Source organism: Arachis hypogaea, chromosome 16, assembly GCF_003086295.3.
Source record: "Arachis hypogaea cultivar Tifrunner chromosome 16, arahy.Tifrunner.gnm2.J5K5, whole genome shotgun sequence".
Lineage (NCBI taxonomy): Eukaryota > Viridiplantae > Streptophyta > Magnoliopsida > Fabales > Fabaceae > Arachis > Arachis hypogaea.
This window is the reverse complement of record NC_092051.1, coordinates 121330630-121402718: the sequence shown is the minus strand read 5'-3', so window position 1 is coordinate 121402718 and position 72089 is coordinate 121330630. Positions and strand designations below refer to the sequence as shown.

The 72089-nt window shown below is 37.8% G+C and overlaps 1 non-coding gene across 1 annotated transcript; it reads right to left on the bottom strand.

Moving 5' to 3' along the window:
* Positions 1-42025: 42025 nt before the first annotated feature.
* LOC112761858 (small nucleolar RNA R71) lies at positions 42026-42129 on the bottom strand. Its single transcript, XR_003182230.1, has one exon. It is a non-coding gene; the product is annotated as a small nucleolar RNA R71 (small nucleolar RNA).
* Between the last annotated feature and the right edge of the window lie 29960 nt (positions 42130-72089).

Genomic DNA, 72089 nt, shown 5'->3' with positions numbered 1-72089 from the left:
GCGTGGCACGCCAAGCCAGAATTAGAGGAAGGCGTGGCATGCCACTGAAGCACCAGCCTCACGCCAGCTGGGAGATCACGTTTATTGAGTTTTTTTCCCTCTAAATTGTATTTTTATTTTTACTTTTGTATTTTTCTTTATTTTTAGAGCTAGGAGTAGTATAAATAACCCCAAAAAGTACTAAAAAAGGGGGGTTAAGCAGTTAGGAAGCTAAGTTGTGGAATAGAACTTTTAGATTTACTTTTCACTTCATCATCATCTTCTTCATCTGGAGTACTTTTCTCTGAGCTATGAGTAGCTAAATTCCCTCTTATTGAGAGAGGGAGCTCTATTATACTTGATGGATTAATGATAGTGAATTTCTTCTTCTCTTCATCTTCTCTTTGATTTGCTAGAAGGAATTTTGTTCTTCATGCTTAGTGTTCAATTATCTTGGAAAAGAGATTGAATGCAAAATGGGTTTCATGGGAACCTTGGAAAAGGAAACATGAAACCATGCTAGAAATCCTTTTTCACACTTGAGTAGGATCTGGGTTTTGGTGTTTGGATATGGTGACATATAATCCTCCCTCTACTTGGACCTATGATGATGTGTGGTATAATCAGGGACCAAGCATATCTTTCTTCATGAGTAATTAGACCAAGAAATTGGCTATTGATCAAGATCTGAGAGATTGAGTCACCAAGGGATTGGGGCTCAATCAATCATGATTGCCAAGAGGTTAATGAGTTGCATGATTGAAGAGGATATGGGCTGGATTTAATCCAAAGAGACATCTCCTGATCTCAATGAATTCTCCTATTCTTATCTTCCACTTTCTTTATAGCCTTCTTTTACATTCAGCAAATCCTCATTCCCATTTACATTTATGTCATTTAAAGCTTCTGCCCTTTACATTCTTGCCATTTTTATTTCTGCACTTTATTAATTTTTTTTACTTTTGAGTCATTTATGATTCTGCCCATTTATAATTCTGCAATCACAATCTATCCTGTTTAGCTTGACTAATTCACCAATTGATTAAAATTGTTTAAATCTACCAATCTCTGTGGATACGATCCCACTCCACTGTGGGTTATTACTTGACGATAATTTTGGTGCGCTTGCCAGAAGAACGGATTAATAATCCAAAAATTTGTAGGGTGTGAATTCCGATTCATCAACCTACCATACCTCAATTTAGGCAATTTCGTCCCAACCAAATCTCAATTTACACAAACACAATTCATCAATTCATCAACATTCACAACTTACATTCATTATTCTCATCAATCATCATCAAAATCATCAGACATCAATCCATTTTAAGATAACTCAACATTTTCATTAAGATTACTAACCCTTAACCTACATACATGCTTCAACCTATCTTATGGTCATGTAGCCTACATTTTCACGTGACATTATATATTATCTACGAGAAATCAAAACCATACCTTAGCCGATTTCTTGCTAATCCTGGAACACCACAAATACCACCATTCCACCAATGTTCTAAGTACCAAATGCTCTCCAAATAGGAACCCGGTCACCAAGATCCAATAATCAAGCTCCCAACATCATCAATGAACTCCAAATCAACATAATTTGATTTATTTCCACAACATATCACTATAATCAATATCAAAACTTACTAACTTACAATCCATAGGGGGTTTGAGGTTTCTTACCTTACCCATGCATCAATTGAACAAAACCTAACGTTTTTCTCAAATTAGTTTGATCTTAACACATCAAAACATCACAAATCTCAATATCCAATTACCCAAATTTTGAAATTGGAGGAAGGAGAGATTGAGGGTGAAGTTGCGATATCCTTACCAAATTGGTTAGTGAGCTTTGTAGAGCTCAATGCGGTGGTCGCGTAGCTGCAAACGGTATGGCGATCGGAGCACCGTTTTTAGAGATATGTGAGTTTGAGTTTGGAACTAAGGTTTAGATCTTTGTCTTCTCCTCCCCTTATTGATTTCAATGTGTTTCATGTTATGAGGATGAAGAAGACACAAGTCTTGACTTATATACAATAGGCCTTGGGCCTGGTTTGGATTCTGTCCAACCGGTTTGACCCATTAGCTCGATTTTGGGCCAAATTCTTTATAATTAGTGTTAAAATTTGTATTTTTAGTATTTCTACCCCTTTGGATTAATAAAATTTAATTTTCTAACTTTTTTCATTAATAATTAATTTATTGGCTAATTATTTACTAATTATGCGGGGTTTACAAAACACAAACCATTCGATCTTCAACAGGTTTGACCACCGTTAACTAGTTCACTACAAGTCCAGTCCATAGCACAACCATGCTAATATCATTTTGGAGTTAATTGACTTAATTTTTAGCATATATAATAGTAAGAAGATCTATGGCACAGTTGCACTGAGGGGGTGCTTTATCTTTCATGCCCTCCGCTTAAACCCTGCTGATATCATTTTTGAGTTAATTGATTTAATTCTAGTTGGAGCAGTGGTAGACCTATAGTGTGCTCCTTCAGTGCTTCAGCAACGCACTAGTGCATAGTTGACTTGTGTGAGTCAACAGCGGTTCGAAATGCAAATCGTCTAATTTTCAATAGGTTTAACCATCGTTGACCAGTTCAATTGCTGGTCTAGTTCGTAGCCCAATTCAAACCGGTCAAATTATCGGTTCACTAATTTTTCAATTAAATCGGCCGATCCGGTCTATTTTTTACAATAGTACCAGAATGAGACATATAGGTGAAATATGGGAATATGAGCTTAGAGCTTCTCACGAACTATAAGAAGCTTTTTTTTTCCAGCCTTTCGCAACAACTAATTCTTTTTTTTTGTTCTTTGCAATTTGCATAAAACCTTTTTGTTTTTTTTTTTTGCATTATTGTATAGTAATTTTATGTTATATGATTATCCTTGTTATTGGTTTTCTATCCATGCCTAAGCTCACCTCTAGACATAGTGGGTTGTCCCACCTCGCCTAACTAAATGGGTTATAAACCCACCTTACCTTGGGCTAGCAAGCTGACTCTAAGAATGATTTTTTTTTTTTATAGATATAGAGGAAAAAAATTATAAACTTTATTAAAATTAAAAAAACTCATAAAATAGATGATAATTTAACAAATTAATCAAATACATGATTCAAATATTATAGTTAAATAAAATAAAATGGCATTCCAAATAAAAAAACAAAATGTCATTCTTGCAAAGCCTAGTGGATCAAAATTCATAAATTCTCTAAATAAAAGATCCAATTATCACCTTCGTCATATTGTGGATCAATAACATCGTTTGAATCAATTCATGAAAAATATTTTTTTTCTCTTACAATATCTTCCTCATTTTATCTTCCTCTACAAAGTAAGGTGAACAATATTTTTTGTCTATTTTAACCTCAATAACTTTTTTAAATTTCATAAATACCATTTTGTACCTCCTTCTTTTCTTTGCGTTGCCTTTGTCCTTTCTACTATTTTTTAGACAAAACTCATCATATTCATCTATATAGTTTATTAGGAATTAGATTTTTTTTTCTTTTTTTTCTCTTAAAATCAACAAACTTCTCTAAACTCAAGCCATATAGGAATTTAAAGATGAGACCAAATTTTTAAATAGAAAATAAAACTAAACAAAAAATATAATCATTGCTTTCACTTCTTCTCTTTTAATGTTTCAATTTTAATTTTATTCTAAAAAATAAAGAAGGAGAATATGTTATAAATTAGGGAGAAGAATATGTGTGATAAGAAAATAAGAGAAGGGAGAGAAGAACAAACTCTTGAGAATTATTTTTTTATTTATTTTTAAATTAAAATTGAAGGATAAAATTGTCATTTTTAATTATGTGCTGCTAATATTCTTTATAACTAAACATAATATTAGACATTAAACTAATATTATGTCTACTATTTTCAAACACCATTCACAAATACATATATTTTTGAAGCAGGTGCCTTTACTAGCTCCGATTTTTGGATTAATGGTTTCTATTAGCTTAGCGGTATTGTTATTTGTGTAATTTGATGCGTATGTATTTTTATTTTCTTTTTCTGATTTGATAAATAACTTTATTACTTGTTGAATATGAGTTAACTGGATATCTCTGTCAAATAATTACAGAAATTGGATACCAATACGGTTTAGGAAGATACTAGACACAATGGAAGATGCTGTCAAGGTATGACACTGAAAAAATTGTTAATACGAATTCGTATATTATTCTTTATGAGCCTAATATTTTTCAATTCTAATTAATTATTATTAAATCTTTATTTTCAAAATTAGCAACTTTTCTACTTTTAAATTGTCCTGAAACGTATTTTTCCATGTTGGTGTAGTTTGTTTGGGACTTATACAATAATGACATGCTTCCTACCACCTGATTTTAGCCAACATTCATAATGATGGACCGATATGGAGTGCCATGGTTTCTCTTATCTCATTTAAGTGTGTGGAGTGGCACCCCGCTAACAGGGTGACGAGACAGTTTGGTATGCAACAAGGCAAAGTCCCAAAGGATCTTGGTAGTAAGCATAACAATATCTTAATAAGTCTTAAAAATTTGAATTTGATCTTAATGCACGATTAGGATTGGCAGGAGTACCCGAACCTGCGGGTATCCGACCCGCCCTACCCAGTGCAGGGCGGGTTTTGATTAGGGCGAGGTGCCCTAGCAGGGCGGGGTCGAGGTTAGGATGAACTCTCTCCTACCTGTCCCGGGGTATATATTATATATTATAATATAATATAAAATATTAATAAACATAAAAAATATATAAATAACTTTCTTGCCTAAGGTTTCACTCTTCAGTTCTACTATCAAACCCTAATCCTCATCCCCAGTGAGTGAGAGTAGTGAGAGCAGCAAGTGTATGTCTTCTACAACGCGTACCAGTCAGCCGCCGTCCTCCATCTGAGAGCAGAGCTTCTTCTTATTTGAATTCTCCAACGTCCGAACTTACCCGTCGGTCGTCGTCCTCTGTATGAGAGCAAAGATGCTTCTTCTTCGAATTCTCCAACAACTAAACTTACTCGCTAGCCGCCATCCTCCGTTTGCATGTAAGTTCCTCTCTCTCTCTCTCTCTCTCTCTCTCTCAGTCTTTCTGTCTCTATCTCTCTCCCCTCTCCTTCTCCCCCTTTCTATCATTTTGTGATTTATAAATCTGCAACATCTTCTTTTACAGAGTTGTTACCGGTTGCCATTGCTGTGAGCTCATTGTCAGTCGCTGTTGCTACGTCTTACGAATCACTGAATCTACAGGTAAGTTCCTCTCTCTCTCTCTCTCTCTCTCTCTCTCTCATTCACTCACTCATTGCAAATCTACAACTATAACTCTGGAACTCTGTAACTATAACTGCAACTTATATTAGGAAGAGTAATATGCAGCTAATTAGGGGCACTTATAATCTATGATTCAGGAACTCTGTCATTCATATATTTGTTTATCTTTCATTTATTTTAGAACTTTGTAACTCTGTAACTATAATTGCAACTTATGTTAGGAAGAGTAATATGAAGTTAATTAGGGGCATTCATAATCTGTATAGTCCATATTTACTAATCCAATGGTTTATGCCTTGATGCCTGTCTATATGCATACGTACTTTTTCAATTACTCCATATTTACTAATCCCTTTTTTATAAGATTAAATCTAGTTTTATATGCTATGTTTACTCTTTTCCTGTGATATGATGTATTATTATTTGTTGCAACTTATGTTAAGAAGAGTAATATGTTGTTTATTGTTATCATATATTATTTGCATTGTTTTTGTCTGTTTGTATTTTTTTGCTATAAGTATTTTTATTTTGTTTAATTCTACTTAGTTTTTTCAATTTTTTCGATGTAATTGTTTTAAGATTATTTCATAGCGAGTAATGCTAGATTAGACAGACAAAGTAATAATGCTGCTCCTAATAATAATAAAATTGAAGTTCAGAGTAACACTAATCCAACTTTAGAAACTCCACAAGAAACGGATAACAATGTCTCAACTCCAGAAGGATGACTCCTGTTAAAGGTGACACTAAGGATAATGTTAAGAGTGCTTATTGGGAGTATTTTAATAATTTAAAAGTTGAAGGTAAATGGAAGGTGAAATGAAAATTTTGCAAGAGTGTGTTTAATGCAAATAGGAGGAATAATGGTACCAAATCATTGAAGAACTACGTGGATCGATATTGTAAGAGAATAAAAGTGACCAACTCAAGGCAATCATCAATTGTTGAATCACTAGCAAAACAAGCACAAATACAAAAAGTGAATGAAGATGGCTTTGTGTTTGATCCTTCATACACAAGAAAGTGTGTCGCCAAAATGATCGCCTTGCATGAATATTCTGAGTTGTGTGGACCACTGTAGAATGAGGCGAATGTTTGCTTCAATCCAACTAACATTTAAAGTGCCTAGTTGAATCATAGTTAGGAAGACATCTTGAAGATGTATGGGGATGAAAAGCTGAAATTAACTCTTCAACTAGATGAAATTGATAGTAGAGTTACAATAACTAGTGACATGTGGACTTCTAATTAAGAAAAGAGATACATGGTTGTCACGGCTCACTATATTGATAGTTCATGAAATTTGCATATGCGCCTATTGAGGTACTTTAAAAATTTTATAAACTTTTATATATTGTGTTGTCTTCACATGTTGAGTTTTGTTAATCTAAAATACATGCATATTTGTTAATCTTTTCAACTTTTGTTATGTTCCTTGTCCCCATACAAGTGAAGTTCTCACTCAAACGTTGATGAAAATATTATTAGAATGAAACATTGATAGAAAATTGTCCACTATTACATAATTACATTGTATAACTGTTCTACTAATAATGATATGATAGATAAACTATTGTGGTATTTAAATTCTTCATTCTTGATGTTAGGGGTAAATTGTTACATATGCATTGTTGTGCTCATATATTGAATTTGATTGTGAATGATGATTTAAGTATAGTCAAGGAAAGTATAGAAAAAATTCATAGTAGTATATTATAGTGGACTATAATACAGGAAAGGAACAAAACTTTTGTGAGTTAGTGTGCTAAAACATCGATACCATTTACTAGAAAATTAGTTCTTGATTGTCCGAATAGATGGAACTCAACTTATTTGATGTTAGAAACTACTTTGTTGTACAAAGTTGTCTTTCCTAGGTTAAGGCAGAAGGAATTCCAATATAAAACTGTGCCAAGTAATGAGGAATGAGAACTTGCAAAGAAAATATGTGATAGATTAAAGTTGTTTTATGATGTTATTCAACTGTTTTTTTAGTCTGAATTTTAACTGCCAATCTTTATTTTACTCTAGTTTGTAAAATAAAAGTGTCATTGGATGAATAAAAAATTGTTACTAATCCATTAATTGCTAATATGACATCTAGCACAAAGAAAAAATTTGAAAAATATTGGGATAAAATTCAGGATATTATGGGTGTTGCTGTTTAGGTACAAGATAGTTGGGATTGAGTTTCAATTTGAAAAAATGTATGCAGATCCAATAGAATATTTCAAGTAAGTTGACAGAATTCATCAGTTGTGTAATGAGTTGTTTAATTAATCAAAAAATGAGTTTTGATGTACCATATGTTGGTACAAAAAAAGTTGATGAAAATGAAAATGTAAGCTTATTTTGGGCGATAATTATATGGTGTATCTTAAAAGAAGAAAAATGACAAGGAGTTCATATGTGAATGTTGAGTTTGATCATTATCTTGAGGAAAAATTCATCCTCCAAATGATCATAACTTTAATATTTTGAAATGGTGGAAGAACAATAGGATGAATTTAAAGTTCTTGCGAAAATAGCCTAGGATACGTATGTTATTCTGGTGTTCACTGTTGCTTCTGAATCTGCTTTTAGTATAAGTGATCATGTAATTTCTCCTCATCATAGAAAGCTCAAAGAAAACATAATTGAAGTTTTGATATGTGACCAAAGTTGGTTGTGAGAATCTTTGGAGAGTAAATATAATATCTTGTTTAATCTTTGTTTATGTTAATTTTGTAAATAATACTAATTAATTTGTTAATTGCTATCTTTTTTTTATTTTCAGGTTTAAATCTTGACTTGCAAACTTTTAATGATGATGAAGATGCAGAAAGTAATCAAGACTAAACACTGAAGACTCTTTTATATCTAATGTTGCAATTTTTTTATTATGGTATTAAATTTGTAGTGATTGGACATTAGTTTTTTTAATTTTAAGTTATTTGATATTGTATGAATTTTTTGTTTGTACTTTAATTTATTTATGAATTTTAAATTTTTATCTTAATTTTGTATATAAATATATAAAAATTAAAATATTATTTAATTTTTATAAGTTGGGTAAGGGCGAAGCGGGATGGGTACCTGCAAGGACGGATTAGGGTGCAACAGTTTACTAACCACGGGTAGGGATGGGAGCGGGTAGTAGATAAGTAAAATGAGGGCGGGGTGGGGTCATGTAGGGCAAAAACCCGCCCCACTACGAATCCTGTGCACGATGAATGAAGCAATGTGACAAGACCGATATTCTTATCAACTTAGGGATCTTAATTTAGTCATTGTCTTTGATCTGTCCGAGATGTATATAAGTTGGTATAAATATAATTTTTTTTGTCACTTGTTGGCCCAGGGTGAATCATAACCACTACAACAAGGAAATATTCCTAGAGACCAGCTACCGCCGCCACAGCCACATGCACAACCACAACTAAATCCACAACAAGAAGTGCATCAGGACCTAGGGATCTCATTTTCTCCTCATGTGGACCAACAGTAGTTCTTTATTCTTAAAATGGACTAACCCATTATGAACCAATTGTGGAAAGTTTCTTCATGATCCAGATCAATCACATTGGGAAAGTTATCCAGATCAAAGTCAAATCCTCCAATAGTAGGACAACAAGCCAATTAAAGTGGTTCCTGGTCGTACATCTTTAGATTTGAGACTTCATATGCCATCGATGTCTGGACAATCTGGGACTCGTATGGGGGTCTATTATCCTTTGATTAAAGTAGGAGCGATCTTGGTCGAGGGTTTGAATTTGCCGATCCCACGGGTCATAATGGGAGTATACCTTATTTTGATCTTAACATTGTTGCATCAATAATTCACGTAGAAATAGAAGACGAGGTGCCGGAGGAAGAAGTATTTTACTGTACCCTAGTAAATACACCCCATGACAGGGTGGACGACAGTGGTGATAATGACGATGACGACGACGATGACACTGATGATGATGATGATGATCTTGATGGAGATATGGAGGATGTAGTTACACTTGGTGCATGTATTCTATTTGTTTTTACTTTAAATGAATGGAACTTAAAAGTAATGTTATTGTTGCTTATATCATTTGAGTTTTGGATATTATGCATAAACATTTTATGGTTATCGGATTTGAAAATGTCTTTGGTTTATGTAAATTCAACTTTAACGTAATGCTATTGTTGTTGTGTTTTATTGTGTAACTGCTGCATGTGCTCGTGACGAGGGTAACGATTTAATGACTGATCCTTTGTGAAGAAGCTATACTCAATTTACCCCATTAATAATAAAAAAATGTTGGAAGAAAAATGAAGAGTATGGCAAAGGTTGTGAAGGAAAATTCTAGCAAGTAGTATCTCCTCGTTTGGTTCGTCATTATTAGGACTTTATTGTTTCTTCTATCGTGTTTTTGTTTATAGATTATGTTCAACTTAAAAATATCTTTAAGTACTTGTTTTAAGTTTATCTTTGTGGTAGATTGAACTATGTTAAATTTAATGTACCAGACATTATTTTGTTTGATTTGTAGTTTAAGTGATTCTTGATGCATTTATTTAAATATGTACAAACATTAATAAAATAGTTGGCGATTCAAACCAAAAGAACAATACACCAATAAGATGCATTAGGTACACATATTTTTATGCTAAAATAGTGTAACTATATATGTTAGGCAAAAAACCACTAACTATTTTTGAGCATTGCCACCTATACTTGATCCACTCCTATGAGGACATCTACTACGACTATAACCCTCGACACCACATAGTCGGCAATGCCTTAGACCACACATCTTGCGCATATCCATTTCATTCAAGAAACAAATTCTTTTTCTTGGACAACCTTCGCATACTTTTCTGAGGATAAGATTATGTATCATCCTTGGTCCTCCAACCACAAGCCATGTTATTGTATTTTTCAATGGCCTAAACTTGGCTCTATACACCTTTCTGAGCTCCTTCATCCGATAAACTTCATGGACATAGACTTGCCAATCAAGGAACTGATTTGCATAACATGCAAACACATGATGATATGCAATTTGATCTATTTGAAAATCAATGCAATCTCAGTGTTGCCGGCATAGATCGACCACATACTCCACACCGGATGGCATTTTACAGACCTCGAACACCGCGTTCTGCCTATCAAACATACTAACCTAAAAGTTTCTTGATGCTCACTAATTTGCTTCAATGCTGAGTATCACAACTTCAGAAAATACATATCCAGTACTAATGCAAGCCTCAACCTTGACCTTTTTCTTGGTGAACAACTCATTGAGTCTGTAAAAAGTGGCTCTAAATCTCGTCCCAATCACGTAGTCGTTGGTATCACATATTAAGTTCATGGACTGTCCTAGAATAACTTTTCAGAGAAAACTACCATTAGGCAATTACACATTATCACCAATGTTCATACTACTACATTACTAATGTTGTTTACTTATGTTGACCATAAGCTTTTGCAAGTACAGTGTTTTGAACTTTCTCAAAAAGTTCGATGTTATGTGCCTAATACAATGCATATGGATAGCTCTTGGAAGATCCCATGCTCTATTGCTACGTGCTATGATTGAATTAATAGACTCATGACGATTAGAAATAAGACCCACACCATTCCAAGTCATGACATATCTTGTCAAATTAGAAAGAACAAAAGTCCACACATCATCAGTCTCCACTTCGACCATGGCAAATGCAATAAGCACAATATTACTATAACCATCAGAACTCTCTTGGATTTTCTATACAAGTATGTGGTGTCTACCTACACAACTGGTTTACAGTGTCTGAATGCTCTAATATAAAGGAAAAAAATTCTAAAATACTCGTTGTAACACCCAAACATCTTGAGCCAACTTATCCCCATGATAGACAGGCACCATTTCGAGATACACAACTGCCAATGATTCTTTTTTACACATAGTTTCAAACTATGTCAGTAAAGCCTCATATGAATCCTCCCAACAACAGAAAATCTTCTCGATTGCCTTTTACGTAGCCAACCATGCTTTGCGTAGCTCATTGTGTAAGTGAACTTTATCTGAACATCTACAATCATAGATCACACCTTCAGATATGGGAGGCTTCCACTAATGACTTTATCACTTTTGCAATTGTGCCTGAGTCCAGTTTGTGGTGGTCCTGAGAAATTATAGCTTTGGTGTACGTGTGGTTACCATTGTAACATCTTATTTCCTAATAATATATATTTCAGATCAAACTAACTCGGATAATCTAACCACAGTTGCTTCCATATTGTACACATTTGGCATAAAATGTCGTTGGTTCAGACTCATAGATTGAATAGTTAACTCCTTTACAAATGGTATGGTCTTTTTATGGCGACGATCGCTGATAAACCCATATTTTATGATATATTTTGTGCTTAATCTGAGTGATTTATTCAATCCTTCACCCACTTATTCATATTATTTGCATGGTTTTACTTTTTCTTCCTTATTATGTGATGTATGTGAAAGACATGTTTCCTATACTTTAAAATTAATTATTTTAATTACCTTTATTTCCATTCGATGCCGTGATTAGTGTGTTAAGTAGTTTCAGATCTTCTAAAGCAGGAATGACTTAAAGGATGGAAAGAAAACATATACAAATGGAAGGAAAGTACAAAACGGAGTTTTTGGAGAAACTGGCATCCACACGATCGCATGGGCGACGCGGACGCATGCCAAAGAGCGAAGAAGCAGCGACGCGGCCACATGACTGACGCGACCGCGTGCCTTAAGCAGAACACATATGAGGCGGCCGCATGACTGACGCGACCGCGTGCCAAGAAAAACTCTGAATGACGCGACCGCGTGACCCACACGGACGCGTGACAGAGGCCACGTACCAGAAATTGTAGAAAACACTCCCAGCAAATTCTGTAGCCCTTTTTGACCCAAATCCAAGTCCAGAAGGCATAGACCAGAGGTTATGAAGTGGGGGAATGCATCCATTCAAGGAGAGTCTCCACTTTAGATAGTTTTCATGATTTAGATTTAGTTTTGAGAGAGGTTCTCTCCTCTCTCTTCTCTCTTTAGGATTAGGATTTAGAATTAGGATTTTGTTCGCTTTCAGGATTATCTCTTTATCAGGTTCAATATTCCTTTTTATTTACTTTTGCAATTTAATTTATGAATTCTTCCATGTTACAGATTATTATTTTGAATTAATGTTATTTGAGGTATTTCAGTTTAATCTTGCTTTATTTTATTTACATTATTGTTATTCCCATCTGAAGACATTTTTATTCCGGTAGATTTACTTTTCTCCTTTTGGTCTTGGTTAAGAAATCAGTAACTCAGGAGTTATCAAACTCAAACATGATTGATAATTGTTATCTTGTTAATTAAATTGAACTTCAATAATCCCAATCTTTTCTTAGGAAATAAATAGGATTCGAAGATCAAACCAATTAATCCCTTGGCCTTCCTTTATCTTAGTAAAGGTTAACAAAGTGGAATTAAGATTCAATTCTCATCATCATTGATAAGGATAACTAGGATAGGGTCTCTAATTTCTCATACCTTGCCAAAAGCTTATTTACAGTCATTTATTTATTTTACTTGCAATTTAAATTGCTTGTTCTTCATTTACTTTAATTGCTAATTAAACTATTCACTCCTCATTCTCAAAACCCCAATTTACAATCTCCATAACCAATAATAAGAACATACTTCCCCGCAGTTCCTTGAGAAGACGACCCGAGGTTTGAATACTTTGGTTATCAATTTATTTAGGGGTTTGTTACTTGTGACAACCAAAACGTTTGTACGAAGGGATTTCTGTTGGTTTAGAGACTATATCTACAACGCGACTATTTTTATAAAATTCTTTATTGGCAAACATCCCAACGTCAATCGCAGTATCTCTAGAACTAAATTCCATCCCAATAACAAATTCGTCATTTGCAAGAACAGGTGGGTCTGCAACAATACCAGAAAAAGAATTTATACATTACAATTAGCAACCATAGTATAATTATCATCTTATAGTACAGAAAATATAGATATACTTTATAAATATCATATTTGCATATACTTTATAAATATCATATTTGCATACCTGCATTCACATACTCAAAAAACTTTGGTGTATTCAAAGTCACAAGGTCTAAAGCGCGCATAAAAGACGCCCCCCGAATAGATGTTGGCCTTCTTTAGCATTTACCACTTCTTCTGCATCCGCCTTAATAATGCAATCAATGTTGTCACTATATTTGTTTGAATAATCTATTTCATAATTGCCTTCAAATTCATCTTTGCTTCACTATTATAGCTTTCCTAATATATGTTTCCATTAGCTTCCCTATTAAGGCAAGGGTTTGGTACACGAAACTGACTTCACACGTTTCGCACAGATAGACCGGAAAGTATATCGGGTCGTTCAAGTAATACCTCAAGTGAGTGAGGGTCGATCCCACAGAGATTGATGGTTTGAGCAAGCAGTGGTTATCTGGCAGATCTTAGTTAGGCGGATAGAAAATATAGTTTGTCATGGAAAACACATAAAACAGATAAATAAATAAAATGTTACTAGATAGGTGTGAAATCAATGGCATGAGACCGATTGAGGCTTCGGAGATGCTTTGTCTTTCTGGATTAACTTTTCTTACTGTCTTCTTTAATATCTTTCTGATTCCTTCAATGGCAGCTGTAAGTGATTAACTCATGTCCTCTCATCAAGTTAACCTCCTCTACTACAGCAGTCCACTATGTTGAAGTGACTTATGTCCTCTCATCAAGCCACTTCTAGGCTTCTCACTGTAGTAGAAGATGAAGCTCTAAGCAATCCACTCCCCCTTCACGATCCTACTCAAGGTGCCACAGACAAGGTAGATCTTCCGGATCAGAAAGTGTTGCTTCTCTGACTCTAGCCTTAACGCCACAGAGGCCTCACTTACCCACAATCAACCGGATTTCATGTCACGTATCCAAAGTTGCCCAGGTACTCTATTGGAATCCGCAATATAATATCTAGCTATAGTTCAATGCTATCTGGGTCAGGACTCGCACGAAACCCATGTAGAACAAGGGTGATTGTCACGGGTCACCATCAATTCATGAGATGAAGAACGAGAATACATAAGAGAATAGAATCAGACTTGCATTAAAATAGAACAGTAATATTATTTATCCATGAAAGTCAGCAGAGCTCCTAACATTAACCTTAGGAGGTTAGTGACTCATACTGTACAAAAGTGATGAATTTGAATGGGGGAGGAAGAAGATCAGGTAGAAGGTCCTAAACAAGGTTGATCTTCTCCTATATATACCAATCTAATAATTAAGGATTATAGAAATAAGATAAACTAGGTTGATAGTACAAAAATCCACTTCTATGGCCCACTTGGTGAGTGTTTGGGCAGATCAAAGGGTGTCTCCACGTGCTAGGACTTCTTAGGGGTGTTGAACGCTGGCTTGCGACTCCCTTTTGGGCATTGGACGCCAGCTGCTCCCTTTTGAGCATCTAACGCCAAGAATAGGGTAGTGGCTGGCATTGAATGCCAGTTTTGGGCCTTCATTTCCAAGTCAAAGTATAGACTATTATATATTTCTAAAAATTCCTAGATGTTAGCTTTCCATAGCCATTGAGAGCGCACCATTTGGACATATGTAGCTCCAGAAAATCTCTTACAAGTGCACATAGGCCAGATCCTGACAACATTTGCAGTCCTTTCTTTGTCTCTGAATCAGAATTTTACTCAAGCTCCTCAATTTTAGCCAGAAAATACATGAAATCACCATAAAACTCCCAAAATCAAAGTAGAATCCAAAAATATGAATTTTGTGCTAAAACTATGAAAACAGAATAAAACTTAAAAGAAAGCATAATGAAAACTATATGAAAATGATACCAAAAAGTGTATAAAATATCCGCTCATCAAAACACCAAACTTAAACTGCTGCTTGTCGCCAAGCAACCAAAAACAAGTAGGATTAAAAAGAAATAGAAGAATACAATAAATCTCAGAGTTTTCAATGAAGCTCAGTTTCAATTAGATGAGCGGGACTAGTAGCTCTTTGCTTCTGAATAGTTTTGGCATCTTGCTTTCCTTTGAAGCTCAGAAGTGTTAGAATCTTTAGGAACTCAGAATCTCGATGATATTATTGACTCTCCTAGTTTAGTTTTTTTTTATTCTTGAACACAGCTTCTTTAGAGTCTTGGTCGTGACCCTAAGGACTTTGTTTTCCAGTATTACCACCGAATACATAAATGCCATAGACACTTAACTGGGTGAACCCAACCCTTTTGGATTGTGATTCAGCTTTGCTAGAATCTCCAGCCAGTGGTGTCTAGAGTTCTTAAGCACACTCTTTTTACTTTGGATCACGACTTTAACTGCTCAGTCTCAAGCTTTTCACTTGACACTTTCACACCACAAGCATATAGTTAGGGGAGCAGCTCATTTGAACTGTTTAGACCAAGATTTTGTTTCTTTTAGGCCCTCCTAACCATTGATTCTCAAAGCCTTGGATCCTTGCTCTTGCCTTTTCATTTAAAGAGCTATTGGCGTTTTCTTTTTCTACTTTTTTTTCGTATATTTTTTTTACTGTTTTTTCTTGCTTCAAGAATCAGTTTTTGGATTTTTCAGATTACCAATAACACTTCAATTTCATCATCATTCTTTCAAGAGCCAACATTTTTTAACTTCAACATCAAATATGCATTGTTCATTCATGCATTCAGAAAATAAAAGCAATGCCACCATATCAAATAATTGAACAATTCTTAATATATAACTCAAAATTCATGCATCTTACTTTTCTTTTTCAATTAAAATTTTTTTCTTTTAAGCAAGGTGAGAGATGCATGGAATATTTAATAGCTTTAAGACATAAAGATGATCATGCACTAGAAACAAACAATAAGATAAAATACATGAAAAACAGATAAATGACATAGGCAAAGGGAAGTAAGGAACGAATCCACCTTAGTGATAGCGGCTACTACTCCTTCTGGAGGATCCAATGGAGTGCTTAATTTCTTCTATGTCATGCCCCTACCTCTGTTGTTCTTTCCTCATAACTCTTTGATCTTCTCTCATAGCCCTTTGATCTTCTCTTTTTTCATAGAGGATGGTGGAATGCTCTTGATGTCTCATCCTCAACTGATCCATGCTGGAGCTTAATTCTTCTAGAGAAGTATGTAGTTGGTCCCAATATCCTTGGGGAGAAAAAATGCATCCCTTGAGGTATCTCAGGGATTTCTTGTTGAGGCAGCTCCACATGCTCTTGTTATGGTCCATGTGTTGGCTCTCTAGTTTGCTCCATCCTTCTTTTAGTGATGGGCTTGTCTTCCTCAATGGGAATGTCTCCTTCTATGACAATTTTAGCTGAATTGCACAGATGACAGATAAGGTGGGAGAATGCCAACCTTGCTAAGGTGGAAGGCTTTTCAGCTATCTTGTACAACTCTTGAGGTATTACCTCATGTACCTCCACCTCACTCCCAATCATAATGCAATGAATCATGATGGCTCTGTCAATGGTCACTTCTGACCGATTGCTAGTAGGGGTGATAGAGTGTTGAATAAATTCCAACCATCTTCTAGCTACGGGCTTGAGGTCAAGCCTTCTCAATCGGATAGGCTTACCTTGAGCATCCTTCTTCCACTAAACTCCTTCTACACAAATGTCTGAAAGGACTTGGTCCAGTCTTTGATCAAAGTTGACCCTCCTAGTGTAAGGATGTGGGTCTCCTTGCATCACTGGAAAATGGAGCGCCAACTTTATACTTTTCGGGCTGAAATCCAAGAGTCGCCCTCGGACCATGGTGCTCCAATTTTTGGGATGTAGGTTCACACTAGTATCATGATTTTTAATGACCCATACATTTGCGAATAACTCTTGCACCATCAAGATTCCAACTTCTGGAATAGGATTAGTTAGGACTTCCCAACCTCTCCTCCAAATTTCTCTTCGGATCTCTGGCTATTTATTCTTTTTTAGTTTAAAGGGGACTTCAGAACTCACCCTCTTCTTTGCCACTACTTCATATAAGTGGTCTTGATGGGCTTTGGTGATGAATCTTTCCATCTCCCAAGATTCGGAGTGGAAGCAACTGCTTTCTCTTTCCTCTTTCTAGAGGATTCTCCGACTTTGGGTGCCATAAGTGTGAATAGAAAGCAAAAAGCAAGGCTTTTTCAACACAAAACTTAAAAAAATTTCTCATCCTCGAGCAAAATAAGAAGAAAAGAGTAGCAGAAGAAGAGGATAGAGTAGAGAAAGAGGGTTCGGCCAAGGGGGTTAAGTGTATGAATGGTGTGTGTATGAAGGGTGGGAAGAATGGGTATTTATAGGGGTGGGATTGGGTAGGGTTCGAATGAATGGGTGGGAAATTTTGAATTTAAAGTGAGTGGGGGTTGGTGGAAGTTATGATGGTTTTGGGAAGAGATATGGATGTGATTGCGTTAGGGTGTATAGGGAAGAGTGAAAGTAAGAGAGAGAAGAAGGTGGGATAAGTGGAGATTCAGTGGGACCTACTGATCCTGTGCGGCTAGGGAATTCGAGTTCCCTACCTCCTTGTGGGCGTTGAACGCCCAGCTCCTGCTGAACGCCAGCTTTGTGCCCCTTGGCTTGCGTTCAACGCCAGCTTCATGTTCCCTAGCTGGCGTTCAACACCAGCAATGTTTCTCTTTATAGGCATTGAACACCCACTCTGGCCTCTCTGGCTAGCGTTCAATGCCAGCAGGGTTCTTGCACCAGGGTGTTCTGTTTCCAGCTCTGACTGTTTCTATTCTAACTACTACACATTATCACAAACTTAAAGAAAACATGAAAATTAAACTGTTAAAACTTAAATAAACTTAATGAAAAATAGAAATAATTTTAATTATGGTTGGGTTGCCTCCCAACAAGCGCTCCTTTAACGTCACTAGCTTGACAGTTAGCTCCTTACAAAGATAGATATGGGGCTCAGAATTTTACTCCTTATAGTGAACTTCTTGCCTGTGCTCTCATGGATAAGTTTTACATGTTTCAGAGACTGGATCTTGTTCACAATATGTGGAATGACTGAGTTGTTATTGAAGACAACTCTCATGACAGGTGAGAGGCTTTCAGTGGGGATCTTCTTATCTCTCCAGCCTTTAGGTACTTTCTTCTTAGTACCAGTGTTTTCAGTGCTTGATAATGGCTACCCAACACCAAACTTAGAGTTGGTGTCTGGGGCTGTGTATGTCTTTGCACTAAAAGAGAGTGTTGGAACACTGAGTGTTGCACAACTGTCTCTTTTCAATCAGAGGGAAAGTTGGGGTTAGGAATCTTGAACAAGATGTGGTCCTCCCATAACTGTAAAATCAGTTCTCCCTTTGCTACATAAATGATGGCATTGGCAGTGGCTGGGAAAGGTCTTCCAAGGATGATGGATTCATCCTCTTCCTCTCCTGTGTCCAAGATTATAAAATTTGTAGGGATGTAAAGGTTCTCAACCTTAACTAAGACATCCTCTACCAGACCATATGCCTTCTTCATTGACTTGTCTGCCATCTCTAGTGAGATTATTGAAGCTTGTACCTCAAAGATTCCCAGCCTTTCTATTACAGAGAGTGGCATGAGGTTTATACTTGACCCTAGGTCACACAGAGCCTTATCAAAGGTAATGGTGCCTATGGTGCAAGGAATCAAGAAGCGTCTGAGATCCGGCATCTTTTGAGGTAACTTCTGCTGAACCAAGGCATTGAGTTCCTTGGTGAGCATTGGAGGTTCTTCCTCTAATATCTCTGTGCCAAATGGCTTGGCATTCAGCTTTATCAGAAATCCTAGGTACCAAGTAATTTGCTCTTCCCTAGTTTTTCTTCCTCATCAAAGGAAGAGTACTCTTTAGATTTTATGATCTTTAATCAAGCATTCAAGGAAACTTCAACGGGCTCTTCATGAACCTTGGGTGTTATCAGTTCTTCAATAGACGAGTTCTCAGTGGGCTTAGGGTTGCCAACTACCCCTATTTTAGCATTCAATGCCAGGACTTGTGTTTCTTTGGGCATTGAACGCCCAACTTGTGTCCCTATGCTAGCGTTCAACGCCATCTTTTATGCTGCCTTGGGCGTTGAACGCCCAGTAAGGACCTCCTTACTAGCGTTCAACGCCAGTGATGGTGGATTTTTGGGCGTTGACCGCCTAGTAAAGACTTCTTTACTGGCGTTCAACGCCAGTGATGGTGGCTTTTAGGGCGTTGAACTCCCAGTAACGACCTCCTTACTGGCATTCAATGCCAGTTTGTGTGCCATTTTGGGTGTTGAACTCCCAGTAAGGTCTTCTTTACTAGCGTTCAATGCCATAGTATCCCTTTCAGATTTGGCCTCAGCTTCTACAGTGATGGCCTTGCACTCCTCTCTTGGGTTTACTTCAGTGTTACTAGGAAGAGTGTTAGGAGGAGTCTGAGGGATTCTCTTACTCAGTTGACCAACTTGTACCTCCAGATTTCTGATGGAGGACCTAGTTTCTGTTATGAAACTGTGAGTGGTCTTAGAGAGTTCAGAGACTATGGTTGCTAAGTCAGAAAAGCTCTGCTTAGAAGTCTCCATCTGTTGCTGGGAAGATGGGAATGGTGGTCTGTTGTTGAACCTATTCTAGGTTCTTCTACCTTGATTATTGTTGAACCCTTGCTGAGTCTTCTGTTGATCCTTCAATGAGAAATTAGGATGATTTCTCCATGAGGAGTTGTAGGGATTTTCATAGGGTTCTCCCAAATAATTCACCTCCTCCATTGAAGGTTGATCTGGATCATAAGCATCTCCTTCATAGGAGGTGTCTTGAGTACTGTCAGGTGCAGCTTGCATTCTAGTCAAATGCTGAGAGATCATATTGACCTGTTGAGTCAATATCTTATTCTGAGCCAATATGGCATTCAGAGTGTCAACCTTTAGAACTCCTTTCTTCTAAGCTATCCCATTGTTCACATGGTTTCTCTCAGAAGTGTACATGAATTGGTTGTTTGTAACCGTTTCATTGAGTTCTTGTACCTCTGCAGGCGTTTTCTTTAAGTGGAGTGATCCACCAGCAGAATAGTCCAAGGACATCTTGGACATCTCAAATAGTCCATCATAGAAGATGCCTAAGATAGTCCACTCTGAGAGCATGCCAGGAAGACACCTCCTGATCAGTTGCTTGTATCTTTTTGTCTAAAGTTTTGAACTTTCACCCTCTTTTTGTCTGAAGTTTTGAACTTTCACCCTGAGCTTGCTCATCTTTTGAGGTGGAAAGAACTTGGCCAAGAAAGCATTGACCAACTTTTCTCAAGAGTCTAGGCTTTCCTTAGGTTGGAATCCAACCATATCCTAACTCTGTCTCTAACAGCAAAAGGGAAAAGCATAAGCCTATAGACCTCAGGATCTACTCTATTGGTCTTAACAGTATCACAAATTTGCAAGAATTCAGATAAAAACTAATGTGGATCTTCTCGTGAAAGTCCATGGAACTTGCAATTCTGTTGCGTTAGAGAGACTAATTGAGGCTTAAGCTCAAAGTTATTTGCTCTAGTGATAGGTATGGAGATAATTCTTCCATGGAAGTCAGAAGTTAGTACAGTGTAGTCACCAAAAACTTTCCTTGCATCTCTTTCATTATTAGGCTCGGCTGCCATATCTATGTTCTCAGCTTCTTGTTCGAATAGCTCTATGAGGTTTTCTCCGGACTGTTGTGCTTTAGCCTCTTGCAAACGCTTTCTTAGGGTCCTCTCAAGTTCAGGATCATGATTAAAGAGAGATTATTTATCTCTGTTCTTACTCATAAACAAGAAAAAAGAATCCAAGAAGAGAGAAAGAAAAGGATTCTCTATGTCAGAATATAGAGGTCTTTTGTTAGAAAGAGATAAATCAAGTAGAGAATAAAAGACTGTCCTTTAATGAGGCTAGATTTCAAAAATCAATAGAGAGAGAAAAGAAGATATTTTCAAAAATAAAGATGGAAAAGAAAGGAAATTTTTGAAAAAGAAGAGAGAGAAAGTAGTTAGAAAATTTTGAAAAAGAAGAAAGAGAAAGGAGAATAAAGAGAGAATAAGATAAAACATGTAACTAATTAACAAAGATTTGAAAATAAGATAAGATAAGAGATTTCAAAAAGATTTAATTTTAAAGATTTTGAAATTTAAAATTGAAAAGGGAAAGTCAACAAGATAAGATAAGAATTGAAAAGATTTGAAAAAAATTTGATTTTTGAAAAAGATTTGATTTTTAAATTTTAAATTTTAAATTTTAAATTTTGAAATTGAATTTTAAAAATTTGAATTTCAAATAAGATAAGATAGGATTGAGATTTGAAAATAAGTTTGAAAAGATAAAATATGGTGAAGATTTGAAAAAGATTGAAATTTGAAATTTAAAATTAAGATAAGATAAGATAGTGATTTGAAATTAAAAGAAAGATAAACCCAAGATAAGATAAAAATTTGAAAAAGTTTGAATTTTAAAATTTTGAAAGAGAGATAAGATAGGAAAGATTCAAATTAAAAGAAAAGATTTGAAAATATTTAAAAAGATAAAATTTGAAATTTGAAATTAAGATAAGGTAAGATAATGATTTGAAGTTAAAATTTGAAATTTTTTTGGAATTGTCGAAATTTTTTTTGTTGAAATAAAGATAAAAAAGATATTTTATTGAATTAATGAAGAAAGAGAAAAACAACCAAAAGACACCAAACTTAAAATTTTTAGATCAAAGAGTACTAATTTTTCGAAAATTAAGAAAACAAACACCAAAAGACACCAAACTTAAAAGTTTTAAGATCAAAACAAGAAAAGAATCAAGAACAACCTGAATACCAAGAAAGAACAATAAGAACAAATTCAAAAATTTTAAAGAAGAGATAAACACACAAAAGATACCAAACTTAAGAATTGATACTAGACTCAAACAAAGGACACTATTTTTGAAAGTTTTTGAAAAAGAAACCAATAAAGTTCAAACTTTTAACAAGAAACAAGAACAAAAGACTCAAACACAAGACAAAGATTAATAAAGAAAAGCAGAGATTTTTGAAAAATTATTTATTTATTTATTTATTTTTGAAAAAAAAAAATAAAAGACCCAATCAAAATAGTAAAAAGTACCTAATCTAAGCAACAAGATAACCCGGTAGTTTGTCAAATTCGCACAACTCCTGGCAACGACACCAAAAACTTGGTGTACAAAACTGACTCCGCACGTTTCGTACAGATAGACCGGCAAGTATACCGGGTCATCCAAGTAATACCTCAGGTGAGTGAGGGTCGATCCCACAGAGATTCTTCGTTTGAGCAAGCAGTTGTTATCTTGCAGATCTTAGTTAGGAGGATCAAAAATATAGTTTGTCAAGGAAAACGCATAAAACAGATAAATAAATAAAACATTATTAGATAGGTGTAAAATCAATGGTATGAGACCGGTTGAGGTTTTGGAGATGCTTTGTCTTTCCAGATTAACTTTTCTTACTTCCTTCTTCAATAACTTTCTGATTCTTTCAATGGCAGTCGTAAGTTATTAACTCTTGTGCTCTCATCAAGTTAACCTCCTCTACTGCAGCAATCCACTATGTTGAAGTGACTCAGGTCCTCTCATCAAGCCACCTCTAGGCTTCTCATTGTAGCAGAAGATGAAGCTCTAAGCAATCCACTCCCCTTCATGATCCTACTCAAGATACCACAGACAAGGCAGATCTTCCGGATCAGAAAGTGTTGCTTCTCTGACTCTAGCCTTAACGCCACAGAGACCTCACTTATCCTCGGTCAACGGGATTTCATTGTCACGTATCCAAAGTTGCACAGGTACTCTATTAGAATCCGCAAAGCAATCTCTAGCTTTAATTCAATGCTATCCGAGTCAGGACTCGCATGGAACCCAATTCATGAGATGAAGAACGAGAATACATAAAAGAATATAATCAGACTTGCATTAAAATACAACAGTAATATTGTTTATTGATAAACTGAAGATTGATGGTTTAGAATTTACAATAAATCCTCGTTGCAAGTATAGTTTCTAAACCAAACAATAATCCTTTCATACAAAAATTTGTTTGTCACGTAAGCAAACCCAATAAAAATAAATAACCGAAGTATTTAAACCTCGGGTCGTCTTCTCAAGGAGTTGCAGGGCAGTATGATTTATTATTGGTTATGAGTAAAAGTGTATTTTTGGGTTTTTTGAATTAAGGAGCAAGTAATTTAAATGACTAGAAGAATAAATTAATAATAATAAAATCTCTTGGCAAGGTATAAGAAATTGAAGTCCTATCCTAATTATCCTTATCAGGTGTGAAGAGAATTAGATTCTGCTCCTACTTTTAATTAACCGTTGTTAATCAAAGAAAAGTCAAGTAGACAAGTTAATTTGATCATTAGGTCCTAGTCAACTCCTGTGGAGAGACTAGAGTTATTGGAGTACAAATTAACCAGCAAAGAATTCCAATTCCAATCAACAGCTAAGTTTGATAACTCAAGTATTATAAATTACTTAACCAAAGCCAAAAAAGAAAAATAAATCTAAATTTAATTGAAATCATCATAAATAGAATAAGACAATTATTAGTCTGAAATACCTCAAATTATATTTAATAGAACATTTAAATTTTAACATGGAAAAGTTCATAAGCCAATTTGAAAAGATAAGTAATTAACAATTAAAAGTAATAGAATAAATAAAACTAGAAAGTAATTTAAAGGAACATTTAACCTGTGATTGAAGAGATCATAGCTTAAACATAATAGAAATCCTAAATCCTAATCCAGTTGTATCTACGTAATAGAACCTCTCTAAAGCCTAAATCATAATAGAACCCCTCTCTCTAAAAACTACATCTAAAACCTAAAATTATGAATTATTCAGTTGTATCTATGTATCTACGTCTCTCTCTTTGATTCCTCCATTCTCTGACTTATATTCTGTGTTTCTGGCTTGGATTGGGGCCGAAAAAGGGTCCAGAAATCGCTGGGGGCATTTTCTGCATATTTTTGTACGTGGCGTCTATCACGCGTCCGCGTGGGTCACACGTTCGCGTCATCTGGGAGTTTTCCTTGTCACGCGTACGCGTCGGACACGCTTACGCGTCAATTGCGTTCTGCTCAAGGCGCGCGTCCGCGTCATCCATGCGTTCGCATCGCTGCATTTTCGCGCTAGGCACACGTTCGCGTCGTCCACGCGTTCGCGTCGTCGCCTTTTCTTCAAAACTCCATTTTTGTGCTTTTCTTCCATTTTTGTATGTTTTCTTTTTGTCCTTTAAGCCATTCCTACCCTATGAGGTCTGAAAATACTTAACACAAAAATCATGGCATCGAATGGTAATAAGAGGGTAATTAAAATTAATATTTTTAAAGCATAGGAAACATGTTTTTCACTTATATCATAAAATAAGGAAGGGAAAGTAAAACCATGCAGTTTACATGAATAAGTGGGTGAAGAATTGATAGAAACACTCAATTTGAGTACAAATTATATCATAAAATATGGGTTTATCAACCTTCCCACACTTAAACAATAGCATGTCCTCATGCTAAATCCAAGTAAAAGGGTAAAGTTAGAATGGTGGAATCTCATGCAATGCAATCTATTCTAAATGCAAACTAGCTACATGAATCATGCAATTTTAATTATCACCCACCTATATATATATAGAGCTTACATGTGGTTAATCTAATTCATATTTTCAAGGAATTATATATGTATAGCCAAACCTAAATATTTGTTAAAGCACTGTCACAATTGAGTTGGGTTAAATTATTTCATAAGCTTGCAAGACAATTAAACAATTAAGCAGAGATATATGGTGATGAGCTATTGAACCCTCACTGGATTTGTGTTTACTCTCTATTCACTCAGTGTTTGGGGTTAATCACTATATTCTTTTCTATTCTTGCTTTCTAAAACTTTGTTCTTCATCTAACCAATCAACAAATATCGAATACAGACATACAAAAATCATGAGGTCTTTTAAAGGTTGTAATGGGGCCGAGGTAAGGGTAAGGGTATATATATGAGGCTAAGTGAGCTAACAAAGTTGAATCCTTAATTAGTCTAAGATCTCACCTAACGTACACATATTCCATATACATTATAATTTCCTTGGGATTCCTAATTTTTCACTTTCTTAATACATACTCATGTACCAAATTCAAATTTTGATTCTTATATCATGTGCATTGATTTCTTCACTAAACTTATTATTGGGGTAATTTTGTCCCCTTATTGATTTATTTAACTAAAAAAAAATTTTTTTTGAAATATAAACAGAACATATATCAATGCACATGGTATTTTTATTTATTTTGGTTTTATATGAGTATACTCCCAAAATCCTTATTATCTTATTGAGTTAATCCTTTTCCTATCAACCCATGTTCCCATGTTTCCCCACACTTAGTGGATACACAATCTCTATCTTAAGCTAACCGAGGATTCAACTTGGAATTTTTAATTTGTTTTTTTTTTGCTTAAGGCTAGTGATGTAGTTATAGAACAGAAGGGGATTTAAAAGGCTCAAGGGGGCTAACAAGGGTGATGTAAGAGGTAGGCTAATTTGGGCTAAGTGAGCAATTTAAACAATGGCCTCAATCATTTCTTGGTATGTATCTATATTCTATATTGGACATATAGATTAAAACAAAGTAGAGATTACTAGAATAAAAAAGAAGGGCGAATACACAAGAATGAAATAATTATGGTTAAATAATATAACCATACAAATAAGCTCAAAAAATCACAGGTTGTGTGTTCTCTAGCTCAAAAACCATATATCAGTTATGTATGTCATGCAAGTAGAAATCAAGAGTTCCCATTATTCTCAATGTGAATCTTAGGGTGGCCCTTAAAATCTTAGTGTTCTTCCTTGAAAAATGTTGTGTAAATTAACCAATCATTTATTGCTATATATATATACAGTGTGTGGATTGTTGTGATTCTATTATGCTAAAATTTTTAGTTTACTTTTTTTATTTTCAATTAATCCAAGTTATAGTATGCTAAAAGGGTAAACTAAACTAATTAATCTATATATTCTATATCACAACTTAACTAAAATTGCAACTAGACTAAACTAAATATCTAAGATAAGTATATAAACTAAAGTGCAAAATACAGAAATACTGTAAAAATATAGAAAAAGAGAAATGTGCAAGTATTGAAAGACAAGATAAGAAAAGGTAAAGTAAAGGATAAAAATAGAAATAAAAAATAAAAATACAGAAAAATAAGCAAAATAGGATAAAAAAAAAAGTGTCTGAAGAGTGGTTCACCAAAATAGTATGCCAGAGATGGCGACCTCCCTACACTTAAATGATAGCATCGTCCTCGATGCTCACTGAAGTTGGGTGTGAGAAGTGTCATCTCCGGAAGGATGGGCTGCTGGTGTCTCTGCGGTAGGCTGAGGATTTGCAGTCTGAATAAGTGTAGGAGGAGCTGCCTGCTGAAGCGGAGGCTCTGTCTGTATAGGAATCTCCGGATCTACGGCCTGGATTTGGTGGGGCTCCTCATGGTGTGGTGCAGCCTGCTCAGGTCCTCCTTGCTCAGCCTGGGCATGTGCCTCCTCCTCATGATCATCCGCCTCCGCATCAGAAGGCTCAGAAGCGGTGTCAGGCTCGGAGGGGATGTCGCTGCTGGATCAGATCATCAACATGAGGTGCTCATAGCGTCCCTTGCTGCGACGCTCCATACAATCCAGGCATGCGAAGAGGCGGTGCACCAGATGATAAATGGGCTCAGGAGCAGGTAGAGGTGCAGTGGATGGGGCTGGTATAGCAGTGGATGCAGAAGGGGCATCTGAAGATGTGGCTGCCTCACCCGAGGCAGTGAGAAAAGGAGGTCTATACCCTAATACTAGAAACTTCCTGCTGTGAGGAATGATCTTCTTGCAGTCTGTAGCAGTTGGCTTCTTATCAGCCAGCTCCCAAGGCACGTCAGCTCGGCGGCCTAGCTGGGTGATCAGATAAGGGAAAGGGAGAGTGCCTCTGACATGGACCCTGACCATATAATACCTGATGAAACGTGGAAGATACAGGTCCTTACCCTCCATCACACACCAGATGAGGGTGATCATAGCAGCGGGCACCTCTGTCTCATGAGTGCTCGGTATCACGTAGTTGCTCAGGATCTGCTGCCAAAGCCGAGCCTCATCATTCAAATATATCAGCTTGATTTCCTTAGGCATCACTGTATTCTTTCCCATGACCCATGGGGCAGTAGGATCAAGGGTTATTCTCTGCTTGACTGTATCCCAATCAAATCTCATGTATCTCATGTCCTCTTCGGCCTTTTGTAACCGTCAGGCTGATCAGACTTAGGCTGAAGCCAGAGGATGTCCTCAATAGCTTCCTCAGTGACCAGAATTTATTTTTCTCTGAAGTGCACTATATCCAGGGAGGTCTTGAAATAGTTACAGTAAAATTCTCTGACCCAGGAAGTATTGACCTCTGTCAAGTTCCTTTCCATGAAGAACCAGCCTCGTTGTTTAATCTGTCCGGAAGTGTACTGGGTGAGTTCTTCTGGAATTTTAAGAGGTCTCTCCAGGTAGAGGTTCCTGGCAGTAGCAAACATTGGATACTTGAGCTCACAGTATCTGTTTGCAAATTTGATTGGATCTGTGGCAGTGAGGAGCTGGTCGGCCTTTTCCTGCGGGGTAAAGTTCTTTTCCCGCCAGGAATCGTCGTGAAGGAGATCCAGGATAGAGATAGAAGATTCTCCTCTTTTTCTGTTTGCCTGTGGTAGCCTTGCCTTTTCCTTTCCGTTAGGTGTCAGACATCCTGAAAAGTAGAAGTAGCAGGATATAATTGAAGAATTAAAGCAGGAAAACAAGTAGGCAAGTAGGAATTTGTCAATGTAAGCATAAAGGCAAAAAGAGCAATAGAAGCAAGATATGAGGTAAATATATGTACATTTTGGATTGAATTCGAGTTAAAAAGCTGAGATGAAAAATCACAATCCAAAATATAATAGAAGTGGAATTCAAGTTGATTAGGAAAAATCAGTAATCATGCCTTGAGTGAGAAAGTTAAAGTAGTTAGGTAAAAACCAAAAAGAAGAGAAGTTAGAAAGCTAAACTGGTTAGTAGTTAAAAAAGGAAGTTAAAGTGAGTGGCATGAGAATGATTTTCTTAATTACCAAGAAATCACAATCTTGAAGAATAACCAACTCATATTCAAGCAAGGATTGCAGTTCATTGATGATAATTTCTATAGATAAAGTAAGTTTAAAATGAGAATAAAATCATCAATAACCAAATATTACTCAGGGAACAAAAGGGGATAAGAATGCTAGCCCGTGCATTCATGAATTGGTTTGGTTGTAGCCAAAATAATGAGTTTTTAAACTAAGACATGAATGGAGTGGATTAAACCATTTGCAGAAAATTGGGCAGCATTTCGACTAAAATTGGATGTTCCCGGGTAGTAAAACAGCAGAAAAATTCAGTTCATATGAAAGTAAATAGTGCTGAAAAGATTAACAACTAGTAAGAACAGGAAAGAGCAGTTCAACAGCAATATCAAATATGAAGAACAGCATATGAACATAATCATTACAGCATATTCAGAATTGCGAATCAGATAAAAATAGTTAGCAAGAACGGTGCAATTTTCAGGCCTAAATCCACTAACCACATCCTAGCTACCTAACTACCTAAAATCCACTACAATCATGCATTTCTAACTATCCTAATTTTGAAAAAAAAAATTCGAAAAGCTAATTAACTAATTAACGAAAAACAGGATTTAGTGTTCGGTGGAACCTGGTGCGCAGAGGAATAAAAGTATGGAACAGAGAGATGGTGGGAATGTGGTGGTGGTGTTGGTGACGCAGCGGCGAAGGGTGGTGGCACGGCGGCGGTCCGATGTGGGGGCGGGGGCGATGGTGGTTGTGGGTAGTTTAGGGTTAAGGAGAAGAGGTGAGGGAAGGGGGTGCGGGTTGAGGTGGTTGGGGGGTGGTGCGGTGGTGCGGTGGTGGCGGTCCGGCATTGGAGGCGGTAGCAGTGGGGTTGGTGGTTGTGGAGGGAGGAGAAAAGGGAGAAGGGGAGGGAGGAGAAGAAAGAAAAGAAGAAAGAGGGGGCGTCGGCGGTCGGAGCGGCGCGGCGCTCGGGTCTGGGTGGCAAGGAGGAGCGGTGATTGGGAAATGGGAGGAAGAGAGGTTGCAGATGGGGAGGTGGGGGGGTTTTCGCGTGAATGGGTAGGGCTTCGCGTGAAGGGGGGTTAGTGTTTTTGAATCCACGCGAACGCGTGGAGCACGCGATCGCGTGAATTGGGCGAAAAGGGTGTTGACGTGAACGCGTCATTGACGCGATCGCATGAATTTGGTAAAAGGTAAGGGACGCGTACGCGTGAAGCATGCGAACGCGTCGCTAAAAATTGTGCTAAACGCACAATTCTAGCATCGTTTTGGCGCAACTCTCTATTTCCAATGGGATCCACAAAATCCACGCGACGCGGATGCGTCGCTTACGCTTTCGCGTGGGATGTGCGTAGTGCAAGTGACGTGTTCGCGTCAGGGACGCGAACGCGTGGGCCGATTTGTGCTAAACGCACACCAGCCGCACGATTCCAGCCCAACTTTCTGGGCGTTGGATCTTTACGCCGATTTCCATTCGACGCCCACGCGTGACCTGCTCGCTCACGTAGGTTGATTTTTTTTTAGTCTTTTTTTTATGCAATTATGCAGTATGTAATATACAATGCTAATGTAGATGCTATGAATAATTCCAGGTTCAATAAAAATAAAATAAAATAAAAGCAAACAAAATGAAGTAAAATTGAAAAAGGAACGATCATACCATGGTGGGTTGTCTCCCACCTAGCACTTTTAGTTAAAGTCCTTAAGTTGGACATTTGATGAGCTTCTTGCTATGGTGGCTTGTGCTTGAATTCATCCAAAAATCTCCACCACTGTTTGGAATGCCAATAGCCTCTGGGGTCCCAAACTAGGCATGTAAAGCCTTTGAGTAAATTCAAACAGGTTCTCAGGTTCCCGGGGTGTTGAATGTCAGAATAGATTCCAGGATCCCAAACCTTGCTCTTATATCCGCCTTTGTCTTGATTTATATTTTTCCAGCCGGGCGGTTTGGAAGTTGCATTCTCACTAAGATGGCTAAACATTCTCTGATACCCATTCAATCTAACTCGAAACCAATCCTTACACTTCAGATTGAAGCGTGGAACCTTATTGAATCTTGCATTCTAATTTTGAGCACGAACCATTTCCTTTTTACTCTTAAAGCCGCAAAGAGCTCTAAGCTGACCATCTGTTTCAAGCAAACCATATTCAAGTGGAAAAGTAAAGATAAAAGCTAAGGATTTTACCCACTTAAAATTTGTATTGGGTGGCAATGGCCTTGGAATAGGTGTTTCCAGTGGTTTTGCAAGCTCTACTCCCTCGTGTTCTTTTGTAAATTCTTCCACTTCCTTGCAAATTTCTTCAGTTGTAACCATGTCTTGATCGAAGTCCTCGATATCTTCCTCATCACTTAAGTCATAAATTGGAGGTTGTGAAAAATCTACCTCTGCATCATCTTCGTATTCACTTGGGGAAGATTCTTCCATCTCAAAGAATTCACTTGCGGATGCGAGTTCATTACTAGGAGAATTGGACTCGTAGTCTTCATCATCAAGGAAACTTGCTTGTTGAGTTATTTCGTCAAGTTCTTCATAAGATTCTTGCCTTGGAGGTTGCGCACTATCCTCCTTAGCATCGATTGTAAATTTCTTAACGGGGTTCTCCACAATTCTGCATTCCCATGGAGGTTCAGCGTCTCCTAAGTCTTCAACCAATTCTTCTTCTTCTATAATTTCAGCTTCCTCCACTTGTTTCAGTACAAAATCATGCTCTGTACTGTCCAGTGGGGTTTCTAGTATCTCCTTCATACTGCGTTCTTCATTAGTTTGTCCACATGAAGCCATGGGGGTTCCTTGAGTGTCCGAACGTCGGGAAGGTAGTCTATTTATCGCTTGATTCAATTGGTGAAGTGTGGCATGAAATTTTTCAAATGTTTTCTTGAGTTTCTCCCTTGATTTTTGGAGCGATGGATATGGACATGGTGTATATGAAAGTGGTGGTTCTCGGGAGTAATTAGGTTGGAATTGGGGTGGATACAGGTTAGGGTTATATGGAGGTGAATGGTAGTAGTTAGCTTGTGAGTGTGGTGGTTCAAAGCTGTGTTGAAGAGGTGGTTCATAGGTGTATAATGGGGCTTGTTGGTAATTACAAGGGGTCCATCATAACTATTGTTCTGACATGCATTATTGAATAGGCATCGTCCATGATAGTTTGGAAGGTGTTGTTGCCTAAAGGATTGATCGGATCCTCGTGGCTCCGTCCATCTCTGACTGTTTTGACCTTGATGCATGTTCCTGTTATAGCTTCCATTCCTTTCAACATTATTAGAACCAAACTCAAAGCGATAGGGGTGAGAGTTCATAGTAAATAATAAAAATTAAAAGCGAAAATAAAAGAAATAACAAGCAGAAGAAAATATTAACAATAACCAATAATAAGGCACACAGTTGCAACTCCCCGGCAACGGCACCATTTTGATAAAATGAAGATTGATGGTTTAGAATTTACAATAAATCCTCATTGCAAGTATAGTTTCTAAACCAAACAATAATCCTTTCATACAAAAACTTGTTTGTCACGTAAACAAACCCAATAAAAATAAATAACCGAAGTATTTAAACCTCGGGTCGTCTTCTCAAGGAGTTGCAGGGCAGTATGATTTATTATTGGTTATGAGTAAAAGTGTATTTTTGGATTTTTTGAATTAAGGAGCAAGTAATTTAAATGACTAGAAAAATAAATTAATAATAATAAAATCTCTTGGCAAGGTATAAGAAATTGAAGTCATATCCTAATTATCCTTATCAGGTGTGAAGAGAATTGCATTCTGCTCCTATTTTTAATTAACCCTTGTTAATCAAAGGAAAGTCAAGTAGACAAGTTAATTTGATCATCGGGTCCTAGTCAACTTCTGTGGAGAGACTAGAGTTATTGGAGTACAAATTAACCAGCAAAGAATTCCAATTCCAATCAACAGCTGAGTTTGATAACTCAAGTATTATAAATTACTTAACCAAAGCCAAAAGGAGAAAATAAATCTAAATTGAATTGAAATCATCATAAATAGAATAAGACAATTATTAGTCTGAAATACCTCAAATTATATTTAATAGAATATTCAAATTTTAACATGGAAAAGTTCATAAGCCAATTTGAAAAGATAAGTAATTAACAATTAAAAGTAATAGAATAAATAAAACTAGAAAGTAATTTAATGGAACATTGAACGTGTGATTGAAGAGATCATAGCTTAAACATAATAGAAATCCTAAATTCTAATCCTAAGAGAGAGGAGAGAACCTCTCTCTCTAAAAACTACATCTAAAACTTAAAATTATGAATTATTCAGTTGTATCTATGTATCTACGTCTCTCTCTTTGATTTCTCCATTCTCTGGCTTATATTCTGTGTTTCTGGCTTGGATTTGGGCCGAAAAAGGGTCCAGAAATCGCTGGGGGCATTTTCTGCAGATTTTTGTACATGGCATCTGTCACGTGTCTGCGTGGGTCACGCGTTCACGTCATTTGGGAGTTTTCTTTGTCACGCGTACGCGTCGGTCACGCGTATGCGTCAGTTGCGTTCTGCTCAAAACGCGCCTCCGCGTCATCAACGCGTTCGCGTCGTCGCCTTTTCTTTAAAACTCCATTTTTGTGCTTTTCTTCCATTTTTGTATGTTTCCTTTTTATCCTTTAAGCCATTCCTACCCTATGAGATCTGAAAATACTTAACAAACAAATCACGGCATCGAATGGTAATAAGAGGGTAATTAAAATTAATATTTTTAAAGCATAGGAAACATGTTTTTCACTTATATCATAAAATAAGGAAGGAAAAGTAAAACCATGCAGTTTACATGAATAAGTGGGTGAAGAATTGATAGAAACACTCAATTTGAGTACAAATTATATCATAAAATATGGGTTTATCATTTATCCATGAAACTCAGCAGAGCTCCTAACATTAACCTTAGGAGGTTAGTGACTCATACTGTACAAAAGTGATGACTACAAATGGGGGGCGAAAGAAGATCACGTAGAAGGTCCTAAACAAGGTTGATCTTCTCCTATATATACCAATCTAATAATTAAGGATTATAGAAATAAGATAAACTAGGTTGATAGTGCAAAAATCCACTTCTGGGGCCCACTTGGTGAGTGTTTGGGCAGGGCAAAGGGTTTCTCCACATGCTAAGACTCCTTAGGGGTGTTGAACGCTGGCTTGCGACTCCCTTTTGGGCATTGGACGCCAGCTGCTCCCTTTTGAGCGTCTAATGCTAGGAATAGGGTAGGTGGCTGGCATTGAACGCCAGTTTTGGGCCTTCATTACCAAAGCAAAGTATAGACTATTATATATTTCTGAAAATCCCTGGATATTAGCTTTCCATAGACGTTGAGAGCGCGCCATTTGGACATATATAGCACCAGAAAATCTCTTACGAGTGCACATAGGTCAGATCCTGACAACATCTGCAGTCCTTTCTTTGTCTCTGAATAAGACTTTTACTCAAGCTCCTCAATTTTAGCCAGAAAATACCTGAAATCGCCATAAAGCTCACAAAATCAAAGTAGAATCCAAAAATATGAATTTTGTACTAAAACATATGAAAACATAATAAAACTTAAAACAAAATATAATGAAAACTATATGAAAATGATGCCAAAAAGCGTATAAAATATCCGCTTATCAGAACACCAAACTTAAACTGTTGCTTGTCCCCAAGCAACCAAAAACAAGTAGGATTAAAAAGAAATAGAAGAATACAATAAATCTCAGAGTTTTCAATGAAGCTTAGTTTCAATTAGATGAGCGGGACTAGTAGCTTTTTACTTCTGAATAGTTTTAGCATCTCGCTTTCCTCTGAAGCTCAGAAGTGTTGGCATCTTTAGGAACTCAGAATCCCGATGATATTATTGACTCTCTGATAAATCCCAATTTTGTGGTTTATCTTGTGCTTATTTTGGAGGATTTTATCACATTTATTCAATGAAATAGCATGGTTTTGTAATTCTCCCTTAATTTGTACTTAAGTGTAAAAACATGCTTTTTAGGCCTTAAAATTGGTAATTTTAATTCACCTTTGATTCCACTAGATACCTAGATGTGTTTGTTAGTGAATTCAGGTTGAAAAGGCTAGGAATGAATCAAAGGACTGAAGAGAAAAGCATGCAAAGTGGAGAGCTCATAGAAAAACAAGGATTTGGAGTGCATTCTTGGACGTGCACGCGTGCCCGACGCGCATGCGTGGATACGAGGTCGCATGGCGATGCGTACGCGTGACCCACTCGTACGCGTGGATGGAAAAATGCCGCGCGACGCATACGCATGACCAACGCGTACGCGTCGATACTCGCACGTGACCTCATTAAAGTGAAAATGTTGGGGGCGATTTCTGAGCTACCCAAGCCCAAATTCAACCCATTCCTGAGGCTATTTCATGTAGAATTCAAGCTTGGACAAAGGGGGAGCACTTAGTTGCAGGATTGGCATCATGTAGGTTAGTTTTTAGAGAGAGAAGCTCCCTATTCTCTCTAGAATTAGGGTTCTTAGGTTATTGTGCATCCTAGATCTAGTTCCAAATTCCTTATTTCAACTTGTTTCCTTTATAATTTCTTGTTCTAATACTTCAATTCTTCTTGGTTCTTTTATTAATTTTACTTTTATGCCTCTTTTATGTTCATGAATACTCATGTTCGATTTGGATCCCCTTTTAATGAAATTTGATGTTGATGTCCTTTTATTGTTGATTTGAGTTGTGAATTTTACTTTCCTTGCAATTGTTAGTTGGTAGATTTTACTATTTCTTGTACATTTACCATGCTTTCCTTTTATGCCTTCCAAGTATTTGACAAAATGTTTGGTAGGATGTTAAAGTAGATCTTGAGCATTCTTGGCTTGGAAAGAGTAATTAGGCAATCTTAAGTCATGAATACCCAACTTATGTTGGTGATCTAGAGTTGTTAGTTAATATGATTTCCATTGACTCTAATCTCTTGCTAATTTAATTAGTAAGTGATTAGGACTTTTGGATTGAGATTAGCTCATCTTATTAGACTTTCTTCGAGTATGAGGATAACAAGATACCTTCCTCCATCGTCGGGGATGACGTAATAAGATAAATTCTTGTTTATTATTGTGATATGATTAACTAATCTTGTTTGACATTCTCCCTATGTGAAGATAACATGATAGCTTCTTCCATTTGCTGGAGTTGACTAAATAGGATGAATTAATCATTGTATGACTAGGATAGAAAGCCTATATCCTCAATCTTTGCCATGAATGTCTCTCTTTATTAATTGCTTTCTTTAATTGCTTACTTGATTTACTTTTCTTGTCATTCAAATTCTTGCCCCTTTATTTTCTTGTCCCTTATAAATCAAACCCCCATATTCCTTCATAGCCAATAATTGACCACTTCATTGCAATTCCTTGTGAGACGACCCAAGGTTTAAATACTTCGGTTAAATTTTCATTGGGGTTTGTACTCGTGACAAAACCAATTTTTGATTGGGAGGATTGTTTGTTGGTTTAGAACTGTACTTGCAACGAGATTTCAATTGAGAAATTCCAAACCATACACTCAAAATCCTTTCATCAAAATGGCGCCGTTGCCGGGAAATTGCAATGGTGCTATGTTATTGGCTATTGTATATATTGTAAATAGCTTGATTTTTGGTTTGTTTGTTAGTTTTTGTTAGTTGTAGGATTTTTCCCTCTTTGTTTCTTATTAATATTTGTTTTTATTTTCTCTTGTCACTATGAATTCTCATCCTTTTTGCTATGAGTGTGGTTCAAACTATGTTGTAGGAGATAGAAATTACAATGATAACATGCATCAAGGAAAGAACAACCAAAGGTGGGAGGAGCCTCGAGCATTTGATCAACCTTCATGGCAACAACCTCCACCAATGTACTATGAGCAAGAACCACTCCAAGACGCATACCAATCTAATGTGTGTGATGACCCTCATTGTGGTTGTCAACCACAATCATCATATGCATATGATCTCCTTCCTCAATATAGCCATCCACCATACTCACAAGCTTCATACCACCATTCACCTCCATATAATCCTAACCCATATCCACCACACCAACCACCATATGAACCATACTTAGAGCCACCACCATTCCAACACCAATACTCCCAAGAACTACAAATTCCATATACACCACCTCAAGACTTTCACCAATATGAACTACCTTCCGACTACAATGCCCTTTCCTCGAATGATGAACCCTCTCTTCCACCACCGCCTCCTAATGAAGCCCTCATGCGAGAACTAAGAGATCTTGAATCTCGTATCCTAAGGGAACAAGAGGAGATGAAAAAATAGTTCAAGGAGGTAGGAGCCAAGTTGGCTATCATAGCGAAAGCCATTAACAATGTGTACTCATCTTGCCTAAGCTTACACAATCAAGGCACTCCCATTGTTAAATGTGGAGAAACAACCAAAGAGCTTAGTGAGGGAGTGAATTTAGAGCTTCAAGATGAAGAAGAGAAGTTAAAGCAAGAAGTGCAACAAGAGGAAGAGGTAGAGATTATGGAACCAAAGGAAGTGGTTGAAGATTTAGGAGATATTGAGTGCAAAGAGGAATCCCATGTTGAAGAGCCTTCTTCCATGGAGTTTGAAGTTAATGTTGAGGAGGAAAGTGCACAACCTCCAAGGCACGATGAGAGCGAAGAACTAGAAGAAGTGTTCCAAGCAACAAATCCTCCTATCTATGACGATTTCGCATCAACATATGATCCTTTTGAGCTTGATGAATCCTTCCCCACTATGCTTGGAATTGATGATGAGGTAGACTTCACTAACCTCCTATTATGATTTGAGTGATAGGGAAGAGGTAGAAGACACTGGTGAAGAAGAATATCAACTTGAGGAAGCTTGGCAAGAGGTAGGACTTGAAGCACTTTCTCAAGTGGTGGAAGCCTCTAGAAGAGAATGGACAGGAGTGGAACGTGCTCTATCAAGACCATTGGAAACTCCTCCACATATGTTACCATCCAATCCTTCATTTGAGTAGGTAAAATTCATTATTCTTAGTTTTATTACCCCACTTGAATTTGGTTTGCTTGAGACGGATGGTCAACTTAGGGAGCTTTGTGGAATTAAGCGTAAGAGGAGGATGTTTAGTGGTTGGCAGTGTAAATCTAGACTCATTATGGTTTAAGCTTCAAGGAGTGGATGCAAAGGTTGGTGTAGTACTCAATTGAATGGGTCTAGGAGGGTAGTTTAGTATCCTCATGAGAATTCGGCTTTTCTGCCACCCAGAGAGAATCAACGTGATCAAATTGAAGACGGGTGTGAAAATAAAGTGTGGGATCCTAGATCACACAAAGATAATCAAGGTTGGGAGCCCATGGTTTGTGAAAAACTCCATCAAAGCCTGGAGTCATTAACTTTGAATGATGAAGCACAATAGAAGTCCAAGCATTAGTGGATGTTCAAGGATGGATTCAAGCACAAGCCACCTTGATGGATAGCTCCCTATAAGTCCAACTTAAGGACAATAAACAAAAGTGCTAGGTGGGAGACACCCCACCATGGTAACATCTTTCCCTTTTTCCCTTTTTGTAAATATTGGTAAAATAGGTTTAATTTCATATTTTGTTTAGTTTGTTGAGTTTATTTGGTAGTTCAGTATGTTAAATAAGGTTTTATGGTGTTTTGGTAGCTGTTTGGAGGTTTGGAATGCTTGGTTTGGTGCAAAAACATGGAAAAAATTTGGAAAATAGAGCACCAAGCCACGCGTACGCGTCACTCACGCGTATGCGTGACCCCCAGCATTTCGACCATCCACGCGTACACATCGCCCACGCATACGCGTGGATCCAACATTTTCAACTTCCATACATTTTCCCGAGAGTTGTGCCTACTTCATGCCAACTTTGTGCCTGAGGCACAACTCTACCCACACGTACGCGTCACCGCCCCAAATAACTCATCATGTGTACGCGTCGCTACCATTTCATCAATCCACGCTTACGCGTGACATACGCGCATGCGTGGATTGCCCTGTTTCACCCACCTTCTTTTCTTCTCCTCTTTCCATTTCTTTCCTTCTTCTCTTCTCTTTCCATCCTTCAATCATCATCCAGCACTACCAAACACCATCCATAACCATTTTTTTTAGTTAGTTAGTTAATTATTTAGTTAGTTTAATTTTTCATTTAATTTTTTATTTTTCATTATAAGTGTTGGATTACTAACTTTGTTGCTAATTCTTGCTGCTTATTATTAACTTAATGTTATTTTAGCATAATTATTTTTAATTTTCATTGTTGGACTTCCTTGTTGAGGTTATGTTTATTTACTTGGTTTTGAACCATTCCATGCTCAATGTTTTTGTGAATACCAAGTACATGTTACATTGCCTTCAAGCTTCTAAATCTTTTGAATTGTATGCTTTGGCCACCATGCATTCATCATCCATTGTTAGGCAAATGTGTATTATCATTGCATTTTTTTAGGTGATGCCTGTTTATGATTTACCCTTATTCACATCACTTATTTCATGCATTGAGATTGTAGAATTGTGAAATTGGATTGAAAGCTTACCTAGTGACATATTTTTGAGCTTTGTAAAGCTTTGTGAACCATGCTTGCTATATGATTAATTTCCACTTTTATCCTCTCTTTCCTAAGTTCCATAGCATCCGTGTGGTTCACCTCTATGTCACTTAGGTGTTGCAAAAACTTCAATATGTGTCATTGATTGTTGTGTAAGTTTCATATACCATTTTGTTCACTAAGTTTACTTATACATCGATCAATGTCCATTCATTATCCAATTTACAATTGCTTGGTTAATTGCTTGGATGCTTTCATGCTTCTTCATTACTTGTTTGCTTATCTTAACTTACAAGTCTTTTGAAGTATCTCAAGTACACTAGAATGAGTGAAGCGTATACTTTTTTTTGTATAATTGTGACACGGCTTTTAAATATTAGCGTGTGAGTCCTAAACCGCATGCAATTTAGGACCCACACACCTGCCTTTCATTAATGTTACACTAATTCACTCACTCCGCTCTAGTGATTTACCTCATTCCAACAATGTATGCTTCCTTGCTTTTACGATTACGCCTCTTACTATCCTCTTTTCTATTTTTCATGGAGTCATCATAAGCAAATGGAAGCGGAAGAAGAACATGCAGCACCGGTTGATCCACCAGCTGAAAGTGGCAACTAGGAAAGTCGTCGTACCCCCTTGCTCATCTTTGAGTGCACCGAGGACGGTGCAAACTTTTAAGTGTGGGGAGGTCGTCCGAGCACTCGGCATTTTTGGGTGACAAGTTTCTAATCCCAACACTTTTGCATCTCAATTTTAGATTTCTTAGGATTTTTAGTTACATTCTCTTATTTTGCATATATATACAATAAGCTTAGTCAAAATAATAAAACTTTTTTCAAGAATTTTATCTATAGGGCACCCCAATTAATTAAAAAAAATTTTAGAACTTGCTTGAATTATACATATATTGTGGATCATTTTTTTGAGCTAAGAACACAAGCATGTGAGATTTGAGCCTAATTGTGTGGTTACATCATATAACCACTGATAAACCACTATTTTATGGTTTATCTTGTGCTCATTTGAGTAGTTTTCATCAAGTCTTTACCCATTTATTCATATGATTTGCAAGATTTTATAATTTCTTCCTAGTTTTGTTCTATGGTTGAAAACTTGCTTCCTAGGAAACTTTAATTTGTGTATTTTAATTCTCATTTATACCATTCGATGTCGTGATCCGTGTGTTAAGTGTTTCAGGCCTTACAGGGCAGGAATGGCTTAAAGAATAGAGAGGAAGCTTGCAAAAATAGAAGGAACACAAGAAACTAAGGAGATAACCAGCGAGCATCGACGCGCACGCATGCGCGCGATATGAAGAAATTTGCAGCGACGCGTGTGCGTGCCTGACGCGGACGCGTGAATTGGAGTTTTGCAAGACGACGCGTGCGCGTGCCTGATGCGTACGCGTGACAAGGAAATTCGCCGAATGACGCGCACGCGTGACTGACGCGTACGCGTGACATACCCAATCTGCAGAAATAACAGAAAATACTGGAGGCGATTTCGGGCCGAGTTTTGACCCAGTTTTCGGCCCAAAAATACAGACTAGAACCAGGGAACGTACAGAGACTCAAGACACATTCTCATTAGCATAGTTTTTAGGTTTTTAGATCTAAATATAGAGAGAATTTTCTCTTCCTCTAGGTTTTCTTTACATTCATATTTCATTAGTTTTATGCTTTTGCTTTGGGATATTGAAGAGTCATCACCTCTGTTGAAGATACTATTCTAGTTTGTTTCCTTACTTCCTATTTATTTATTCCATATTCTTAGTTCTTATTTAGAGTGGTAATTAGATTATTTTAGATTTATTAATGCAAAGAGTACTTTTCCTTTAATTAATTTTCAATCCCTATTTTATTTAATTTATCATGTCTTCTTCTTATATTTCTATGAGCGTTATATTCATGTCAATGGAGTAGATTCCCTACTTGACATTGGGGTTGATTAAGAAGAGACACTTGAGTTGGAATGCTCAAGTGATTAGTTAAATTAGAAGTTGTTGGCTAATTCTGTATTTACTAATGCTAGACCTTCCCAAGGAAGAGGACTAGGATTTGCGAATAAGAGTTAGCTCAATCACTTGACTTTCCTTTATTTAGTAAGGGTTAACTAAGTGAAAATAACAACCTCTTTATACTACACTTGAGAGAATTCCAACAATGATAGAACTTCCAATTAATCATTCCCCCAGTCAAGGCCTTTTTAATTAGAATATATAATTTTCTTTTAATTTATAATTATTTATTTTCTGTCATTCACTCTAAAAATCTCTCAGAAAAAATTCCTGATTAATAAATTAGCATCCTTTTTAGCAACTCGTTGGGAGACGACCTGGGACTCATACTCCCAGTATTTTTATTCTAAACTTTTGTGACAATCTTTCTAAATTGATGAGGCGGATTTCAGCTGGTTAAGAGTTATACTCGCAACGCTGTTTTCACATTCACTTCTTAATTGGCCGACTCCCATCTTACTCCATCAATTTTTGGCACCGTTGCCGGGGAGTTGCAATTGTGTGCTAAATTATTAATTAGTGTACATTTTTTATTTTTATCTTTATTTTTTATTTTTATTTTATTACCATGAGCTATATGTTTTTTTCATTGAATGACGCATTCACTGCCTGATCTGAGCTTAGCCGCATTTGATCCTGAAATTGAAAGAACTATTTCACGTATTAGGCGAGCTCGACGTCGGTTAGCCTCTGAGGGTGGTGAAGTGATTGTAATCGATTCACCAGTCTCATCTGAGGGCAAATCTGAACCACCATCTGAGAGCGAAACAAGCTCCTTTACTACTGATTCAGTTGATTCACGTGCAGATAGAATGGCAGCACCTAGGAGGATTACTCTCCAGGAAGCTGGAGCCCCGGATTTTACATTGCAGCCGTATCAAGTGCGTCATCCAAATCTGGCTGAAGATTTTGAACTGAAAACTGCACTAATCAACTTGATGCCCAAGTTTCATGGCTTACCTACTCAGGAGCCTATCAAGAACCTTAGGGATTTCCAGACAGCCTGTTCTATTGTTAGGTGTCATGGTGCAAATGAAACTTCTATTCTGTTAACCGCCTTCCCATTTTTTCTTGAGGGAAAGGCGAGGGAGTGGTACTACTCCCAACCTGAAGCAACTGTTACCAACTGGGATACACTCAGGAGAGAATTCTTGGAAAAATACTTTCCAGCTAAAGTTACAGATAGATTATGAAAAGAGATCTCCTGCATTGTTCAAGGTGAATCAGAAACTCTCTATGAGTACTGGGAGCATTTTAAGAACCTTTTGGACACATGCCCCCATCACATGATTGACAAGCTAGTGTTGATCAGCTATTTCACTCAAGGTATGAAGCCTAGGGATAAGACTACATTAGATGGTGCTAGTAATGATTCTCTGAAAAAGTATAAGACCGCAGATGAAGCATGGCAACTGATTAGTGATTTAGCTGAGTCCACCAGGAATCACAGGCACAGGAACAGCCACTCAAAGGCTGTTGCAGAAGTTTTCTCTAGCACTGAGACTTCTGCTCTTACACAGAGTATATGTGAAATGACCAACCTACTGAAGCAAATGCAGTTGAATCAACAACAACAACAGCCTCCCTCGCCACAACAAAGCCAACAATTAGTCCCCCAAAAAGTATGCAGAATCTGTGCTGATTATAGTCATTATACTGATGGATGTCCGCAACTCCAACAAGAAGACAACATTGTGGCAGCTACTCATAACATCTATGACCGCCCGAGTCAAGGATACAATCAACAAGGCGGCAACTACAACCAAGGTGGGAACTATAACCAAGGTGCCAGGACAACTCCAACCAGAGTTGGAGAGATAATTCCAACCATGGCTGGAGGAACAACTATAACAGAGGAGGCAGAGACAACAATAGAAATCAAAGGTGGAATAACAACAACAGACAGTAGAATTAGAACCAGCCTTACAGAGCTCCTCACCTAAGGCAGTCACAAGGACCCCAGCACAACCAATAACAGGTCCCTCAGATCACTTATCCTACTTCCTCATCAAATGACGAGATGCTTCATTCTCTTGCACAAGGACAACAAGATATGCAGACTACACTGAACTCTACTTTAAATGGTCTGAATGCCACTTTACAAGCTCTCGTCTCCCGGATAGATTCATTACCTGCTTCCACCAACCAGCCTTTAAGCTCGAGTAGAATTCTTTCTCAACCCTTATCTAATCCCAAAGGTGGCATCAATGCCATCACTTTGAGGTCTGGAACTATACTGCCAGAGAGGAATCATGAGGAGTCAAGCCCACAAGTACACGCCCCAGTTGAGGATATGGTAGAAGTGGAAGATGCTGAAGAGGAAGAGGAAGTACAAGACAAGGTTGAAGAAGAAGTAGTTCAACCAAGGAATGGATTACCAAAGGATGCAGAAGCTGCAAGTGGCGCCATTCCTATCCCATTTCCACACCTTGCAAGGAAGTCCAGAAAGCAGATGGAACTTGATCCCAAAATGGTAGAAATTTTCAAAAAGGTTGAGGTAACTGTTTCCCTTTTTTATGTTATTCAACAAGTACCTAAATATGCAAAGTTTCTGAAGGATTTATGCATACATAAAGATAAAATTAATGAATTAAAAACTATTCCTTTAGGTAGTTTTATATCTGCTTTAATGGGAGGTATACCTGAAAAATGTAGTGATCCAGGTCCATGCATGGTTAACTGTACCATTGGGGTGTAATATTTTCTGACTGCATGTGTGATTTAGGAGCGTGTGTTAGTATAATGCCATTGCCTATATATGATGCTTTGAGGCTCCCTCCCTTAAAAAGGTCGGTAGCTCGTTTTGTGTTAGCAGATAAAAGCATTATTACAGTAGTTGGAATTGCTGAAGATGTATTAGTAAGCATTAAGGGGTTCACATTTTCCATTGACTTCTATATCCTGGAAATGCCCCCTAATGACTCAGGAAGACCATCATCAATCCTGCTTGGAAGACCATTCCTGAAGACTTCGAAGTTCAAGCTGGATGCATTCTCAGGAACTTACTCCTTTGAGATAGATGGCAGAGCAGTGAGTTTCAGTTTAAATGAAGCTATGAAGCACCCTCCGGAAGATCATTCTATCTTCCAGTACAACATCATTGATGAAATTGTAGCTGAAGTTCACCAAGAAGAAGTAGAAGAGAAGCACATGGAGCAAGGTCCAAGTGTGGGGACACCCTCTAAACATAATGAGGACCCTTTGCCATTATCACTAGCCCCGGATGATCCAGAGCCTAGCCATGGGCAGAAATTGGTATTGAAGCCCCTTCCTCCACACCTCAAGTATGCTTACCTTGAGGATAATTAGAAGTTTCTAATTATCATTGCAAGGGAACTCACTCTTTAACAGGAGAAGCAACTGCTCAGTGTGCTGAGAAAACACAAGAAAGCAATTGGATAGAGCTTGGCGGATATAGTAGGCATCAGCCCTCAAGTTTGTGAGCACAGAATATACTTAGAAGAGGAATCAAAGCCTGTCCGTCAATCCCAAAGAAGATTGAATCCCACCATCTTAGAAGTTATCAAGAAAGAAGTGACCAGGCTACTTGAAGCAGATATCATTTACCCCATCTCAGACAGTGAATAGGTCAGTCCAGTACAAGTGGTGCCCAAAAAGTCTGGAGTCACAACAGTAAAGAATGAGCATGGAGAGCTCCTGACAACTAGAGTGCAGAATTCATGGAGGGTTTGCATTGATTACAAGCATCTCAACCAAGCTACTCGCAAGGATCATTACCCCTTGCCATTTATTGATCAGATGCTCGATTGCCTGTCAGGTAAATCCCATTATTGCTTTTTAGATGGTTATACAGGCTACTTTCAAATTCATATAGCTCCTGAAGATTAGGAGAAGACTACTTTTACATGTCCCTTTGGAACGTATGTATACAAAAGGATGCCTTTTGGCTTATGTAATGCACCAGCTACTTTTCAAAGATGCATGATGAGTATCTTTTCAGATCTTATTGAAAACTGTATGGAAGTTTTCGTGGATGATTTTAGCATATATGGTGATTCATTTAACCTTTGCTTGGATAGTTTGGTTAGAGTATTAGACATGTGTGTTAGTTCAAACCTTGTATTGAATTTTGAAAAGTGTCATTTTATGGTAAAACAATGGATTGTTCTAGGACATGTTGTCTCCAATACTGGTATTTCTGTAGATCCAGCAAAGGTAGATGTCATTTCTAGTTTACCTTACCCCTCCTCCGTGAGGGAAGTCCGTTTGTTCCGTGGCCATGCAGGTTTTTACAGGAGATTCATTAAGGACTTCAGTAAGGTAGCATTACCTTTATCCAGACTGCTGCAAAAAGATATTGAATTCGAGTTCAGTGAGGATTGCATGCAAGCATTTGATAAGCTGAAGATCGCCCTGACTCAAGCTCCAATTGTGAGAGGACCAGACTGGAGCCAGACTTTTGAGATTATGTGTGATGCCTCCAACCATACAGTAGGAGCGACGCTGGCTCAGCGCGAAGGTAAAGATCCTTTCGTAATTGCTTATGCGTCTAAGACCTTAGATGCTGCTCAGTCTAATTACACTACTACTAAAAAAGAGCTTCTTGCTATTGTTTTTGCTCTGGATAAATTCCGAGCTTATTTACTTGGTACTAAGGTGGTAGTGTACTGATGCGGGCAGAAATTGGCGAATTAAAAATTGTTAATTTATATGCGTTGCAAGTATAGTTCTTAACTCGCCAGAAATCTGCCTATCAATTTAAAAGGGTGTCACAGAAAATTGAAATTAAAATACTGGGAGTATGAATCCCAGGTCGTCTCCCAACGAGTTGCAGAAAAGTGTGCTATTTTATTAATCAGATATTTCCAAAAAGGTTTGAGTTGAGTGAACAGGGAATTAAATTGGAGAATTTGAATAATGTAAATAAAAGCCTTGACTGGGAGTTGATTAGTTGGAATCCCTATTATTGTTGGAATACTCTCAAGATTAATTGACAATTAAAGGTTGTCCTGTTTAGTTATCCTTTACTAGGTAAGGAAAAGTCAAACAAGTTGGAATGCTACGTCTGTTCACAAGTTGCAATCCACTTAATTAAAAGAGATTGGTGTTAGTGACTAGAAGGCAATCCAACCATAAACCCAATTACAATTTTTCTTTCAAGCCTTCCAACTTAAGGGTTCCTTTCAAACAATTTCCCATCAAGTTAGGGAACTACTCGCTCATTGTGAATGTAAAATTCATAGCATATGAAAAGGAATTAAAGAAAGACATTGTAAATAAAAATAAAAATAGTCAATTAAAAATAAAAGTGATCCTTGTATTAAATAATCCTAAAAATATTCCAATGGTAAAATTAAACAAAGTAAAGGACATGGAAGAGTAAAGCCAAGTAAAGAAAACGAACTAGAATGACGAAGTCTTGATGAGGAAATAGCTCTTCTCAATATCCCAATGCAAAAGCAAGAGAAAATTAAAATCCTAAGAACTATGAATGTGTAGAGAGAAAACCTAGGGGAGGAGTAGAAAACTAGATCTAAAACTAAAACTGTGCAGAATGAATGTTGTCGTTGGTTTCTGCATGTTCTCTGGCTCTAGTCTGTTGTTCTGGACCGAAAACTGGGTCAAAATAGGGTCCAAAATTGCCCCCAGTGAATTCTGCAGATTATGCAGATCGCGCATGTCACGCGATCGCGTCATCCATGCGGACGCGTCATTCGCGTTTTTCCCTGCCACGCGTTCGCGTCGTCCATGCCTCCGCGTCACTTGTGCTTTTCCAATCCGCGCAATCGCGTGAGCCATGCGGCCGCGTCACTGCGATTTCTCCTCTTCTGCGCGGTCGCGTGAGCCATGCGGCCGCGTTACTTCTCGCTGGTTATCTCCTCAATTTCTTGTGTTCCTTCCATTTTTGCTAGCTTCCTTTCCAATATCCAACTCATTCATGCCCTATAAAGCCTGAAACGTTTAACACACAGATCACGGCATCGAATGGAATAAAGGAGAATTAAAATGCATAATTAAAAGTCCCTAGGAAGCAATTTTCAATCATGTAATAATTTCAGGAAGGAAATATAAATGCATGCTAAATTAATGAATAAGTGGGTAAGGATCATGATAAAACCACACAATTAAACACAATATAAACCATAAAATAGTGGTTTATCATGTACTCAGACCATGCAGCTCTAAAATATTTATTAGCTAAAAAAGAGTTCAAACCAAGGTTGATATGTTGGATACTGCTGTTGCAAGAATTTGGTTTAAAAATTAAGGATAGGAGTGGTAACCAGAATTTAGTGGCAGACCACTTGAGTCGCCTTGAGCACATTAAGGATGACTCCACTCCTATAAATGATGCTTTTCCATTTGATAGCTTGAATGCAGTATCTGAAGTAGTCCTTTGGTATGCACCTGTAGCTAATTATCTAGTTAGCCATGCTTTCCCTCCCAATTTTACTAAGCATCAGAGAGACAAGCTGAAAAGCGAGTCTAAATAATATATATGGGATGATCCATACTTATGGAGGTGTGGTGCTGACCAGGTAATTAGAAGGTGTGTGCCCCAATCTGAATTTCAGTCCATTTTAGAGGCTGCCACTCTTCTGAGAGTGGAGGACATTTTGGCCCACAAAGAACAGCTAGGGAAATTTTAGACTGTGAATTCTGGTGGCCTACTCTTTTTAAAGATGCTGCTGCTTTTTGTAAATCTTGTTCCCCATGCCAAAGGTTTGGTAATATATCCAAGAGGGATGAGATGCCTCAACAGATTATGCTTTTCTGTGAAATTTTTTATGTTTGGGGCATTGACTTCATGGGTCCATTGATAAACCACTATTTCATGGTTTATCTTGTGCTCAATTGAGTGATTTTTATCAACTCTTTACCCACTTATTCATACTATTTGCATGTTTTATATTTTCCTTCCTGGTTTTGTGCTATGATTGAAAACATGCTTCTTTGATCTTATATCTTCTTATTATTAATCCTCTCTTATTACCATTAGATGCCTTGATATGTGTGTTAAGTGTTTTCAGAGATTACAGGGCAGGAATGGCTCAGAGGATGGAAAGGAAGCATGCAAAAGTGGAAGGAATACAAGAAGTTGGAGAAACTGCTAAGCTGTCCAGCCTGACCTCTTCGCACTCAAACAGCTATAACTTTAGCTACAGAGGTCCAAACGATGCGGTTTCAGTTGCGTTGGAAAGCTAACGTCCGGGGCTTCGATTTGATATATAATATATTATAGTTGCCTTGATGCTAGATGACGCGAACGCGTGATCCACGCGGATGCGTCGCATCTGCGAACTTCAATCCGCGCGGCCGCGTGGACGACGCCTCCGCGACCTGAACGTACCAGAATATGCAGGGGGCAATTTCTGGGCTGTTTCTGACCTAGTTTTCGGCCCAGAAAGCATAGATTAGAGGTTATAAAGTAGAGAAATGCATCCATTCAGAGAGAGCTCACCAATTTCTAGTCTTCATGATTTAGATTTAGTTTAGAGAGAGATTCTCTCTCTTAGGATTTAGCACTTCTTCTTATTTTGGGAGTAACTCTGGATCCAGGTTTTAATGTTCCTTTATTTCAATTTTACCTTTATTTATTTGATTCCAATATTTGAATTGATTATTATAATTTAATTTATGAATTATTCCATGTTACAGATTTCTATTTGAATTAATGATATTCAAGGTATTTTCAGTTTATGATTGTTCTCTTTGATTTAAGTTGCCATTGCTTCTCATCTAAGGACACTTTTATTATTCCAGCAATTTACTTTTTCCCCTTTTGGTCTTGGTTAAGAAATCAGTGACTCAACATTATCGAACTCAGCATAATTGATAATCGTTATCTTGCTAATTGATCTGAACTTCAATAATCCCAACTTTTTCCTAGGAAATAAATAGGATTCGAAGGTCAAACTAATTAGTCCCTTGACTTACCTTTGCTTCATAAGGTTAACTAAGTGGAATTAAGATACAACTTTCATTATTATTGAGAGGGATAACTAAGTTGGACTTCTAATTTCCCTTATCTTGCCAAAAGTTGTTTTACAGTTATTATTTATTTTTAATTGCCATTTAATTCACTCGTCATTTAAATTACTTGCTTCTCACCTTCTAAACCCTGATTACAACCTTTATAACCAATAATAAGAACATACTTCCTCGCAGTTCCTTGAGAAGACGACCCGAGGTTTGAATACTCGGTTAACAATTTTTAAGGGGTTTGTTACTTGTGACAACCAAAACGTTTGTATGAAAGGACTTTTGAAGGTTTAGAAACTATACTTGCAACGAGGATTTATCCACAAATTTCTAGACCACGCAAAAGTCCTCTCATCAAAATGGCGCCGTTGCCGGGGAACTGCTAACGTGTGCCTTATTATTGGTTATTGTAAATATTTTTCTTTTGCTTGTTTATTTATTTTTGTTTTTCCTTTTTATCTTTATTTGCTACTATGAACTCTCACCCCTCTTGCTTTGAGTTTGGTTCTAAAATTGTTAAAGGAAATAGAAGTTACAGCAGGAATGTGCATCAAGGTCAGACCAATCAAGGATGGATGGAACCAAGAGGATCTAATCAACCCTTTTGGCAGCAACACCCTCCGAGATATCCTGGACAAAGACCATTCTACCGTGCATACCCAGCTGAAAGACATGGTGGACAACCTTGTAACTACCAACAAGCCCCACCCCGTGAATATGAACCATCCTTTCAACATAACCTCGAACCACCACACTCACAAGCTTCTCTTCACCATTCGCCATCATATGATCCTTCTTTACCCCAATACCAATCCAATCGTTCCCAATCATCACCACTTTCCTTTGTATCATGTCCAAGTCCGGCAAATCACGAAGCAGAGGATTGCCTAAAAGAAACAGTAATTAAATTTCAAACAACCATTCAACAACTGGAGCAAGCACTAATTCAATGGGCCACTAGGCGCTCAAATATACAAGGATCAACTACAGCTCCATGTGGACAGCCCGATGAAGAGCGTAGCATGAAAGAAATACTAGAGACTCCAGTGGACAAGACAGAGAATGAATTCGTACTAGAACAAGTGGAAGAAGCTGTCATTGTTCAAGAAGAAGAGTTGGTTGAAGATCTAGGAGATGCTGAACTTCCTTGGGAACTTCCTTGGGAATCCAGAATTAAGGAAAACTCCGTCCAAGATGCTACAGTTGATGCTAAGGAGGATACCGTACAATCTCCAAGGCAAGTCATTTACGAAGAATCAGACGGAATAATCCAAGAAGAAAATTTTCTTGATGATGATAGTCACAAGTCTAGTTCTCCTAGTGATGAACTTGCGTCCGCAAGTGAATTCTCTGAGATCGAAGAATTTTCCCCAAGTGAATATGAAGATGATGCGGAGGTAGATTTCTCTCAACCTCCAATCTATGACTCAAGTGATGAGGAAGACATAGAAGACTTTGACCAGGATACAGATACAATTGAAGACCTTTGCAAGGAAGTGGAAGAATTCACAGAAGAGCACAAGGAAACGGAACTTGCAGAACCACCAAAAACACCTATCTCAAGGCCATTACCACCTAATACAAGCTTCAAGTGGGTACAATCCTTAACTTATAATTTTACTTATTCACTTGAATATGGTTTGCTTGAAACAGATGGCCAACTTAGAGCTCTCTGCGGCTTTAAGAGTAAGAGGGAAATGGCTCGTACTCAGAGTTGGTGCACAAGGTTCAATAAGGTTCCACGCTTCACCTCGAAGTACACGGATTGGTATCATGCTCAACTGCATGGATCACAGAGAACGTTTGGTCACCATGGTGAGATTCTACTTTTTAAACCGCCCGGATGGAAACATGTAGATAAAGACGGAGGCGGATTTAAAAGCAAGGCTTGGAATCATGGACTCTATCCTGACATTCGTCATCCCGAGAGTCTGAAAATCTGTTTGAAGCTGCTCAGAAGCTTTACATGCCTACTCTGGGACCCCGGAGGCCATTGGCATTCCAAGCACTGGTGGAGATTTTTGGACGAATTTAAACATAAACCACCATAGCAGGAAGCTCCTCCAATGTCCAACTTAAGGACTTTAACTAAAAGTGCTAGGTGGGAGACAACCCACCATGGTATGATCGTTCATTTTGCAATTTTAATTTCATTTAGTCTTGTTTGTTTTTTTTTTAGTTTTATTTTATTATTAAACCTGGAATCATGCATAGCATTCACATTAAGCATTGCATTCTGCATTCTGCATAAAAAAAAGCCACGCAACGCGACCGCATCAGCGACGCGTCCGCGTCGCAAGGAGAGGGGAGAAAATAAAAACGAACAGAGAGTCACGCTGGAGCGTGGCTGGAGGCGTGCCAATGGCACAAATCGTCCCATGCAACCGCGTCATATGGGAATAATGGCCTCCCACGCGACCGCGTGCCCCACGCGACCGCGTGACCAAGATTTCGACGTAATAATGGTGCACAGCCGAAAGTTGTGCTAGAGTGGTGCTGGACTGGCGCTGGACGCGCAGTCCATCTCACGCAACCGCGTGCCCCACGCGGCCGCGTCACATCCTACTAAGTGGCCACTCGCGCGATCGCATGCCCCATGCGATCGCGTCACCCAGATTTTTGGCAACATGCAATTTAAACAGAGAGTTGTACGAGCGCGAGGCTGCCCTCGCGCCAGCAGTATAAAACAGGTCACGCGACCGCGTGACCGACGCGACCGCGTCAATCAATTTAAGCGCAAGTCGCGCGACCGCGTGCCCCACGCGATCGCGTCGATTGCGCCGCACAGCTTATCCTAATTTGCCAAATATCTTATCTTTTCTTCCCCAATCCTAATTTCTTCTATCTTTTCTTCTTTCTTCTTTCTTTCTTACTCTTCTCATTCCTCTTATCTTTTATTTTATTTTATTTATTTGCATACTTTCATTCATTGCATTTTAATTTTGTGCATATTTTTATTTTCTTTTCTAAAATTATTGGCGTTCAAATGTTCTTATTCAACTGTTATATCTTTTCTGGTATTATCTTGGTGCTTAGTGACTTGTTTACACTGTTGGGTAATATTATTTAAATCAATGCTATTCTTTTATGATATTTGAATTCCTTCTTGCATTGACATGAACTTATATTGATATTTTACCCACACTCCTTCCCTTGGTTGCATATTCTGCACCACTGGTATGCCATGGCTTCTATTGTTTTCTCACGTACATGTTGAAGCTTCCATGTAAATGAGACCATTATCATTTGGCATTAACCCACCCATACTTCATTTATTTTCTTATCTTTATTACTGGGTTACTTTTTCTTCCCTTTTTCTTTTAGGATGGCCACCCGGAAGGGAACCGGAAGGCGTTTGCATGGGGAAACAGACAAGTCCATCTGCACAATTCTTGGAGAAAAGCATCAGTTGGAGCAACCCGTCCACCTGCACATCTCAGCATGCACCAAGGACGGTGCAATCTTTAAGTGTGGGGAGGTCGATACCGATCTCCATGGGTTAGTTACTCCTCTATCTCAACACCAATGATTTATTTTCCTTATTCATTGTTGCATTTGCATGTTTGATTGCATATTTGTTTAATTTTTTGCATATTTTACCACTTGGTTGAAGTAATATTTTCTTTTTCAAGAAAATTTTTAGAGAATTTCACTAATTTGAATAAAATTTAATGTTACACTTGTTTGAAGAGATATTATACTGGAACGTGGTTTAGAACTCGAACACACAAAACCTGTGAGATTTTTGAACCTATTTGAATTGGTTACATTTTATCAACCAAAATTATGTTTTAGTGTGTATTTTTCTCTCTAAAATTGTGATCTTTGTCTTGCTTAATTCTATATTTCCATTGTTTGATGTATACATGCACTTATATGATTGAGGCCTTTGTTTCACTAAACTTACATACCCATATGGCCTTACCTTTCATTATCCTTTGCAAACCAATTTGAGCCTATTTTACCCCTTTGTTCTTTACTTTAGCACATCATTAACTCTAAGCGGAAAACAATATTGTCCTTAATTTGAATCCTTGGTTAGCTTAGACTAGTGAGAGTGCTCATGAATTAAGTGTGGGAAAAAGTGGGTTTGGAAATATTTGGTTTAAGAATTGGGTGTTATATATCTTTATGAAAATGTGAAAGAAATGTTTAGGACATGTTCATGCATTCAATAATTTAATCATATGCATTGAGAAAAATAAAAGAAAAAAAATATATATATATATATATAAAAGAAGAAGAAAAAGAGAAAAAGAAAAGAAAAAGAGCAATTAAGCAAAAAGGGGACAAAATGCCCCAAAGTAAGTGAAAGCAATGCATATGTACTGTATTTGAAAATTAGAATGCATGAATATGTGGAAAACATGGTTAATGGATAGTTAGATATTATATTATGATTACATGGATTGCCTAAAGTTAGGTGGAAAGTTTAAGTTAATTAAGGATTCAGATTTTAGTCCACTTGGCCAAATACAATCCTACCTTGACCCTAACCCCATTACAACCCTTAAAAGACCTCTTAATATGTGTATCTGTGCATTAAATTTATGTTGATTGTTAGATGAAGAGCAAGCCTTAGAAAGTAAGGTTAGTAGAGAATTGAGAGAATCGAACCTTAAACACTTGAGTGATTAGAGTATATACACTACCAGTGAGGGTTCGATGCTCAATTCCTTGTTCCCTGCTTTCATGAGCTATTTTCTTCTTGCAAGTCTATTTGTACTTCATTTTCATGATTTGAATTAGTGAAATCCAGTTCATATTTCTTCTTGAAGGATTTGTTTACTTTTAACTAAGTAGGTAGAATCATTTTGCATGTAGTTGCATTCATATAGATAGGTTGCATTTCATACATTCTATCATTCCTCTTCATCTTTATAGCTTCTCTTGAGCTTAGCATGAGGACATGCTAATGTTTAAGTGTGGGGAGGTTAATAAACCACTATTTCATGGTTTATCTTGTGCTCAATTGAGTGATTTTTATCAACTCTTTACCCACTTATTCATACTATTTGCATGTTTTACATTTTCCTTCCTGGTTTTCTGCTATGATTGAAAACATGCTTCTTTGATCTTATATTTTCTTATTATTAATCCTCTCTTATTACCATTAGATGCCTTGATATGTGTGTTAAGTGTTTTCAGAGATTACAGGGCAGGAATGGCTCAGAGGATGGAAAGAAAGCATGCAAAAGTGGAAGGAATACAAGAAGTTGGAGAAACTTCTAAGCTGTCCAGCCTGACCTCTTCGCACTCAAACGGCTATAACTTTAGCTACAGAGGTCCAAACGACGCAGTTCCATAGTTGCCCTGACGCTAGGTGACGCGAACGCGTGATCCACGCGGACGCGTCGCATCTGCAAACTTCAATCCGCGCGGCCGCGTGGACGACGCCTCCGCGTCACTTGTCCGCGACCTGAACGTACCAGAATACGCAGGGGGCAATTTCTGGGCTGTTTCTGACCTAGTTTTCGGCCCAGAAAGCATAGATTAGAGGTTATAAAGTGGAGGAATGCATCCATTCAGATAGAGCTCGCCAATTTCTAGTCTTCATGATTTAGATTTAGTTTAGAGAGAGATTCTCTCTCTCTCTTAGGATTTAGGACTTCTTCTTGTTTTGGGAGTAACTCTGGATCCAGGTTTTAATGTTCCTTTATTTCAATTTTACCTTTATTTATTTGATTCCAATATTTGAATTGATTATTATAATTTAATTTATGAATTATTCCATGTTACAGATTTCTATTTGAATTAATGATATTCAAGGTATTTTCAGTTTATGATTGTTCTCTTTGATTTAAGTTGCCATTACTTCCCATCTAAGGACACTTTTATTATTCCAGCAATTTACTTTTTCCCCTTTTGGTCTTGGTTAAGAAATCAGTGACTCAACATTATCGAACTCAGCATAATTGATAATCGTTATCTTGCTAATTGATCTGAACTTCAATAATCCCAACTTTTTCCTAGGAAATAAATAGGATTCGAAGGTCAAACTAATTAGTCCCTTGACTTACCTTTGCTTCATAAGGTTAACTAAGTGGAATTAAGATACAACTTTCATTATTGTTGAGAGGGATAACTAAGTTGGACTTCTAATTTCCCTTATCTTGCCAAAAGTTGTTTTACAGTTATTATTTATTTTTAATTGCCATTTAATTCACTCGTCATTTAAATTACTTGCTTCTCACCTTCTAAACCCCGATTACAACCTTTATAACCAATAATAAGAACATACTTCCTCGCAGTTCCTTGAGAAGACGACCCGAGGTTTGAATACTCGGTTAACAATTTTTAAGGGGTTTGTTACTTGTGACAACCAAAACGTTTGTATGAAAGGACTTTTGAAGGTTTAGAAACTATACTTGCAATGAGGATTTATCCGCAAATTTCTAGACCACGCAAAAGTCCTCTCATCATCCATTCCCAAACTCTAGTGGTTACCTTTATATACTGTTAGCTGTAGATTATGTTTCTAAATGGGTGGAAGCAATTCCTACCCGTACTGATGATGCTAACACTATTGTTTCCTTTGTTAGAAATCATATTATCTGTCGCTTTGGATCACCACGAGCAATCGTGAGTGATCAAGGCACTCACTTTTGTAACAGGAGACTAACAGGATTACTGAAGAAGCATGGGATAGTTCACAAAGTAGCAACAACTTATCATCCACAAACCAATGGACAAGCAGAAGTGTCTAACAGAGAGATTAAATACATTCTGGAGAAGATAGTATAGCCTCATAGGAAGGACTGGAGTGCCAAGCTACAAGATGCACTCTGGGCATATAGAACAGCGTACAAGACACCCATTGGGATGAGCCCCTTTCGCTTAGTGTACGGAAAGGCTTGCCACCTTCCAGTAGATGTAGAACACAAGGCTTCTAGGTTGTGATGGAGTGCAACATAAATTTTGAAGAAGCTGGTGCTGAAAGGAAGCTGCAACTAGCAGAATTAGAGAACCTTCGCCTAGAAAAATATGACAACTCCAGGCGATACAAAGAGAAGATGAAGGCTGTCCATGACAAGCACATAAAAAGGAGAGAGTTCAGACCAGGGGAGTTAGTTCTTCTTTATAACTCCAGACTGAGACTTATGCCAGGAAAACTGAGATCAAGATGGGAAGGTCCCTTTAGAATAGAAAAGGCAGAGCCATACAGAGTTTTTTACCTGCGTCATCCTTCTAGCTCCAAATTCATCAAGGTTAATGGATATCGCCTAAAGCTTTATCATGGTGAGAAGATGAAGGATCACAAAGAGCTAGAGATTTTCCTCTTGGAAGACCCACCAACAGAAGCAGAATGAGCCTGAAGACTGTCTAACTTAAGGACGTAAAAGCAAAGTGCTAGGTGGGAAACAACCCACCATGGTATGATTGTTCCGTTTCAGTCTTAGTTTTGTTTTTTTACCTTACTATTTTTCTTAATGACTCTTCCCATAATCTCTGCATATAGTCTGCATTTGTATTTGCATTCTGCATATATAAAAAAAAGCACGCGACGCACAAGCTTCACTGACGCGTCCGCGTCGTAAGTGCATTCAGAACAAATAAGAAAAGAAGCAGAGAGTCACGCGGGAGCATGGCTGGAGGCGTGCCTTAGGCACAAACACGCCCACGCGTACGCGTTCCTGACGAGTCTGCGTCACTTGAAAATTCAGCCATTCACGCGTGCACATCACCCACAAACACGCGTGACCCCGCGAACTCGACGTAAAGGAGTGTATGGCAGAGAGTTATGATGGAGTGGGGCTGGAATGGTGCTGGAAGCACAAGCCCTATCACGCGTACACGTCCCCCATGCGTACGCGTCATTTTTCAAAATGATGCCATTCACGCGTGCGCGTCACTCACGCGCACGTGTCACCCCAAATGTTGGCAATATGCGAATGAAACAGAGAGTTGTGCGTACGCGAGGCTGCTCTCGCGCCAATGGCACAATTCATTTCACGTGTACGCGTCACCCACGCGTACGCGTCACTTGAAAATAACGCCAACCACGCGAACGCGTGCTCCACGCGCACGCGTCACATGCGATGCACAGTTTAACTATACCTGTGCCAGAATTCTTATCTTTTCTTCCCCAATCCTAATTTTTTCTTCTCCCTTCTTAATTCTTCCTTCTTCCTTCTTTCTTCTTTATTCCTTCTCACTTTTTACTTTCTCCCTCCTTCTTTCTTTTTTCACATTCATCATCAAGGTTCTTTTCTTTTCTTCTTCCCTCTTTACTTTTCTATTATTACTTTTATCTATGTTTTCTTCTTCTTTTTCTTTTTACCTTTATTATCTATGTTTTCTTTTTCCTTCTTTTTGCATTAATTTAATTGGTGTTAGAAATTTAATTGGGTGATTGTTTTCTTCTATATTTTGCTTGTGAGTATATTGAGGAATTGTTTGACGATTAATATTACTTCTTAAAGGATTGCTTGCATGTTCAATTTAATACGTTCAATAACATATTTATCATGCATGCTAAGTGTTTGTGAAAAAGTCCGTATGGCATTGTGCATTATTTTTAAATTATTCGATTCTACTACTCTAATGCCTGTTTTTTCAAAAAACCCCTTTTTATATATTATTAATTGAATATAATTGTTAATACAAACAGATTGTTAGTTTGAAACACTTGATAATCAAATTGGGTAATTAATGCTTGATCTATCCTACTCATGCCTTTGCCGGCATGCCAATAAACATCTTGCATCTACTTGCCATAACATGCACTTGCTATATTTCCATTGATGAACTTTTCACATGGAGTCGTGACCATGTGTTAATGACATCCTTCTTTACCGTGCATTGATTATCACTTGTACCATCCTCTTCCTTGCTCGAACCCTTAGCGTTACATGTTACTTTTTCTTTCCTTTTCAAGATGGCCACCAAGAAGAAAGAGAAAGCTACTCCCAAACTACCAGCAAGGAAAGGAACAAAAAGAGCACTAGTGGCAGAGCCATCTTCAACAGCAGTAAAGCCCTCAATAAAGCGAGTCAAGAGGATCATCAAGGTCGATGAAAAGAGAAAGCCTTTCCAGCAAAGGACACTGCGCGGTTCACTAACCGCTACTGTGAGCAGATGTTCCCCATCCTGGCTGAGCAGAACTATAACAATGAGTACCTTCTCATTCTTCTGACCCACATTATTGAATTTGTTGAGCCCTACATTGAGCGAAGACAATGGAGATTCCTACGAAGACAGCCACGGCAGGTTAACCTTTCATGGGTAGTTGAATTCTACTCCAATTTTCACATGCCAACCATGCAGTCTGTCTATGTCTGTCAGAAGCAAGTCCCCATAACTGAAGAGGCCATTCAGCGAGCTTTAGATCTTCCCCCTGCTCCAGAAGGATTGGACGCATTCCAAAAAGCCTCATTCAAGCGCCAGACATACCAATTTCTCAGAGTTATAGCACAACCTGGCAGCAGATGGATCTATGGATACCATCGATCCGACCTAAGGGCATATTGGCTTCAGCACTCACCTTGGAGGCTCAAGTATGGACACAGATTATGTCCCATTTTATCTTTTTGAGCACTCACGAGTCCTCCTTCACTGCAGACATGGCTGTTCTACTCTGGTGTATCCTTACAGACCAGCCTCTCAATTTACCAAGACACCTTTGGCGACTATGGAACACGTACAGATTACGGGCAACTTACCTTTTCCTGCCTTGATTTCAGATCTAGTCTCAGCAGCCGGAGTCTCCTACAGAGCTGGGGACACCAAGGCCATGATTCCACGGGATGATCAGTACGTCCCTCATGGAAAGTACATCAGACCTCCAGCAGCCACTACTAGCCAGCCAGCAGAATCGGCCAGAGATATTCCTTCTCCTTCCACATCACAAGAACCTTCAACAAACCAACTGCTCCATCAGATACTTGAGAGGTTAGACCGGCTTGACCGAAAGGGAAAGCAAAGGGAGCACCGTAACAAGCGCCGATTTACATACCTCAAGGAGCTGCTTGTTGGTAACCACCCACCTGAAGAAGACCCAGACACCCCGGACTCCACTTCATTTACCAGCACAGGGAGCCATGACGGTCCCGATTGTGGAGATAATGCTACCAGCCCCCTTTTGTTCCTGACTGATGGCACCGAGGACGGTGCCAAGCTTTAAGTATGAGGAGGTCGGTCAGTACCTGACTTCCGGAGGTAATTTCTCTTCCTTAGCACCAATAAATTATTTATTTTTCTTTTGTTTAGGATAGGATTAATTGCATAGTAATAGATATTTGCATGCATGTTCTATTTGGTTGGAAAAAAAATAAGTTTCTTCTTAAGACCCTATTTTTGAAAATTTCACTAATTTAAATCAAACTTTTGTGTTAAAACTTGTTTGAAGATTGTAAATTGGAACATAGTTTAAAGCTAGAACACACAACCTGTGAGATTTTGAGCTTATTTATATGGTTACATTATTTAACCATACATTTTTATTCTTGTGTGTTTTCTTCCCTATGATTGTAATCTATATTTTGTTCCATCCTATATGTCCAATGTTTAATGTGTTTATATGCTTGCATATGATTGAGGCCATTATTTTATTAGCTCACTTATTCCAAATAGCCTACCCTTTTCAATTACCTTTGTTTGCCACCTTGAGCCTTTTTATCCCCCTTGTTCTATATTTTACCACATCACTAGCCTTAAGCAGAAAAACAAATTAAATGCCCCAATTGAATCTTTGGTTAGCTTAAGATAATATGTTAACTAAGTGTGGGAAAACTGTGGGAACTTGGGTTGATGAAAGTGTTAAAATTTTATTGACAAATTATTGGAAATTTGGGTACCTACTCATGTGAAAACAGACAAATTAAAAATTCATGTGCATTGATAATGTTATGTTTACTTTTATTTTTAATTAAAAAAATTATATATATATATATATATTTCCAGCATAAATAAATAAATAAATAAGGGGACAAAATTACCCCAATGCTAAATTTAATGAAAAATCAATGCATATATGATACAAGTTAAGAGAAAAGTTGATACATGAGTATGTGAAATATGCAAAAGTGAGAACTTTGGGTAGCTAAGCATGATTTAAGAAGAATATAGAGTATGTATAGGTAAGAGCTTAGGCCATTCAAAGATTCAATTTATAGCTCACTTAGCCATATACATACCCTCACCTTTACCTTAGCCCCATTACAACCTTGAAAAGACATCATGATGTTTGCATTGGTACATTAAATACTTGTTGATTGGTTAGGTGAAGAACAAAGTTTAGAAAGCATGATTAGAGAAGAGTAGAGTGATTACCCTATACACTAGAGTGACTAGAGTGCATATACACCATCTGTGAGGTTTAATGCTTGATTCTATGTTCCCTGCTTTTATGAGCTGTCTTCTTACAAGTTTACTTGTCTTTTATTGTATAATTTGAATTAGTGGAATTTGAGTTATTTTTGTCTTAAAGAACTTATTTACTTTTGACCAAGTAGACAAAATCATGTTAGCATATGGCTGCATTCACATACATAGGTTGCATTGCATTGCATGAGTCTTACTTTTTCCTACTCATTTATTTTGTCTCCTTGAGCTAAGCATGAGGATATGCTAATGTTTAAGTGTGGGGAGGTTGATAAACCACTATTTTATGGTTTATTTTGTGCTCATTTGAGTGGTTTTCATTAAGTCTTTACCCACTTATTTATATGATTTGCATGATTTTATATTTCCTTCCTAGTTTTGTTCTATGGTTGAAAACTTGCTTCCTAGGAAACTTTAATTTGTGTATTTTAATTCTCATTTATACCATTCGATGACGTGATCCATGTGTTAAGTGTTTCAGGCCTTACAGGGCAGGAATGGCTTAAAGAATGGAGAGGAAGCTTGCAAAAATGGAAGGAACACAAGAAACTAAGGAGATAACCAACGAGCATCGACGCGCACGCATGGCTCACGCATGCGCGCGATATGAAGAAATTTACAGCGACGCGTCCGCGTGCCTGACGCGCACGTGTGACAAGGAAATTCGCCGAATGACGTGCACGCGTGACATGCGCGATCTGTAGAAATAACAGAAAACATTGGGGGCAATTTCGGGCCAAGTTTTGACCCAGTTTTTGGCCTAGAAACACAGACTAGAACCAGGAAACGTACAGAGACTCAAGACACATTCTCATTAGCATAGTTTTTAGGTTTTTAGATCTGAATCTAGAGAGAATTTTCTCTTCCTCTAGGTTTTCTTTACATTCATATTTCATTAGTTTTATGATTTTGCTTTGGGATATTGAAGAGTCATCACCTCTGTTGAAGATACTATTCTAGTTTGTTTCCTTACTTCCTATTTATTTATTCCATATTCTCAATTCTTGTTTAGAGTGGTAATTAGATTATTTTGGATTTATTAATACAAAGAGTACTTTTCCTTTAATTAATTTTCAATCCCTATTTTATTTAATTTATCATGTCTTCTTCTTATATTTCTATGAGCGTTATATTCATGTCAATGGAGTAGATTCCTTACTTGACATTGGGGTTGATTAAAAAGAGACACTTGAGTTGGAATGCTCAAGTGATTAGTTAAATTAGAAGTTGTTGGCTAATTCTGTATTTACTAACGCTAGACCTTCCCAAGGGAGAGGACTAGGATTTGCGAATAAGAGTTAGCTCAATCACTTGACTTTCCTTTATTTAGTAAAGGTTAACTAAGTGAAAATAACAACCTCTTTATACTACACTTGAGAGAATTCCAACAAGGATAGAACTTCCAATTAATCATTCCCCCAGTCAAGGCCTTTTTAATTAGAATATATAATTTTCTTTTAATTTACAATTATTTATTTTCTGTCATTCACTCTCAAAATCTCTCGAAAAAAATTCCTGATTAATAAATTAGCATCCTTTTTAGCAACTCGTTGGGAGACGACCTGGGACTCATACTCCCAGTATTTTTATTCTAAACTTTTGTGACAATCTTTCTAAATTGATGAGGCAGATTTCAGCTGGTTAAGAGCTATACTCGCAACGCTGTTTTCACAGTGACTTCTTAATTGGCCAACTCCCGCCTTACTCCATCAACCACTTATTTTCATTCTTGTGTGCATTATTCTCTTTCTATGATTGTAATCTTTGATTTATTTGATTCTATATGTCCATTATTTTGTGTATACATGCACTTATATGATTGAGGCCATTATTTCAATTAGCTCACTTACCTAAATAGCCTACCTTTTGTCTTCCATTGTTAACCAATTTTGAGCCTATGCTTAACCCATTTGTTCTTAATGTTAGCACATTACAAGCCTTAAGTGAAAAATAATAAATATCCCTTATTTTGATCTTTGATTAGCTTAGGCTAGTGAGAGTGCTTATCATTCAAGTTTGGGAGAGTTGGAAACAATGGTTGGGATAAAAGGGTGTTTTTATATTTTTGTCAAAATTTTGGGAATTGGGTACATACTCATGTGTTAATCAAATATAAGACCATATACATTGATACTTTTGTATACTTTATTGCAAAAAGAAAAAAATAGATATATACAAAATAAATAAATAAATATATATATATATATATATATATATATATATATATCAAAAAAATAGAAAAAGAAAGAAAAAAAAAAGCAATAAAAAGGGGACAAAACTCCCCAAGGTGAAGTTCAATAAAATCAATGCATATGTGTGGTGATAAAAAAGAGAATGCATGAGTGTGTGAAAAAGTGAAGAATTGGTAGTTAGGTTTGTTTAGAATTATATAGATCGATATATAGGTTAGGTGGGAAGTTTAAACTTATCAAATATTCAAATTCTAGTCCACTTGACCATATGCAACCTTACCTTGACCCTAACCCCATTACAACCTATGGGAAAGTCCTCATGATATTCGTATGCATGCATGAAATAATTGTTGATTGTTAGATGAAAAATAAATCTTGGAAAGCATGATTTGGGGAGAATTGAGTAAATCAACCCTATACACTTGAGTGACTAGAGCGGATACACATCCGGTGAGGGTTTAATCGCTCAATTACATGATTCCACCCATGATCATCTTTTCTTGCAAGTTTGTAAAATCATTCCAATAATTCAATTCGATTGTGGGTTTGCTTTGATTGATAATGCCGTTAGCCCTCGTGCTTGTATATGTATTCTTGGAAGTTGATTTATTTTGACCAAGTAGTTGCATTCATATAGATAGAGTGCATTTAGGTAGTTTACATTGAATAAATGTTGATACTCTTTGTCTCTTTCTTGAGTTTAGCATGAGGACATGCTTAGTTTAAGTGTGGGGAGGTTTGATAAACTCCAATTTTGTGGTTTATCTTGTGCTTATTTTGGGGGATTTTATCATCTTTTCTCACATTTATTCAATGAAATAGCATGGTTTTGTAATTCTCCCTTAATTTATACTTAAGTATAAAAACATGCTTTTTAGGCCTTAAAATTGGTAATTTTAATTCACCTTTGATTCCACTAGATGCCTTGATGTGTTTGTTAGTGAATTCAGGTTGAAAAGGCTAGGAATGAATCAAAGGAGTGAAGAGAAAAGCATGCAAACTAGAGAGCTCATGGAAAAACAAGGATTTGGAGTGCATTCATGGATGCGCACGCGTGCCCGACGCGCACGCATGGATACGAGGTCGCATGGCGACGCGTACGCGTGACCCACTCGTACACGTGGGTGGAAAAATGCCAAGCGACGCGTTCGCGTACGCGTCGATACTCGCACGTGACCACATTAAAGTGGAAATGCTGGGGCGATTTTTGAGCTGCCCAAGCCCAAATCCAACCCATTTCTAAGGCTATTTCATGCAGAATTCAAGATTGGACAAAGAGGGAGCACTTAGTTGCAGGATTGGCATCGTGTAGGTTAGTTTCTAGAGAGAGAAGCTCCTTCTTCTCTAGAATTAGGGTTTTTAGGTTATTGTGCACCCTAGATCTAGTTCCGAATTCCTGATTTCAGCTTGTTTCCTTTACAAGACACTTAACTGGGTGAATCCTTTCATATTGTGATTCAGCTTTTCTAGATTCCTCAGCCAATGGTGTCCAGAGTTCTTATGCACACTCTTTTTGCTTTGGATCACAACTTTAACTACTCAGTCTCAAGCTTTTCACTTAACACCTTCACACCACAGGCATATAGTTAGGGGAGCAGCTCATTTGAACTGTTTAGACCAATATTTTGTTTCTTTTAGGCCCTCCTAACCATTGATTCTCAAAGTCTTGGATCCTTGCTCTTGCCTTTCATTTAAAGAGCTATTGGCTTTTTCTTTTTCTGCTTTTTTTTTGCATTTTTTCTGCTGTTTTTTCTTGCTTCAAGAATCAGTTTTTGGATTTTTCAGATTACCAATAACACTTCAATTTCATCATCATTCTTTCAAGAGTTAACATTTTTTAACTTCAACATCAAATATGCACTGTTCATTCATGCATTTGGAAAACAAAAGCAATGCCACCACATCAAATAATTGAACTATTCTTAATATATAACTCGAAATTCATGCATCTTACTTTTTTTTTTTCAATTAAAATTTTTTCTTTTAAGAAAGTGAGAGATGCATAGAATATTTAATAGCTTTAAGACATAAAGATGATCATGCACTAGAAACAAACAATAAGATAAATACATGAAAAACAGATAAATGACATAGGCAAAGGGAAGTAAGGAACGAATCTACCTTAGTGATAGCGGCTACTACTCCTTCTGGAGGATCCAATAGAGTGCTTGATTTCTTCTATGTCATGCTTCTACCTCTGTTGTTCTTTCCCTCATAACTCTTTGATCTTCTCTTATTTCATAGAGGATGGTAGAATGCTCTTGATGTCTCATCCTCAACTGATCCATGCTGAAGCTTAATTCTCCTAGAGAAGTATGCAGTTAGTCTCAATAGCCTTGGGAAGAAAAAATGCATTCCTTGAGGCATTTCATAGATTTCTTGTTGAGGCAGCTCCACATGCTCTTGCTGTGGTCCATGTGCTGGCTCTCTAGTTTGCTCCATCCTTCTTTTTGTGATGGGCTTATCTTCCTCAATAGGAATGTCTCCTTCTATGACAATTCCAGCTGAATTGCACAGATGACAGATAAGGTGGGAGAATGCCAACCTTGCTAAGGTGGAAGGCTTTTCAGCTATCTTGTACAACTCTTGAGGTATTACCTCATGTACCTCCACCTCACTCCCAATCACGATGCAATGAACCATGATGGCCCTATCAATGGTCACTTCTGACCGATTGCTAGTAGAGGTGATAGAGCGTTAAATAAATTCTAACCATCCTCTAACTACGGGCTTGAGGTCAAGCCTTATCAGTTGGATAGGCTTACTTTGAGCATCCCTCTTCCACTAAGCTCCTTCCACACAAATATCTGAAAGGACTTGGTCCAATCTTTGATCAAAGTTGACCCTCCTAGTGTAAGGACGTGGGTCTCCTTGCATCACTGGAAAATGGAGCGCCAACCTTACACTTTCTGGGCTGAAATCCAAGAGTCGCCCTCGGACCATGGTGCTCCAATTTTTGGGATGTAGGTTCACACTAGTGTCATAGTTTTTAGTGACCCATGCATTTGCGAAGAACTCTTGCACCATCAAGATTCCAACTTCCGGAATAGGATTGGTTAGGACTTCCCAACCTCTCCTCCGAATTTTTCTTCGGATCTCTGGGTACTCATTCTTTTTTAGTTTAAAGGGGACTTCAGGAATCACCCTCTTCTTTGCCACTACTTCATATAAGTGGACTTGATGGGCTTTGGTGATGAATATTTCCATCTCCCAAGATTCGGAGGTGGAAGCAACTACTTTTCCCTTCTTCTTTCTAGAGGATTCTCTAACTTTGTGTGCCATAAGTATGAATAGAAAGCAAAAAGCAAGGCTTTTTCAATACCAAACTTAAAACATTACTCGTCCTCGAGCAAAATAAGAAAAAAAGAGTAGAAAAAGAAGAGGATAGAGGGGAAAAACAGGGAAAGAGGGTTCGGCCAAGGGGGTTAAGTGTATGAATGGTGTGTGTATGAAGGGTGGGAAGAAGGGTATTTATAGGGGTGAGATTGGGTAGGGTTCGAATGAATAGGTGGAAAATTTTGAATTTGAAGTGAGTGGGGGTTAGTGGGAGTTATGATGGTTTTGGGAAGAGATCTGGATGTGATTGGGTTACGGTGTATAGGGAAGAGTGAAAGTAAGAGAGAGAAGAAGGGGGTTAGTGGAGATTCTGGGGGACCCACTGATCCTGTACGGCTAGGGAATTCGAGTTTTCTGCCTCCTTGTAGGCGTTAAACGACCAGCTCCTACTCCTGGCTGGCGTTCAACGCTAGCTTGATGCCCCTCTTGGGGCGTTGAACGCCCCTTGGCTTGCGTTCAACGCCAGCTTCATGCTCCCTAGCTGGCGTTCAACACCAGCAATGCTACTCTTTAAAGGCATTGAACGCCCACTTTGGCCTCCCTGGCTGGCGTTCAACGCCAGCAGGGTTCCTGCACCAGGGTGTTCTGTTTTTAGCTCTAACTGTTTCTATTCTAACTATTACACATGATCACAAACTTAAAGAAAACATGAAAATTAAACTGTTAAAACTTAAATAAACTTAATGAAAAACAGAAATAATTTTAATTATGGTTAGATTACCTCCCAACAAGCACTCCTTTAACGTCACTAGCTTGATGGTTAGCTCCTTACAGAGATGGATAGGGTCTCAGAATTTTGCCCCTTACAGTGAACTTCTTGGCTGCGCTCTCATGGATAAGTTCCACATGTTCCAGAGACAGGATCTTGTTCACAGTATGTGGAATGACTGGGTTGTCAGTGAAGTCAACTCTCATGACAGGTGAGAGGCCTTCAGTGGGGATCTTCTTATCCCTCCAGCCTTTAGGTACTTTCTTCTTAGTACCAGTATTTTCAGTGTTTGATAATGGCTGCCCAACACCAAACTTAGAGTTAATGTCTGGGGCTGTGTATGTCTCTGCACTAAGAGAGAGGGTTGGAATACTGAGTGTTGCACAACTGTCTCTTTTCAATCAGAGTGAGAGTTGGAATACTGAGTGTTACGCAACTGTCTCTTTTCTATTAGAGGGAGAGTTAGGGTTAGGCATCTTGAACAAGATGTGGTCCTCCCATAACTGTAAAATCAGTTTTTCCTTTGCTACATCAATGACGGCATTGGCAGTGGCTAGGAAAGGTCTTCCAAGGACGATGGATTCATCTTCTTCCTCCCCAGTGTCCAAGATTATAAAATCTGTAGGGATGTAAAGGTTCTCAACCTTAACTAAGACATCCTCTACCACACCATATGCCTTCTTCATTGACTTGACTGCCATCTCTAGTGAGATTCTTGAAGCTTATACCTCAAAGATTCCCAGTCTTTCTATTACAGAGAGTGGCATGAGATTTATACTTGACCCTAGGTCACACAGAGCCTTATCAAAGGTAATGGTGCCTATGGTAGAAGGAAGAAGCGTCCGGGATCCGGCAGCTTTTGAGGTAACTTTTGCTGAACCAAGGCATTGAGTTCCTTGGTGAGCACTGAAGGTTCTTCCTCCAATATCTCTATGCCAAATAACTTTTCATTCAGCTTCATCAGAAGTCCTAGGTACCAAGCAACTTGCTCTTCCCTAGTTTTTTCTTCCTCATCAGAGGAAGAGTACTCTTTAGATTTTATGATCTTTAACCAAGCATTCAAGGGAACTTCAATGGGCTCATCATGAACCTAGGGTGTTATCAGTTCTTCAATAGGGGAGTTCTCAGTAGGCTTAGGGTTGCCAACTACCCCTATTGTAGCATTCAATGCCAGGACTTATGTTTCTTTGGGCGTTGAACGCCCAACTTGCGTCCCTATGCTGGCGTTCAACGCCAGCTTTTATGCTGCCTTGGGCGTTGAATGCCTAGTAAGGACCTCCTTACTGGCGTTCAACGCCTGTGATAGTAGATTTTTGGGCGTTGACCGCCCAGTAAGGACTTCTTTACTAGCGTTCAACGCCAGTGATGGTGGCTTTTAGGGCATTGAACTCCCAGTAAGGACCTCCTTACTGGCGTTCAACGCCAGCTTGTGTGCCATTTTGGGCGTTGAACGCCCAGTAAGGTCTTCCTTACTAGCGTTCAATGCCAGAGTATCCCCTTCAGATTCAGCCTCAGCTTTTACAGTGATGGCCTTGCACTCCTCTCTTGGGTTTACTTCAGTGTTACTAGGAAGAGTGTTAGGAGGAGTCTGAGGGATTCTCTTACTCAGTTGACCAACTTGTACCTCCAGATTTCTGATAGAGGACCTAGTTTCTGTTATGAAACTGTGAGTGGTCTTAGAGAATTCAGAGACTATGGTTGCTAAGTCAGAAAGACTCTGCTTAGAAGTCTCCATCTGTTGCTGAGAAGATGGGAATGATGGTCTGGTGTTGAACCTATTCTAGGTTCTTCTACCTTGATTATTGTTGAAGCCTTGCTGAGGCTTCTGTTGATCCTTCCATGAGAAATTAGGATGATTTCTCCATGAGGAGTTGTAAGTATTTCCATAGGATTCTCCCATGTAATTCATCTCCTCCATTGAAGGTTAATCTGGATCATAAGCATCTCCTTCATAGGAGGTGTCTTGAGTACTGCCAGCTGTAGCTTACATTCTAGTCAAATACTGAGAGATCATATTAACCTGTTGAGTCAAGATCTTGTTCTGAGCCAATATGGCATTCAGAGTGTCAACCTCTAGAACTCCTTTCTTCTGAGCTATCTGGTGTGTGAAATTGTGATCACACTTTTCACAACTCCGCACAACTAACTAGCAAGTGTACTGGGTCGTCCAAGTAATACCTTACGTGAGTAAGGGTCGATCCCACGGAGATTGTCGGCTTGAAGCAAGCTATGGTCATCCTTGTAAATCTCAGTCAGGCGAATTCAAATGGTTTTGAGCTTTTGATAATTAAAATATAATTAAAACAGAAAATAAGATAGAAATACTTATGTAATTCATTGGTGGGATTTCAGATAAGCGTATGGAGATGCTTTGTTGTTTCTGAACCTCTGCTTTCCTATTGCCTTCATCCAATCATTCATACTCATTTCTATGGCAAGCTGTATGTTGGGGGATCACCATTGTCAATGGCTACCGTCCGTCCTCTCAGTGAAAATGGTCCAGCTACGGGTTGCGTAGGGCTAATCATCTGTCGGTTCTCACTTGTGTTGGAATAAGATCCAATGATCCTTTTGTGCACTGTCACTGCGCCCAACAGTCATGAGTTTGAAGCTCATCACAGTCATCCCATCCCAGATCCTACTCGGAATACCACAGACAATGTTTAGACTTTTCGGATCTCAAGAATGCTGCCAATTGATTCTAGCCTATACCACGAAGGCTCTGATCTCACGAAATGGAAGGCTCTGTTGTCAGGAGAGGCAACCATGCATCGTGAACCAGGAGGCTAAGAGATACACACTCAAGCTATTGCAGATAGAACGGAAGTGGTTGTCAGGCACACGTTCATAAGTTAGAATGATGATGAGTGTCACGGGTCATCTCATTCATCAGGTTAAAGTGCGAGTGAACATCTTAGAGAAGAAGTAGGCGTGAATTGAATAGAAAAACAGTAGTAATTGTATTAATTCATGAAGAACAGCAGAGCTCCACACCTTAATCTATGGGGTGTAGAAACTCCATCATTGAAAATACATAAGAATAAGGTCTAGGCATGGCCAAATGGCCAGCCTCCCCAAATATGAAATGAAGCTCTCTAAAAGGTGATCAAAAGATCAAAAGATGATCCAAAGATGAAAATATAATAGTAAAAGGTTCTATTTATAATGAACTAATGGCCTAGGGTTTACAGAAATAAGTAAATGATGCAGAATCCACTTCCGGGGCCCACTTGGTGTGTGCTTGGGCTGAGCATTGAAGCTTTTTTGTGCATAGGCTATTTCTGGAGTTAAATGCCAGCTTTGGTGCCAGTTTGGGCGTTTAACTCCAATTCTGGTGCCAGTTTGGGCGTTTTACGCCAAAAATTTTAGGCTAAATTTGAACGTCAGTTTGGGCCATCAAATATCGGACAAAGTATGAACTATTATATATTTATGGAAAGCCCAGAATGTCTACTTTCCAACGCAATTAAGAGCACATCAATTGGGCTTTTGTAGCTCCATAAAATCTACTTCGAGTGTAGGGAGGTCAGAATCCAACAGCATCAGCGGTTCTTTTTCAGCCTCTGAATCAGATTTTTGCTCAGGTCCCTCAATTTCAGCCAGAAAATACCTGAAATCACAGAAAAATACACAAACTCATAGTAAAGTCCAGAAATATGATTTTTATTTAAAAACTAATAATTATATACTAAAAACTAACTAAATCATACTAAAAACTACCTAAAAATAATGCTAAAAAGCGTATAAATTATCCGCTCATCACAACACCAAACTTAAATTATTGCTTGTCCCCAAGTAACTAAAAACAAAATAGGATAAAAAGAAGAGAATATACAATAAATTCCGAAAACATCTATGAAGATCAGTCTTAATTAGATGAGCGGGGCTATTAGCTTTTTGCTTCTGAACAGTTTTGACATCTTACTTTATCCTTTGAAGTTCAGAATGATTGACATTTATAGGAACTCAGAATTCAGATAGTGTTATTGATTCTCCTAGTTTAGTATGTTGATTCTTGAACACAGTTACTCTATGAGTCTTGGCCGTGACCCTAAGCATTTTGTTTTCCAGTATTACCACCAGATACATAAATGCCACAGACACATAACTGGGTGAACCTTTTCAGTTTGTGGCTCAGCTTTGCTAGAGTCCCCAGTTAGAGGTGTCCAGAGCTCTTAAGCACACTCTTTTTTTGGTTTGGACCACGACTTTAACCGCTCAGTCTCAAGCTTTTCACTTAACACCTTCACGCCACAAGCACATGGTTAGGGACAGCTTGGTTTAGCCGCTTAGGCCAGGATTTTATTCCTTTAGGCCCTCCTATCCATTAATGCTCAAAGCCTTGGATCCTTTTTTATTTTACCCTTGCCTTTTGGTTTAAAGGGCTATTGGCTTTTTCTGCTTGCTTTTTCTTTTTCTTTATAATTTCTTTTTTTTTTTGCATTTTTTTCTGCAAGCTTTTCACTGCTTTTTCTTGCTTCAAGAATCAATTATATGGTTTTTTAGATTATCAAATAACATTTCTCCTTTTTCATCATTCTTTCAAGAGCCAACAATTTTAACATTCATAAACAACAAATTCAAAAATATGCACTTTTCAAACATTCATTCAGAAAATAAAAGGTATTGCCACCACATCAAAATAATTAAACTATTTTAAAATTCAAAATTCATGTGCTTCTTTTTCTTTTTCAGAAAACATTTTTTTTATTTAAGAGAGGTGAAGGATTCATAGGACATTCATAACTTTAAAGCATAGACACTAAACACTAATGATCATGTAATGAAGATCCAAACATAGATAGCACATAAAGCATAAAAATCAAAAGAACAGAAAGTAAGACAAGGAAATCAAAGAACGGGTCCACCTTAGTAATGGCGGCTAGTTCTTCCTCTTGAAGATCCAATGGAACGCTTGAGCTTCTCTATTTCTCTTCCTTGCCTTTGTTGCTCTTCTCTCATGGCTATTTGATCCTCTCTAATTTTATGGAGAATAATGGAGTGCTCTTGGTGCTCCATTTTTAGTTGCTCCATATTGGAACTCAAATCTCCTAAGGAGGTGTTGATTTGCTCCCAATAGTTGTGTGGAGGAAAATGCATCCCTTGAGGCATCTCCGGAATTTCTTGATGAGGGACTTCCTCATGCTCTTGTTGAGGTCCATAAGTAGGCTCTCTTATTTGCTCCATCCTCTTTTTAGTGATGGGCTTGTCCTCTTCAATGAGGATGTCTTCTTCTATGACAACTCCAGCTAAATTTCATAGGTGACAGATGAGATGAGAAAAGGCTAACCTTGCCAAAGTGGAGGTTTTGTCAGCCACTTTGTAGAGTTCTAGAGATATGACCTCATAAACTTCTACTTCCTCTCCATTCATGATACTATGGATCATGATATCCCGGTCTATTGTAACTTCAGACCGGTTGCTAGTAGGAATGATAGAGCGTTGGATGAACTCCAACCATTTCCTAGCCATGGGTTTAAGGTCATGCCTTCTCAATTGAACCGACTTGCCTTTGGAGTCTCTTTTTCACTGAGCTCCTTCCACACATATGTCCATGAACACTTGGTCCAACCTTTGATCAAAGTTGACCCTTCTAGTGTAGGGACATGCATCTCCTTGCATCATTGGCAGGTTGAATTCCAACCTTACATTTTTTGGACTGAAATCTAAGTATTTTCCCCGAACCATTGTATGCCAATTATTTGGGTTCGGGTTCACACTTTGATCATGGTTTTTGGTGACCCA